Below are 70795 nucleotides of genomic sequence, written 5' to 3' on the forward strand. Positions count from 1 at the left end.
CAGTAGTGTGTACCGTCAGGATGAGGCTCCCCGGTTGCCAGTTTACCGTCCGACGGCACCACAGGACCGGAGGAGGGGCAGACAGGCAGAGAGAGCTGCCATGGCACAGTTGTCACCTGAGGCACAGGCCCGAGTGGCACAGGAGGATGAGGCACTGCTAGCTGCCGAGGCACAGCTTCCCGGAGGAGATGATGAGATACACTGGTCTGAGCTTGAGTCAGACTCCTCCGAGGATGCCGAGTACTTTCCTGCAGCACCCGCCAGTCACGACCACAAGGCAGGAGGGTCCCGAGAGCCAGCTCCAGAGTCACCGGCAGCTGCTACTGTTACAGAGTCCCAGGTGACTCAGCCGTCCGAGCTTACCTCTCTACTTCAGCAGCTTGTCACTCAGCAGAGAGAGGATCGGATCGCACAGGAGGAGGCTAGGAGAGCCCATGAGGCTCAGCTTGCAGCGATTCAGAGGGAGGCTGCCCGAGAGCGTGCTACAGCCGAGGAGCGTTTTGTCGGGCTTATCGATAGAGTCTCTCAGAGGACAGACGCTCAGTTCCAGCAGATGCAGCAGGGCATGATGGCGATGTTCGGGATGATCAGACAGCTGTACACTCACACCGGACTCGCCCCGCAGCAGCCAGGCCTTCAGGGTGTTGGAGCACCTCAGCTTGCAGTCACTCCAGCTCCAGTGCCCACTGCAGCTCCAGCTACTACAGCGACACTGGAGACCACGTTCTCGATGTCCGCACTCCTTGGGTCTGCCGGTCGTCCGCTCTTCTCACCACTGCCAGCGACTACACTCTTCCAGGACTCACCGCCGGCAGTGCAGTCAGTCGCCCTCCCCGTCATACCACAAACATTACCTTCAGGAGGAGGAGGAGAGGAGTCTATAGTTCCGCAGTCGACACAGCCGGCAGCTTCAGCACTTACTACTTCAAATGTTGACACATCTTCTGCTGAGCCGGCTACCACTTCTACGGACCCTCTTCCAGGCAGTGCCAGCACGAGAGCCTCCACGACAGCTACACCTCCAGTTAGCTCAGACCCTCAGCTCCCGTCCGTCACTGAGGGCTCTCCGTCCGACGATGATGACGACAACGACGTTCCGGACCGCTTCCTCACCGTGCCACGACAGCCGGATCAGTAGCTCGCCTTTTTGGTGCTTTGATGCCAAAGGGGGAGAGAGTCAGGGGGAGTTGGAGTCAGGGGGAGGGTAGAGATAGAGAGAGCTCGTAGTTTTCAGGACTTTGATGTTTTATCTCATTTGATGTTAGTTCAAGGATATGTACATTTGACGCTTGGGTATGCTGTGGTTTGAGACATATCTATGGATTTCGTTTGAGCCGTTGAGCTTTTTGGTCCTTTTTCGAGATTGCTTGTGTTTATCCTGTTTTATCTTTCTCGCTCTCTCGTTATTTATGTTTGTGTTGTCATCAATCACCAAAAAAGGGGAGATTGTAAGCATCTAGGCCCTCTAGGCTTGTTTCGGTGATTAATGACAACCATTATTGTGACTAATGAGTTTGTGCAGCTTAATAGATCATTATCGCTCATTTGATCATATGTCAAAAGAGGCAACTAAATTTCGTTATTCAAAAAGGTGATCTCGGTATTCAACTCAAATATATAACAAGACTAAGGATCTTTCTAGTCCTAAGTGTCGTAAGGTTGAGAAGGACACTTAGGTTAGTATAGGTTTTATAGTTTTGTAGTGATCGCACTATTAAGAGGGGTTAAGGTCAAGTAACTTGAGCATGGACATGGTCAATCAAAAATGGATGCACACTATGGTCACTCAGGTTCCTAGAAGTTCAAATAAGTGGTTTTCAACTTATATCTCAAGAATATTTGGATTTCACTCAAGACTCAAATCAGAAAAGGCAAAATCAGAAAAGTCTATACACCGATTTAACCGACGCTTCCATTTTTCTATACGTCGGTTAAACGCAGTAAGCTCATCCGATGAAGAAGATGATGGAGAACTTGCTCTCATGATGAGAAAGTTCATACGCTTGAATGACAAAATCAACAAGAATGGTTTCAACTTTGACCCTAAAAGAAGAATGTTCCGGCCATGGGGAGATGTCAAGAACAAAAATTGCTACAATTGTGGAGAAAAAGGTCACATTGCTCCAAATTGCCCCAAGTCGGACAAGAGAAAGAAGGACAACAAGAACAAGCATCGCCATGATTCAAGCGATGATGATGAAGATGAAAAGAAGAACAAAAACAAGAAACTCGGGAAGAAGAAGAGCCATGACAAGAAGACCAAGCTTTTCCCAAAGAAAAAGGGCAACACCAAGAGAAACTTCTTGGTAGAAAAACAAGAGTGGGTGACCGATGTCTCATCAAGCGAAGAGTCAAGTGATGAGGAAGAAGATATCGTCACCATCGCCCTCACCAATGAAGAATCATCGCTACCTCCACCTCCCATGTGCCTCATGGCAAAAGGTAAAACAAAGGTATGTGAGGAGGATAGTGACAATGATAGTGATGAAGAGCTTGACCCTTATGAGTAGGCACCACTAATCGGTTCTTAAACCATAACACAAAAGTAGGTATGAGCTTCATCAAGAATTTGCTTTCTGAGCTCAAAATCTTTAGGCACCACTAATCGGTTCTTAAACCATAACACATTCTCACTATCTTGGTGGAAACAACTTACTTTCGAATCTCCTTCTGATAATCTCCTCTGAATTTCCTTTATTCCTTTATCTTTCTTTTGTGCTGTTATGATTAGATCACGAAGAGCAGGAGTGAGTTCTAGATGGGCCAGTGTGCCATGTGGTACAATGCTCAAGTTCAGCTTTTCCATTTCAAAGCAAAGAGACTCGCTTTATGGTATAGCTGAGATGCAATGACAGTGAGCTTTGCGACTTAGCGCATCTGCAACTACATTCGCTTTACCCGGATGATAATGCACTTCAAGTTCATAATCCTTGATCAGTTCCAACCATCGCCTTTGGTGCATGTTCAAATCAGGTTGAGTAAAAAGATACTTAAGGCTCTTGTGGTCAGTGTAGATGCGACAAGGACTACCCAAGAGATAATGCCGCCATATCTTCAGAGCATGAACTACAGCAGCTAATTCCAAATCATGAGTTGGGTAGTTTTCCTCATGGCGTTTGAGTGACCTAGACGCATATGCAATCACTCGGTTCTCCTGCATCAAGACACAACCAATACCAATACCAGATGCATCACAGTATATGTCAAATGGTTTTGATGTATCGGGTTGAGCCAGGATAGGTGCAGAAGTTAAAAGCTTTTTCACTGTATGGAAAGCCTCTTCACATTTGTCATTCCTATGAAACTTCACACCTTTCTTGAGTAGCTCGGTCATAGGCTTAGCAATTTTTTAAAACTCTGGGATGAATCGACTATAATACCCAGCTAATCCTAGAAAGCTGCGGATTTCCTTAACTGATATTGGAGGCTCCCAATCCAACACATCTTGAACTTTTCCTGGATCAACTGAAATACCTTCTGCAGATATGACATGGCCTAAGAAAGGAACTTCTTTAAGCCAAAATTCACATTTGCTGAATTTTGCATACAACTTGTGCTCTCGTAAACGTTGAAGAACAATATGAAGGTGCTTGGCGTGCTCTTATTCATTCTTGGAGTATATCAGGATGTCATCAATGAATACCACAATAAACTTGTCCACCTCAGGCATGAAGACTGAATTCATAAGATACATGAAGTAAGCTGGAGCATTAGTCATTAGGTACTCAAATAAACCATAGCGAGTGGAGAAAGCAGTCTTTGGAATGTCCTGAGATCTGATCTTTATTTGATGATAACCTGATCGAAGATCTATCTTAGAAAATACCTTAGCTCCGGCTAACTGATCAAAGAGAATGTCAATGCGAGGCAATGGGTATTTATTCTTGATGGTAACCGCATTTAGAGGCCGGTAATCAACACATAACCTTAAACTTTGGTCTTTCTTTTTCACAAATTAAGCTGGGCATCCCCACGGTGATGAGCTTGGACTGATGAAACCCTTATTCAGTAGGTCCTGCAATTGTACCTTCAGTTCTGCCAATTCATTTGGTGGCATCCGATATTGCCTTCTAGAGATAGGTGCTGTACCCGGTTGGAGTTCAATACAAACTCAACGTCCCGATCAGGTGGCAGTCATCTGGAAAGACATCTGAATAATCGCACACTATAGGTATCTCCTCTAAGCTTTTACCCTCCAATTTATTTATGGTTGTATTGTGTGCCTTGTACTTGGTCAAAGGTAACACCGTAGAACCATGTGCACGTGAATTGATATGAACAGCATGCGCCTGAGTATCCAACACCACTCCATGCGCCTTCATCCAATTCATACCCAATATAATATCAATCCCTTGATGTGGGAGAATGATAAAATTGGTCGGAAAGATTCTCCCAGCCAAGTTGATTGGTACCTTTCTTGCCATTTGGTTTGTGATTATTTGACCACCTGGGGATTGAATTTTATATGAAGTATTCATGCAATCAATTTTCAATCCGTGCCTATCTGCACAAGCCTTATTAAGAAATGTATGCGAAGCACAAGAGTCGAATAGAACCCTAATTGGATGATCATTGAGGGAAAATATATCCGCCATCACGTGTTCCCCTTCTGGCACGTCCTCACAAGTGGTGTAACTCACACAACCATCCTTAATATACGGCACCTTCTTTTTTTCTTATGTGTATTGCTAGAGCCTTTTCTCGGCTTGGGTGGAGGGTAACAGATATTCTCCGAGTGATGGCAACCCTCGGCTAGGTGATGCTTGCACGGGTCAGGGTGGGAGCGAAAAACATGCTGCAATACGGGTTTCTTTTGCTCCCACTGTGGAGGAGCCAAAAGTTCAGGCATCCCCTATTGTAGTTGATATTGAGTTTGGGAAAAGCTAGTGGGCACCAGGCGTAGACGTTGCACCACATTCCCAGAAGACCCAATAGGTGATTTCTTCCTCTTTTTCGCCTTTTCGTGCTTTCGCATCGCATCTTCTTGGAGGATAGCTTTGCTGACCAAGTCACTGTAGCTGGTAAATGTTCTCACTGCTAAACGCATGAGTAACTCGGTATTTAACCCTTTCTGGAAACAATCTCGCTTCTTTTCATCGGTATCTACGTGATGTGCAGCATATTGTGCAAGATGATTGAAAATGTTGGCATATTCCATCACTGATTTGTTCTCTTGTTTCAGATTTAGAAACTCCTCCACTTTCACTTTTATGAAACCTTCTGGAATATAATGTGCCCTAAAAATCTCTCTAAATTCTGACCAGGGAATCTGTCTCTCTGTTGGCTGCATAGCTAAATAATTGGCCCACCATATCTTTGCCGGGCCTCTCAGCTGTTGCGCTGCAAAGGCAGCCTTGTCGACTTCTGTGCAATTCAGAATGCCAAACTTGTCCTCTATGGTGCGAATCCAAGCATCTGCCTCAAGGGGATCTTCGGCCTTGTGGAACAGAGGTGGTTGGGTGGCAAGAAAATCGACGTAGTTAGTTTCTGCTGGTGGTGCTTGTCGACCTCTGCCAACATTGCTTTGCACTAGTTGCCTCAACAATTCGGTCTGCTCATTGCGGTCGGCGATAAGAGCCGCAATAGCCTGAGCCAAGGAGGGAGACGGTGGTGGCTGTGCTCCTTGACCCTCATTTCCACGGTTAGCAGTGTTGTTATTGCCCATCTGCAAAAGTACCATCCCTTGGTTAGTCATTCCGCTATCGGGACTAATCCATGCAAATAAAGAATGTGCATAATTAATATGAACACAGCATGAATCGTTCCCTTCGCGATATGGTTCACCAAGAGAACAAAATGGTTTGCTTCAGTTGAAACCGCATCTAATCGGGTTGAACAACAGGTTGGTAACTCAGCTAGCTATAACGTTGCAGTCTTAAGGTTGCACAATTATTAACTACGAAGCGACCAACCAACTCGAATATGCAAGATGCATGCACGTTCTATCGTTCTCACCCAAACAATTACCAATTATGGTATACGAAGACGACCAGTGGCACAATTACGTACTCTCCCTATATATACTAGTCGTTCCTACGATCAAGGATTTATAACGTGCTTACGTAGTTAGTGTTCCTGCAAACAAACCAAGACAACAAGAGATAGATATAAATATCCATTTCTGGACCCTTCGTGCCAGCACACACGAACGGCCCCCATGTGTCCTACACCACACGGGTAACGCATATGCAGTTTCCCACATATTCACACATGCATTACCATCCACTATAGAGATGGCACCCAAATGTTCGACGCTGAATGGGCAGCGCTGCGCATACATTACCGAAGTAATGTATTCACTTCCCGTACAAATCGCCTTACGGGACACCCAAGGGTACACGTGTCCCAAGGTACACGGTTATGACCAACTGCATAACAAGTCTTCACCTCGTAACATTGCCTTACGAGATGGCCGTGATCACAATCACACGGTGAGAAATCCGCACTCCATATCAGGCGGCAGATAGCGACAGGCTCGTTTGAATTGAGCCTTATCACCTCCTCGTATGCTCAACATACGGGACCCGCGCACGTATGAAACACATGGGCTATTCTAAGGACTATCAGAATACCCACCTTGCTTACCTCAGCGTAGGTGCGTCGTTACAGAATAGTAGTTGTGCATAAAAGTAAGGTTTAACGAGAAGTAAATGCTGGAAGTGCTGGAATAAAATAGATACTTAGATGCCACCTAACTTATAGAACATAATTAGGGCATACGAACTATCTATTCTATTCCTTAGCGCATCTAGCGTCAACTTTTCGAAAACCCAAAATTTTTGCAAAACAAAGTTTACTTAACGTAGTTAAGTATGCCAGTAATCACCCCCCAGTGCAATTAGCTCTGATACTAGCTGTCACAGAACGGTCCAAATAATACCAATCAAGTGCAATAATTAACACTTAAACTCAAACCAGAATTACTGCACTCAACCAGTACACTCAGACCGTCTACTGTAACCAGGATCGATTACACAGGAACTCTCGCCAAAAGACAAGCACAGATGATTACCGGCAACAAAAGCGTTCAAAGACATTTACAACCCGAGTTTAACAGAAGCACCAACTTAAACTACAATAGGTGTTTACAAGCCAGTTTTACAATTCAACCCTCAGAGTTCAAACGCAGTGGAAAGTAATTTAGAGTTGAAAACAAGCTTCAAAATACAGTACGATAACCAACGTCGCAGACAAAGACGAGCTTCACACCTTGCCCACTGATGTGAGGCTCACCTGCCCGAACTTCATGGAGAAGACGGAACCCACTCGACCGACCAACCCGGAGGAAGTGGTTGACCGATCCACGAGGCGCAGATCTCCTCGGAGTCCTCCGGAACGCAGCCTGCTAAAAATATATGGCAACAACAAGCCTGAGTATTCTAATACTCAGCAAGACTTACCCGTCCATGGGTATACTTAGCCCATTAACTAGACATGAAAGGCTTTTTTGCTCTGGAGTTATTTTGCTGAAAAGCTACTATTAGTGAATCCTTACTTTCAGTATTTTAGCTCAAGATTATTATACAAATACCAACTAGGTTTGCACCAATACCTAGAGCATGCATGGTTGATCACATTATCTTTTCAGAGTACCACAGCCAACATTCTCAGTTCAATCTCATTCCACTTCTTTACTACGATGTGACGAAGTGACCAAGGTTCTCTTAACCGAGAGAGACGGCGAATCGATCCGATTTAACCTTGCAAGGTGAACCTAACACACATGTCACATATAGGCCCCGTCGGACCCTACGTGGCAACCCTTCACATATGCACACCGAATAGCTGAACTGCCCTGCGACCCGGGACTGCTAGCCCCACCGATACCAACGAAGGGTCAGCCATGAGTTTGCATACTAGCTCCACTGGTGAAGACAGTATCAAGTCCACCTACCGGTGCACATATGGTACTGAGCTTACCGGTTTCGACTACCTCCTACTCCCGGCATGTGGTTAGTACTGTTCAAACTCGGTCAGCACGGCCAACAACGGTACGGTCCTTAATCGACACAGGCGGAGGCTTACTTTCCATCCATTCCATATCCATAACCAATTCATCTCCACCCGGTCTCCATTTTTCCTTTCTTCTTCTCAAGGATTCATTCTCCAGAAACCTTTCCATAAGAAACAAGACCTATCTCTCGCGAGTGACAGAAACTTTTCCATAAGAAACAAGACCTATCTCTCGCGAGTGACAGGAATCACTCGACTTCTACCGGGTTTACTTAAGCATAGCAGTACTAGTGATAACTGAACTAGTAGAGACACTAGGTAGCCAAGATCATGTATCTATGGTTCCAATCAATTCCTTGAACCTAAATGCACAATACTTTAATATAACATGGAGTAATTAAAATAAGGGTCATGCTCCGGGGCTTGCCTTGCCAGTCAGCAGGGTTAGCGACTTCTGGGTCTGGCTCGACAGCTGCTTTGGCTTGCGGTTCCCCTGCTTGCGGCTTCTGGATCGGCTCAGCGACCAACTCGTAGACGGCTTCGCTCGTGACGTCTACAAAATTGCCAGAGTCAGAACCACAGCAGTGCAAGGATGCTCATGATACGACGCATTTCGATCCAAAGCAAAAGAAAGAACCCACAGAGCTGACATGCATCGACTGAGTAGCCCCCATAAAGAAAGTAACAACTGAACGATTTGAGTGCTTAGGTGCGGTTCCAAAGTTCAACTCATTTTAGCCTGAAGTGTTTCCTTCAAAACAACAGCCACTAAACTACTGATAAGGAAAACAAGCAACAATAGATCCACACACATGCACATAGACCATGCACCTGAAAATTTTACAGTGGACTACACATGTAAGGAGTAAGCCACTGTGAATTTTTCCTAATTTTTAGAGCAACAGAACAACTGGTATTAAATAAACTAGGTTAAACACAAACTGAATTTTTAGCAGGGGCAAAAGTGACATTTACCAAGCACAAGTATTTTTCTTCTGAAGATATTGATTTTTGAAACCTAACAAAATTTAGTTTGCATTTTTCACAATTTTCCGTGAATTGTTATGCATTTATTAAATTTCAGCCGAAATAACAATTTTTTGAATCAAAACAAAACAAAAAGGGGGGCTGACAGCCGGGCCCCACATGCCAGTGGGAGCCCAGCGCCCTCCTCCCCTACTTTCGCCGCCCATGGCCGACGCTTGGCCAGGCGGGCTCGCGGCGGTTCTGGCCCCCCGCCGGCGGTGGCCGGCCGGCGGCGCGGCTCGGCCGGACCGGGGCCAGGGCGGCCGGGACGCGGGGTGCACGCGAGGCAGGGGCGCATGGGGCACAGAGGCGTGCGCGGCGGCGGCGTACGCGGGCAGGAGTGGCGGCGCGGCGTCGGCGGCGGCGTTCCGGCCGTGGCGGGGCAAGGCGGCCGCGGTAGGGAGCGGCGCCACGCTGAAGGAGGCCAAGGGGCCCCAGGGCATGCGCGGGGTGGCGCGCGGGCCCACGCAGGGGCGCTCCGCGGCAGACGAGCGGCGGAGGTGGCGCGGCCACAGCGGCGCGGCGACATTCCGGAGGCGGCGGCACCGGATTCGAAGGGGAAAGAGGCCGGGAAGGATGAGGAGCGCTCGGGGAAGCTCACCGGGGGCTCGATTTGGGCGGAGGGAGGCCGGAAAGAGGTCATCGGCGTGAGGGGCGAAGCTCCGGCGCGGATGGCAGTGGCGGCCGGCGAGGGAGGGGCCGATTTGGCCGCGAGACGTCTCACTCGAGCTCGTGAAGGGGCGACGTGGGTGCGGGGCGAGGCTGCACAGCTCGGGGCACGAGGAATCGAAGTGGAGCGGCGAGGGGTGGCCGGAGCAACGCCGGCGGCGGCTCTGCTCACGCTGCTCGGCTCGACGTGCCCGCGAGCTCGAAGGAAGAAGAAAGAGGACGTGCAAGAAGCATCCAGGCGCGTGAATGGATAAGGCACGCGCGGAGGGCGAGGTTCGCCGGCGGTCGCGACGCGTGGAAGTCACCGGCGCTGTGACGGTCACCGGTATGGCGTCGGGGCGCGCACAGTAACGCCACAGAGAATAACAGTAACGCGTTTGACTGTTTTTGACTCGATTTTGACCGCCCAAAACTCAATTTTTTCTATGGAACATGAAATTTGGCCAAAATAAAAGTTGTAGAGGAAGAAAAGATGTACAACTTTGCTTTTGGGCGAAAGATGATTCGAAGCTCGGATCATGGAGAAAAACGCGATCGAACTCGGCTGAATGTAACTACACTGTGCAACTTGATTAGCGCTAATGACCTTGGTTAATCCTGATTAGCGACTAAACCCATGATTAGCGCCAGAAATTAACACCGGGGTGTTACACTCTTCATCCGTCCATTTGGTTTCATCGCTTCCTCATTGCCGGGATCGCTGATTCGAGAAGCTAGAGTTGTGGTCTTGCAGCTAGGGATTGGAAATCGAGGAACCGAGGGGACGCACGGGCGTTTGGCCTGCCTGTCAGGCTGGCTCACTAGCTACCTGACCGCTAATGGACCTTGTGGACCATTGGGTGGGGAGGGGTGGAACTAGGCTGCTATGATTTTTCAGCACGAAGCAGAAACAAGAAGTTCGAAAGCATATTATGTTATGTAATATTTGTATTTTTTGTGTTATACATATATAATACACTGTATATATAAACGATTTTGTCAGAAATAATGGGTATTCATTTGAATACCCTTGATACACCTTGGGCCCGCCCCTGGGCGGCACATTGACGTGGCGTGGGAGGAGGGCTAGGCGCGAGAAGGGAACACCGCGCGTGGGAGAAGACCGTTGGAGAGCCGCGCGACCTCGGCAAAGATGGAGAGCAAGGAGGACAAGATACCAAGTGCGAGCAAATAGCTAGGAAGATGACGGTTTTGTTGCCCGTTGTTTTTTCGATTTTTGTCTATATTTACCAATTCAGGAAGGTGTATAGAGCTTGTTCAAGTTGCTCTAAAATTCTCCCTTTGGTTGAGGGAAGTTGGGGTAAAATATTGGAACAACCCAATCATTATTGGGAAAAGGGAGGTTTGGGAAAATTGCTAGAGTATATCTTATTCCTAACATTACAAGTTTATTGGAGAAAAGGAGACTGCTCGAGATACTTTAATGGGGCTAAACCCATCCAACCCTAATGCTTATAGGAATCAAATGGCAATCCACCCCAACCTAAAGGTTCAACTAAATAACTCACCCGCCCCGTTCCATTTGATGCTTGAACCCATGGGTATGGCTAGACTTACTAATTAAAACCCTCGACCCATATTTCACTATATATAGCAATGCTGTTTTTTTAAGAAAAAGCATCAGCAGTGCTGGTATGACAGTTGCTTTACATACTTATAACTCTAGTTTTACTAACACCAGCACTAACCATTCATGAGAGGGACCCTATTCATAAGAAAGATTGGCAGGGAGCTAAGGATGAGAGGAACACTATTCCTTCTTTCTTCAGAGAGGGCACAAGAGGAACACTGTTCCTGGCGATTCTCGCCCAAATACAATGCACCTCGAAAGCGCAATGGGGGAGCCAATGGGAGCTAGCAGGAGAAGCGAGGATGGACGGCGGGAGTGGAGTATCCAACACCGCTCGTCCACCTCACCAATGGGGGTTTGGGGTAGCTTTCTTGTGCGGGGATGACAGGGACAGGAAAGGCCGTGACGCGCGGGAGCACGCTTGGGGGCCTGGCCCGAGAACAAACTCCCCCGTCTCTTTCTCCCTCGCACGTCCGAGCAACCGGGGATCGGAGAGCGACGTCGCACGCCAACTTCCTCTTCGTCTGGCCAAAACTTTCCGCTCGGATCGAGGCCGAGATTGGTCTGGTCTGGTCTCCTCCTCAACGCACGCCGGCCGTGAGCTTTGGTCTGGTCTCCTCATCGCACGGCCGAGATTGGAGAAAATCTGCTCCAAACGAACGTGGCCGCCAGGGCCTGGCGGCCAGGCCCAAGGTCAAGGTTAGGTCACTGGCGTGGGTCGGCAGAAGAACTGAAGAAGCAGAAGCAGAAGCAGCATCGAACACAGCAGGGAAGAAGCATCGCTGGAGCACCTACGAAAGCCAAGAGGGATCTTTCTTCTTCGCAATTATCATTGTTTAGCGCTTCTCGATTGGCGACACCGATGGAAGTTGGTCAATGTTGCCGGCCCCTGCGTGATTAAGCTAATTAAATACTCGCAGCGGACAAAAGTGTCAGGTCACGATCACGATAATATGCCCCCCATGATACCGAATTATTGTGGCGCTAGTAGATGTTTTTATATACTTTTGTGGCGCTACTAGTTTAGCGTGCATCATGCTAGCGTGAGGAGGCACGCTCGGAGAGGATCCACCCAATGACCCAACCAAGTAGTAGAAAGATAGGAGTGCTTATCAACGATACGATCCCAAGGTGCTTTTAGTCATGTGTGTGACGTGTTGGTTCACGCGCAACAAGAGATTTTTTACTTGGGATTTCATGCCACCATCGAGAACGATTTCTTTTCCTGCGCTTCTTTAAAACTCGCCAAATGTAATACTAGTTTCCAAGTCAGGCTTGGCCGAATTGGAAAACCTCGATTTCGCTTCCATTTGTGTGGAGCGCGTCATCTATTGACATTAATCCCTTTTCCCCTTTATTACTCAGTACCTGTTGCCATCAACGGTGTACTGCGTGATGGAGGTCACAAAGTTGACCGACGGACTGGGCGAGGCTCAGCAGGCCGGAGACAACACTGCCACAGATGGCCACCAGGGCACCAGGGGATGGCCACCGCGCGGCGGCGGCGGCGGCAGCTAGCGCTGTACGAGTAGGGGTGGGTGGTAGATCCGATCGAGATTCGCCCGGGATCCCGCCCACGACGGCCGCCCATCGGAACGTCAAACTCTGCAAACCCCGGGGCTCTCCCTGGAGTCGTGGACTTTCTAAGCGCGCCATTTTGCACCCGGGCCCTCCTCAGATCCACAAATTCTACTAACCTGATGGAGCTCAAAAAGTCATCATGAGACAGTTTTTTTTTTTTTTTGCGCTCCGGATTCTTACCGGTCCGTGAATTCGTCGTGGATTTGCATGCCAAGTTCTTTTCCAGTCTTCCAGATTGCCGGTGATGAACGGAGGAGGAGGATGATGGCACCGGCACCGGTTGTGTTTGTTTGTTTTTTTTTTCAAAACATCGGTTGTGTTTGTTTAGCCTGAATGATTGAGATACCGTACTAGTACTTGGTGGTGGCAACCAATTGTCGAGTACAAAATTCTTTGGACGGTGGCAACTTTGAGCAGCTGAGCAATAAAGTATACGAGTTGGTTGGGAATTTGGGATCGATGAAGTGTCACAACTCGCAAAGAGAATTATGCCTTCCTAGCTATTTTTATTTGAGGCGCATTTCTTATATCTCCTCGTTTGGCGTCACCTTGAGTGTATGGTCCACTAGAGGCGGCAACCGGAGGTCGTGCGGGGAGAAATTCAAGGAGGAAGGAAAATCAAACTCGTCCCCCATATGACTACATTTCAAACTATAGCTATCTCATCATTTTTTGGGAGCACGAAAATCCAGTCCAACATGATGACTAGTGTAGGAAGAACACAAGGGCCACATATGGTCTTGTTTAGTTGCGTCCGTAAAGTTTTTGAAATGAAATCTTTACACATTTGAAGTATTAACATATAGACTAATCACAAAACTAATTACAGAACTCGTCTGTAAACTACGAGAAGAATCTAATGAGTCTAATTAATCCATCATTAGAGCATGTGTGCTGTAGCAATCACTGTAGCAATTTAGTGTCTAATCATATCCTAATTATGCTCATTAGATTCGTCTCGCAATTTACAAGCAAACTATGCAATTTATTTTTTATTTTGTCTAGATTTAATATTCCATGCATGTAAGATTCTCTTTCGATGTGATAGATTTGGAATTTTGAATTTTGCATCTAAACAAGGGCCTAGTTTGCCAGGGCAACAATCATTACTTTTATGAAACTAAAATGAGCAATTTATTATCTAGTTTGCTATGGCCACAATCATTACTTTGGAAATACTAGAGATAATCGCGTGCTTACTAAACATTTCTTTTGTTCTAACACTAACACCTAAACTAAAATTTTCTTATAAATAATGCTACAAATTATATACACCATGTCATCCTCGGATCAAATTTTGATTCCCCTAGAGTGTTCTAAAAAAATTCACACCTCAGATTTTCCAATTGTATAGGTTTTTAAAAGAACAATTTAGTACATATGACGCAAGTCAGAACCCGTCCCCCTCCATTATTAGGCATGCCAAATTACTAAGAAATTGAGATGGAAAAGTAACAAGCACATGCAACAGGATCATTCTTCTCTATTATACCGGTGTGATTCCACTTTTGCATGGATTTTTTCTTACCTTTTGAAGTCAAAAAATTTCGAGGATGAGAAAGAAAAAATGACAAGGACGTCACCATTGCTATTTTTATCTAATTTTTCACCATTGTCCTTCTTTGCATGATTTCATCATGATATTATTACGCAAGTAACATGTCAATAAAAAGAGAAATGCAAATACATAATCTCATCATAACTAGGAATTCACTAGGATTCTTGTTGATTAATGATATATATTTCTATAAATATGCAAGTTAAAGCATATCGGAATACGGAGATCCCCATCAATCCCATCAATCACATGATGATGATAATATGTCTATGTTGGAAGGAAGTGCAACACATCACAATGCTGACTTTTGTAGGTGTACCCTGCATGCAACATGGACATTCAGCATCCCCTAGAGGTAATCTGAATTACGAACTTGCTTGGTGTGTTGCAGTTTCTCTAATACAACCTTTGTCTAGTACTAGTACTCTCTCCACACTCTATGGAACAAAAATAAAATATAAAAAATTCACAGATTTAGATTCGTATAGGAAAGTTTACAATATGAGTCATTTTGGAACGAAAGATTTCATCTCTCAAATTTGTGATCAATCTGCAAATTTTTGAGGAAACGAACGTTGCAAATAACAATCCCGAGTTCCACAGGTGCCAATCTGCAAAACAACTTCCCATGAGAGTACGGGACTCAAAAGCATAAACTTCACCAAACGGGCCCACCACCAGATCACCACCATCCTCCCGTACAAATAGCACACGAACACTTCGACCTTCCCAACCATCTCCCCGGCCCCCCGCCGCGCCCATCCCGGCGCCGCCTCCTCTCCCGAAGCCACGCTCCCTGCCACTAGCCGCCGCCGCCGCCGCCCCCACTCCCGCACCCTCCGCGGGCGGGGGGACACTCTGCGCCGTCCAGCGAGAATTTGATTCAGTCGGATTCCGCTGTGATGGCGGGGAAGGCGCCGATGGAGCGGCACCAGTCGATCGACGCGCAGCTGCGGCTGCTGGCGCCAGGCAAGGTGTCCGAGGACGACAAGCTGGTCGAGTACGACGCCCTCCTCGTCGACCGCTTCCTCGACATCCTCCAGGACCTGCACGGCCCGCACCTCCGCGAATTCGTACGCCCCGATCGATCCCGTCCTCTCGGCCGCCGCCGCCGCCCCAGATCCGCGCGTCCCGGCGACGCCGTGCTGACGCCGCTGGTGCCTCTTCGCGTGCGCAGGTCCAGGAGTGCTACGAGCTCTCAGCGGAGTACGAGAACGACCGCGACGAGGCGCGGCTCGGCGAGCTCGGGAGAAAGCTCACCAGCCTGCCGCCGGGGGACTCCATCGTCGTCGCCAGCTCCTTCTCGCACATGCTTAACCTCGCCAACCTCGCCGAGGAGGTGCAGATCGCGCACCGCCGCCGGATCAAGCTCAAGCGTGGGGACTTCGCCGACGAGGCCTCGGCGCCCACCGAGTCCGACATCGAGGAGACGCTCAAGCGCCTCGTCTCGCAGCTCGGCAAGTCGCGCGAGGAGGTCTTCGACGCGCTCAAGAACCAGACTGTCGACCTCGTCTTCACGGCGCACCCCACGCAGTCCGTCAGGAGGTCCCTGCTTCAGAAGCACGGCAGGTGCCGACAATCGTTGGGTTACCGTTGCTTTGATTGCGGCAGCTTTTCTCCAACTTCCATTGAGGCGCCTTGCTTGCCTCATGCGTGTCGAAGCAAAATGCAGTTCTCTCTAGTGTTAATTTGTTTCTGTTGTTCAGGATCCGGAATTGCCTGAGACAGCTGTATGCCAAGGACATCACTGCTGACGACAAGCAGGAGCTTGATGAGGCTCTTCAGAGGGAGGTAAAAGATCTCGATCTCATCACTTTGAGATGAGAATATTGTAATAGAAAGTCACTCGTGAGGTTCCAGAGTTGATCAAGCATCCACCACACCTTTTGATTCTTTAACTTTTTTATTTGAAAAATGTGTGCTCATTGTTTATCTGATGATCCGTCATTTCTAGGACTTGTTTTATCCTGATGATGTCCGCGGGGGGGGGGGGGGGGGGGGGGGGGAGGTGGCTGAAATTATTCCTATGCCAGAGCATAGGCATTTCCATATTACTGTCATTATAATTTGGCCCCACCCCTGAAAACCAAATTAGCTTATGTCACATTTTCTTTTTTTGCCTCTTTATGTGTGTGATGCCTGCCAAATCATTCGGTTAGAATGCTATCTCTATTGTCTGCACTCCACTATTTTAATAGTAGTTTATTAGACATTGAACAAGGTAAGGCGAATGCAAGAAAGCATCGCCTGACAAAAACCATGAAGATATGCCCAATCAAGATTGTTTAATAATACCACCGACAGAAGTCTCAGTATTTGCAAAAGTTGGAAGGTTCTCTGGGTGTTCTATGCCACTACAAAGATTTTGAGTGTGTGGAATTATGGTGATTTGTTTGTCATGCAGACTTTTATCTCCATATTATTATTATCTGAAGTAGCTGTTAAACTTTGGCAAACCCCTAACAGTTCCAGAACACATATTATTCTTGTCAGAAGCATCCATCAAACTTGTGTTCAATTTGAATTTGTTGAGTGCATTATTTTTAGCTCTTAGTTGTGAGTTTACCATTGCTCTATTCTGAGATCCATCAGATGTTTCCAACAAAATTCGACTTTGGTTGTATCAACATATATCTTCCTAAGAAAAGCATTTTATTGACTCTTCTATGCTTGCACATGGCAAGGTGAAACGAAATGTCAGATATGTACAGGTGGATGTAGTTACGATGCTGCTGTTGATTCTATATTGATTTTTATCTTTTTTTTTGGTATACGACACTGCAATTTGGTTATCGGATCTGTTAACTTTCTTTATGGAAAAGCTGAATAAAAATGCTTTGAAAAGAGAGGTAGACAACTGTCAGAGCTTATTAGTCCAAAAGGTTTTTATACTTCATATTTTTTAATTGCATATTAGTCATCAGTCAGATCTGGGGAAGCTATAACTCATTGTGTTCTTCAAGTTAATTTAATCACATGTGTATTTGTCGTTAGTCACATCTGTGTTCTGGAATTGCCCATTCTGTAGTATATGATTGACAAAGAATGTGGGAAATGCTAACTTGTTACCATATTATATACGCACCTAGCATAATATCTATATGAAAATGCATTTGCTGATTTGCCATTTAATACCCTTCACAGATTCAAGCTGCTTTCAGAACTGATGAAATCCGCAGGACCCCTCCCACCCCTCAAGATGAAATGCGTGCTGGAATGAGTTACTTCCATGAAACTATATGGAAGGGCGTACCCAAATTCTTGCGCCGTATTGACACTGCTCTGAAAAATATTGGGATCAATGAGCGTCTCCCTTACAACGCTCCCCTCATTCAGTTCTCATCCTGGATGGGTGGTGACCGTGATGGTAATTTCTTGTTTTCATATTCCATTTTATACTCTTTTTTTTTGCTAAAAAATTAATACATTCTTGAAGAGTTTTTTTGTACAAAAAAAAGTTTTGAATAGTTCTAAAATTTTCAACTAGTTGCATCTGAACGTGAAAAGTGTTGACAGTGCCTTCCTAATTCCTATCATTGTGACATCAGTTGCATGTGTAACAAAACTATTGATAGGGCCTTCCTGTCATTGGGACATCAATTCTTCTAGCAATTGACTACTTACTTTTGCTGACTGGTATATTATTTTTAAAACTCCCCATTTATGTATTGTTTTCTAGGAAATCCAAGAGTTACACCAGAGGTTACACGGGATGTATGCTTGTTGGCGAGAATGATGGCTGCTAACTTGTACTTCTCTCAGATAGAAGATCTAATGTTTGAGGTATCGCAATATGAATTGAACTTCCCTTATATGCAAGGAGCTTCAACAGTGTCTGTTCCCTGGTGCTAACGGTATGATATTCTATTCTAGCTCTCTATGTGGCGCTGCAGTGATGAACTTCGGATCCGTGCAGATGAATTACATCGCTCGTCAAAAAGAGCTGCAAAGCATTATATAGGTAACAGAACTGTAATTTGTGGTAATAAAGGAATTTGGATTAATTCGCGTATATCATTTTATTAGATTATTATTCTAAAACAATATCAGATTATTTTGCTTGCTTTGCTTTGCTTTTGACACATGTAGTTATTCACTTGAATGTGAGTCCTGATCTGAAAACTACACTGACATTAACTGTTAGAGGATGCCATAACTGATGTCTTTAAATTTGTGATGGTTACCATTACTGTTCATAATAGGATTATGTATAAAAGCACCCAAAATTAGAAATAAATAACTTTTTTAATGACCAGCTGGCCCAATACCAAAGAACTCTAGTCAGGAACTTGTATGCAAGACTATATACTGTCATGTAGTGTGAACAAATATAACCTTTCAAGAATGTTCTCTTACTACATTTACTTAAATGATATTACTAATTGAACATTGTTCTTACAGAATTCTGGAAGCAAGTTCCTCCAAACGAACCATATCGTGTCATACTTGGTGATGTCAGGGATAAATTGTACTATACACGTGAGCGTTCTCGTCATTTATTGACAACAGGAATTTCTGAGATTCCAGAGGACGCAACTTTTACTAATGTTGAACAGGTTAGCTCTTTTTCTGTGATATTCATATTTGTGATTGTTACCATCATACTTATAGTAATCTGATTACCACCTTCTACATTGCAGTTTCTGGAACCTCTTGAGCTTTGTTATAGATCATTATGTGCTTGTGGTGACAAGCCTATAGCTGATGGAAGTCTCCTTGATTTCTTGCGTCAAGTATCCACTTTTGGGCTTGCTCTTGTGAAACTTGACATCAGGCAGGAATCTGATCGGCACACTGATGTCCTTGATTCAATAACTACACATCTTGGAATTGGATCCTACGCTGAATGGTCTGAGGAGAAACGCCAGGATTGGCTGTTGTCTGAACTGAGGGGCAAACGTCCATTGTTTGGTTCTGATCTTCCTCTGACTGAAGAGACTGCTGATGTTTTAGGCACATTTCATGTCCTTGCAGAGCTCCCAGCAGATTGTTTTGGCGCATATATCATCTCGATGGCAACTGCCCCATCTGATGTGCTTGCTGTCGAGCTTTTACAGCGTGAGTGCCATGTGAAACAGCCATTGAGAGTTGTTCCACTCTTTGAGAAACTTGCAGATCTTGAAGCAGCTCCAGCAGCTGTAGCACGACTCTTTTCAATTGACTGGTACATGAATAGGATTAATGGCAAGCAGGAGGTGATGATTGGGTACTCAGACTCTGGCAAAGACGCTGGACGTCTCTCTGCAGCGTGGCAAATGTATAAAGCACAAGAGGAGCTCATCAAGGTGGCAAAGCATTATGGAGTGAAGTTGACCATGTTTCATGGAAGGGGTGGAACAGTTGGCAGAGGAGGTGGCCCCACTCATCTGGCCATTTTATCGCAGCCACCAGACACGATACACGGATCGCTTCGTGTAACAGTACAAGGTGAGGTTATTGAGCACTCCTTTGGAGAGGAGCACTTGTGCTTTAGAACTTTGCAACGCTACACTGCAGCTACCCTTGAACATGGCATGCATCCTCCAATTTCCCCCAAACCTGAATGGCGTGCTCTGATGGACGAAATGGCTGTCGTGGCAACCAAAGAATATCGATCAATTGTCTTCCAAGAACCACGCTTTGTTGAATACTTCAGATCGGTAGGTTCAACTTGCACTTGCACAAGCATGATGTTTAGACATTGTTTCAAAGCTGCTAAAGAAACCCTTAGCCTAAATATGCACTTAGAATAAGGTTTCTTTTCGCCAATTTATGATTTCTTTCTTCAAAAAGTTCAAACAATCTCTGATGTTTTCTGCATATCTTTTTAACTGAAACACCCTAGAACACTTTCTAATATAATGGTATAGGTACCCATTTGGCAAAGTTCAGGACGAATGCTTTCATTTTAAGTAGAATGCCATTTTTAGTTATTGCACATTTGTGTTATACAAACTAAATGAGCCGAGTTGTACTCATTTGTCCTATTTAAAAGCACTATCTGAAAGGAAGCTTTTCTTATGTATGTCTCACTGTACGGTGATTCAGTGTCTTCTGTTAAGCCAGTTATAGAAGTTGGTGATAACTATGTGAACTTGTGATATGATGCGTAAAGTTTGACACTAAACTCTATCTGAATGTTTTTCCAGGCTACACCTGAGACTGAATATGGTAGGATGAATATCGGTAGCCGTCCATCGAAGAGGAAGCCTAGTGGGGGAATAGAATCGCTCCGTGCAATTCCATGGATCTTTGCTTGGACACAGACAAGGTTCCATCTCCCTGTTTGGCTTGGGTTTGGCGCAGCATTCAAGCATATCATGCAGAAGGACATCAGGAACATCCATACTCTGAAAGAAATGTACAATGAGTGGCCATTCTTCAGAGTCACCCTTGACTTGCTTGAGATGGTTTTCGCCAAGGGAGACCCAGGAATCGCAGCTGTGTACGACAAACTGCTAGTGGCTGAAGATCTGCAATCCTTTGGGGAGCAGCTGAGGAAGAACTATGAGGAGACAAAAGAGCTACTCCTTCAGGTAAAGTGTTCTAATATAGGCTATTTTGTTTTGCTCGCGTTTCAGCTATTTCTACATTTATGTAGCCAAATATAGGCAGGTAAACTGCTCATTTTTTGCGACTTGTAGTTTTAAAAATGTTGGAAGTCCTATCGCATATGATTCTAAAAATCGCCAATTGTTCGCAGGTTGCCGGTCACAAGGACGTCCTCGAAGGCGATCCTTACCTGAAGCAGCGTCTGCGGCTGCGTGAGTCCTACATCACCACCTTGAACGTCTGCCAGGCCTACACCCTGAAGCGAATTCGTGACCCGGCCTTCCAAGTGAGCCCCCAGCCGGCTCTGTCCAAGGAGTTTGTTGACGAGAGCCTGCCAGCGCAGTTGGTGCAGCTGAACCCCGAGAGCGAGTACGCTCCGGGCCTGGAGGACACGCTGATCCTGACCATGAAGGGCATCGCCGCCGGAATGCAGAACACCGGCTAGGCCAGACTCTCGGTGTACAAATAACCCATCTCACATGAGATGGTGGACAATGTGTGTAAGCCTGTAGGCAGTTAGTTTGCCGGCGCTAGTGGGTTACTCATCTGGAGGAACTTTTATGTCGCAGACTTTTGGTTTTGCTTGATGTAAATGTCAAGGTGAGCTTATTGGCTGTTGAAGCCTGATGCGTAATAAATTATGGAACAATGGTTTACGTTAATATCTAATAATAAATGTGTATCTTCTATAAATATGTGTCGTTGAGTTAGAAGACATATTTTTATCATTTCCTGGCAAAAAAAAAAGACATTTTATCACTGCCCCAAAAAGACATTTTATCACTGCCCCAAATTTGCCATCTATTTTACAGGAAAATGTTCTGATGTGTGCTTCCATTCTCCAAGAAGCGGATTAGATGGAACCGTAGCAGCGGCAACAACCAAGTCACCCTCTACTTCTCTGAATACAAACGCTAGAAGTCCTTATGTTAGCATACGAACGGAGTAACGAAGTAGTTAGACTAATTGGCGATGCAATGGATTTCTGGCATTTAGCAACCTGCATGCCACGAACTTCGGCTCATATGCTCAGCCAAGGCACAAACGTCCAATAACAGGAGCACAGGTTGCATACAAACCAACCAAGATTGTGAACCCAGAATTAACTAAACAGAACACCGAGAATCAACAACCGGCCACAAAAAATAGAGACGATGCTAGACATTATTCTTCTGGGGCCTGAAAAGGCTGTTATATAAGAATTCATCCATAATTAACATAATGGCAACGAACAGAAACTAAAGGAAAACGGTGCCTCCCACAACAAGAGATGCATGGGTCTCCGAGAGAACATTAGCGGCAAGTTGACATTCCTATGACGACTAGGTACTAGGAAAACACCACGGGTTACTGATTCGCGATGCGATGGCTCTAGCATGATCACAACTAGAGGAAGCTCTGCCTGGTGATGATCTGCCACTGGTGGCAGCCTCAAGGGCGACGGCGGCTTGGTGCGGGACGGGCTCAGTTGGACATCACGCGAGGAGACCGCGGACGGACTGGTGTCTTGGAGGGGCTCACCCTGCACAGTTACAGAGCGATATGAGAAAGGCGATGATTCATGATGCCCTTGAACTAAGAATTTGCTCTTATGGGAATTAACGAACGTAGATTATTGGCTGAGTGTTTACCTAATAGGAAGGGAGCCAAGGACCATGCCACTGAAGTTCAGGGCCATAATTGCACTTTCTGCCTGCATTGAACATGCAAAAAAGTAAAAGCCCTGCATAAGTTGAATAATCATGGCTATGAACGGCTTTATATATCTGTAAGACTACTTGGCAATACAAATTTAAGAGAGATAGAGCACCGTAGACAGGAAAACAATACCGATTTAAGAGAGATAGAGCACCATAGACAGGAAACCTTTAATCATGTCATTACCCAAATGCGTTGACAGTATCTTAGAAACAAATATATTTCTTCACTTAAAAGTAGGTTCCAGTAACATCCTGATTTGACTATTATTTGTGTGCATTGTAACTTGTGGAATTGTTGAAAGTTCCGAACCTACTTAGGACAGAACACTAATAATAAATAAGGTTCTTTAAATTCAGGGACATAAACTCAAGTCCTTGTGAATGGTTTTTTTTCTAGCCAACACAAGAGAAGTACTCCCTCCTTCCCTGTTTATAAGGCATACACGTATATCAAGATTCAAACCTTGTCATCTTTGACCAATAATTTGACTATTAAATTTTTATTTTTATAATGCAAATTTCATATGATTGGATTCATAATCAAATATATTTTACAATGATTATAAGTTTATAATCAAAAGTGATATAATATATAATAAATAAATGGTCAAAGTGTTGTTTAGAAGACCGTGTCATGTTCCACCATGCCTTATAAACGGGGAAGGAGGGAGTACAATGAAAGATAGCTAGAAGATCATCAAAACTGGACTAAGACAAGATAACAGAATTTTAAGTAACACCTATAGCAACTGTTCAGCTTCAGTATGTTTAAATATGTTCATTAAGATATCTTCTTTTCTCTGAGGTTGCCTTTTCAATTGGTAGTACTTATGAATAATGTTCAGTATCACACATTACAAAGAAAATGAATTCACATAGCACTTCTAGATCCTGTCTTTTAAGTGGCAGTAGAAATTTAACTAACATCCGAAAATATAACAGTGAAAAACCTTGTTTCACTTACCTGAGCAAACTCAACAAAAGCAATGCACGTGGAGTGTACATAGTCACCAAGGAGCCTCAGGCGTGAAACCTAAATAAAATGCTAATATGTCAATCATTTCATAATAAACAATATAAATAGGCTACAAAAGGCATTCAGTACCAAGAGTCTTATGTCATTCATATTCATACCTTCCCACATGTACCCTGAAAGAAAATCTTTACATCCTCCTCGGTAACCTATACAAACAAGAAGTGCGTACACCATTAACACATAAGCTGTAAACCTTAATCTTTCAAACTGCTGTTTCCTTCACCAATAATCACGTTTGTATTGTGACATTTCAGCATGCACCAATCACCACAAAGATAGAAACCACAAGTTCAGCATTCACCATTCACACCGGAAGAGTAGCACTAGATTTGGACAGTGCAGTAGCAAACATGAGATGACACTTCAATAAGACAATAACAATGTTTTTCTTTGTCCAGAAAGAAAAAGGCTATCATACATATCTTGGGGAAGTGATTGTGTTCTCATTATACATATCTTGGCACTGATCAAATCTCCTTTAAAATGCTCATTAATTCAGATAAACCAAAATGTCCCCCAAAAATAAAATCCCAGACTACATTGTAACGGTACAATGAGAAGTATTTTTATGCTTCCAGAAATTGAAATGCAAATAATTTAAAGCAGATAAGATCTTGATTTGGAACCACCCACTACAATCTAAAACTACTGCTAGAAGATGTGCAATTGAGTTTTAGGAGATCACAAAAGCACTGTTAAAGCATCTTATGTGTAATTAAGAATCACAAGTTTTGAACCACATGCAGTCATGCACAGCCAGGAATATAGGCTTCCATACCTTCTTATCAATGTTAGTACAATATACAGTCCTTGAGACCATTTCTTTCTCGTCTTCAGTCTGTACACAATGTGCCATACAACTAATATTAGCAGAAATTTTAGGCATGACAAAGGAAAACTGGGGAATATGTTGTGATCTAAAGAAAGCATGTGTCATCATCATCGTCTACTTACTCGAGGAAGAAATTTAGGGTTCACAGGTAGAATTGCTGTTTTAGAAGGTAAAACTCTAACAGGATAATAACCGAGCATGGTTCCCCCAAGTGTTAGTGCTGCTCTTGCACCAGCTGCAGACAATGGAAAGCTTCAGCATCATTTTACCATACCAATACTGCAAATGAAAAGATAATGTGTCGAGAACACTACCATCATCAGCAAACTCGATGAACGCAAAACGCAGGACAGAATGTGGGTCACCACAGATACGGCAATCTACCACCTACAGGTAAAAAAAGAGATTTTTAAAAATCATCACGAAGAGGTAAAGTAGCTGAATTATCTATCACGTGATTGAAAGGTCACAAAGGTAACCCAGATGTTGTCATTAGCTATCACGTGATGGAGAAAGAGGGGGGGGGGGGGGACTCTGCAGCCATGTTTTCCACAAAATAATCATAGAACTTACTTGCCCACAATTAGAAAACACTTCAGCAAGCTTCTGCTCAGTCACCTACAGAGCAACAAGATGAAATGAAACATCAACAAAGAAACAGCAATTTCAAAGGCCACTATCTTTAGTATGCTCACATGCTGATCAATGTCAGAGACATAGACGGTTCGCCGCACACTATCCTCCCTATCAGCCCGTCGGGGTCGGCCCCCCATCCTCCGCCTCCCCTGGTTGAAGCTGTTCCTTCTCTGATATCAGAAAGGCAATGTCAATTTGTCATCGTACCACCAGAACCAATAAATGGCCACACAACTGCTGCTAGCACAACAATTTATTCTGAAATTCTAAAAGTCTGGTGGAGGTCCACGAAAATGAATTGTTGACATCAAGCACAATAGCCTATCACCATCACATCGATTCACGTATCAAATTTTTGGCAATTGCAGTGCCACTAACACGGATCATTCAACAATGTTCGGTTAGAACCGATAAATCATTTCTTAACAAACTAACAAGATTAAATTGTTCCTCTAAAACTAACAAGATTAAATTGACATCTCCTCGCAGAAAACAAAAGGAGAGATCAATTGTCATCTCTAGGATAAAACATAAAAGGTTATTCATATCAAAATCTAAGATGATTCCGCAGATGCAAATGATTCAGAAGCGAACAATAACAGAAGGAAACTATAAACCCCTCTCCCTGCTCAAGACTTCATTTCCTACGAGATAAAACAAGGAAAAAGGCACAAAACAAAATCTCGCGAATATGAAAGTGATCGCCATCGCCTGAAACCCATCAGTTGAGACGATCGTAATACACAAATCAGCAAACCATCAGGCGATCACAGCAGTGAAAAGTCAAACAAAGACCAAACCTGTCAAATCAAGACGCGTATATACAACCGTAAAGAACACAAAATTCACAGCTCACCGACCCGGCGATTCAGAGGGTGGCCGCTGCCGTTGCTGGATCCGTCGCTGCTGGAGTCCCTGCTCCCACCGCCGGCAGCGCCGCCACCGGCCACCTGCAGGTGCCCGCCGGCAGCGCCGTAGTACTCGGCAGCGGACACGAACACCGGCGCGTCGGCGGAGAGCACGCCTCCCCCCGCCGGCTTCACCGCCGGCGCCGCGGCGCGGCGCGACGACGGCACGAACTCCTGCGCGCAGGGGTTGAGCTTGGACATGAGCTCCTCCAGCTTCCTCATGTCGCTCTTGTACTCCTTCTCCTCCTCCTCCCCCACGGCCGGGGCATCGCCCTTCACCTCCACCTCGGCCTCCGCCCGGATCGGGCCCTCCACCGCCGCCGCCGCAGCCTCCACGGCCACCATTATTGCCTCGCGCACTGACCTCGAACAAGGAGAGATCAAATTGCTATTCTACTACCACACTCTGGGCGATCAAAATTCCTTTTTTTTTTCCTTCCTTCTCTCCCCTCCTTGTTCTTGGGTTGGTGTGCGTTAGCCTTCTTGTTGGTGATGCAAGGGAGAGTGAAGAGGAGGAGGGGAGGAAGGAGGCGGAGGTCCAAATGCAACTAGGCATCGCTTTCGCCAGTGTTGCTTATAAACACAACGCAAAATACCATTTTCCCCCCTCTTTCTTTTATATACTTTTTCCAAAACATTTCTTTTTTCCGCGTATGAAGTTTTCAAAACCAGCACGAGAAAAACGGATGGAGTAGCACTGAGATTTTTTGTCTTTTTTTCCTTATCCGGATAATCACAAATATTATATATCCACATATATATATATGATAAAAAAAGAAATGGGAGAAGAAAACCAGGAGTGAAGCGGTGTGAGAGGGGTAGTTGGGCGAGGGAGATTCGGGAGGCGCGAGCCGGGTCAGAGGCGTGGGAGAGAGGCACGTCACCTGCCGGGTGGGCCCACCGGCGGGGGGTAGGGGCGAGCATGCGCCGCGCAGCGCAGTCCACGCCTGCGCCCGGATCCCCTGCGGCCAAATTTAGGAGGCCGCGACCGCGGCGGGGAGGATCTCTCCTCTCCTGGTTTCTCTGATCGCGCGGCGGCAACGTCTTTGACTGGCCGGCCGGTTGGCCGCGGCATGCCTTGCGTTGCGCCTTTTCGTTGGAACGGCAGCTGGTGCTGGAATTCCGGTGTTTGAGAGGAACTGGTGTTCTTTTCAGAAAGAAAAGGAATAACTGGTGTTGCAAATTTTGATTGAATTATTAGTAGTTTGGTGGCGACTGACCGGCCGTCGTAATTGCTTAGAAGGACAAGGAGGCTGCGTTTTGCTTGGTCATTTGTTCCGCGGTTGATGTCTGTTGGTGGATGTGGAAATAGTGGTTTTTGGATATGTCATTTATTATATGTAAGTAAATAGCTGTTGGTTGACCCAGAAAATTTATAGTATAAACTAAAATGATATTCTGCGTAAAAAACTTTAGAAGGAGAAATGAATTAGTGTGGTATGTCGTCGTAATTAATTAGCTGATCAAAAAATATACCATCGGATACCCACTTGCAGCCTTAATTGTATGAGTTTTTGTGTAGATGGAGGATCGTGGTACTGCAGTTAGAATCCTAAAAGGAAAGAATTGAAATGCTTTTATTCGAAATTTTTTATATGTGAACACCATGTATCCCTATATAATTATATACCAACTATATATATGCTCATTCAGCTGGTGTGTGAGCAAGGTCTACTTGACGCAGCCCGTGCGATAACAAATTAAGTTGAGAATCATACCATGAACCAAATGCTTCCTCGATGTTTGTGCATGTCAGCGTCAGCATGCGGTGCTAAAGGGTAAATGGGTGGTGCATGGCCTGTAGAAAGTATTCAGGATCATAACTCTATATATGCATATATAGTAAAAGCTTACATCTATGTGAAATTATTTGATTCTCTGGTACTCTCTATGCTATTTCCTTTTTTATTTACCATTAGTCACTTATTTATCAAGAATGATTGTATACCCATGTTCTGAATCAGACAATCAGTGGCATAAATAAGGACGTCAATTAACCTAGCTATGTGCCTGCACGTTGACTACGCATCATGCATGAATAATGAATTACAAATTGACAGTGGCAACGAGAAAACAAAGTCATGGCATCGAAATGTTGTAACGAACATGGCCCATTTAGTCCATTTCAAGTGATTTTATTGATCGAGTAACAACGCAAACAATGAGATTAACAAGTTTGCAAGATCATATTTGTATACTTTTTTATGTTCATGGATAAAGTCCAAACCATATCCGAGACGTCCAATTCACCGTTGAGACGTCCAATTCACTATTGAGACATCCAATTCACTGTCGAGACGTTCAATCCACCGTCAAGACACTCAAGTCATAGTAAAAAAAGTAGAGATGAGTTAGACAACTGTTGGGACGAGTTGGACAAGTGCAAGGAGGAGACAAGAAAATCCAGTAGCACCGGAAGTTTCGGTGGCCGTCGGAAGTTCTGATGACCCCGCACCGGAAGTTCCGACGCCTGAGGGCCGTGCTAATTTTCAGTGCACTGTGGACTCAGCTGAAAATACTCAGTACCACCAGAAGTTCCGATGGCCTCAACATCAAGCATCGGACTAAGCATTGGCGCATCACACAGAGAGTATGTCAAGGGCGCAGTGGTAGAGTCTTCATCACCGGATGTTCCGGTGGCCATCGGCGCAATGACGTCAGCACCGGAAAGTCCGATGCCCATCGGAGCAATTACGTCAACTGTCAAAAGGCTCAATGGCTACATCAGGGCACAATCTGACCGGAAATTCTGAAGCCCTACTATCAGAAGTTCTGACGCCCCATCGGAAGTTCTGATGCCCTATGCAGAAAAGGGATAACGGCTACAAACGGCTAGTTCGACTTGGTGGGCTATATAAAGGCCTCACTCCGACCATTTGGAGTTTGCTGGAGTCCAGAGAAGCTACACCCACACTAGAGAAGTTCTCCAAGCCAACCAAAAAGCTGATTAATCAATCCTTAGGTTTAGCACAAGCTTTGAGAGCGTTAGTTCTAGATTAGCTCTTGAGTGAGTGAGTAAGTGAGTGAGCAAGGTATTGTGCCTTGTGATGTGGTTCTAGAGTGAACCAACACTTGTACTTGATGTGCCAGCCATCCTTGGAGTCTTAGTTGCTCGCCGGCAATGTCAAAGACCCTTCGGCTTGATGTGAGCGGCGTCGACATCTTTGTGCAGGGGACGTGGAGACCCCATCCTTCGTGGAGAAGCTCCTTAGTGGAATCCGGGGGCCAAGGTGACTGTGGTGACTTGCAAACCTTGGTGGCGAAGCAAGAAGAGTCCCAGAAGAGACTTGGGGGCCGAAAAGCAATACTCTCAATAGAGTGCTTCAACAATGTGGAGTAGGAGTGGCTTTGTGCCTAACCGAACCACGAGATAAATCTTCGTGTCGAGAGTTTGATTCCTCTCATCTCCTCTTTACGTTTCGGCATTTCCTTATTGCAACTTGTTTTCCTTTAATTTCTTAGTGTAGATCAAGCTTGGATTGGCTATAAATTGCAAAACTTGTTTTGGGATGAGGGTTTCACACTAGTTGAACCATAGTTGGGTATCTAGATGGCATGCTTTAGTTTAAATTTATGTGCAAACTAGTTAGAGCCTTAGATTAAGGTTTTAAGTTACCTACACCCTCTCCTCATTTAGACTACGAGCATCCGATTCCTTTCAAAATGCACTAACAATAGGCAGCATACCTGCATAAGTAGAGTGCATGGTGGGGCTACGAAACTTCTTTTTTTTCCCAATTGAGACGATGAGATTGTCTGGTTGCAACATATTCGCTAGTCACATGAAAAGGGAGAGCAACTATGTGACATTAGTTGCAAAGAAAAGGTACATTAGTCACTTTAAAGAAAAGTTTGTCTATTGACATGGAAATTTCTTCTCAAGGATTTTTGTAAGAAAGATGCAGTTGCGATTCTACACCTGGCGAATACCATTCTGCATGAACAAATTAAAAGGAAACTGTTCAATTTATTTGGAACCTTCAGTTGTACGTAGAGCTTGTTTAAACATAATTGGTAAAATTAGCATTTTGGTCCCTTAACACTGACTCGAGCGTCAAATTCATCTCTTAACTTTTATTTTTGGATCAAACTCGTGCTCATCCGGATGTGGCTCTCCATATTAACATAACAGTAATGTCAAATGTAATGTCCTTTTTACCCTTAAATCCTACCTGTCCCTTCTTAATTTTCGCTGATGTGACATTGCCTAATTTACTTGGATTTATAATTTTCCTGTCAATGGAATAACTTGTGCCATCGGATTTTAGAACTTGAATTCTAATTCATAAATTACACTATCTCATTTTTAAATTCTAATACTTTGGGTAGGGTAGTCTGGGTTAGCGTTTTAATTGTGTTCTTTTTTTGAAATTGCAATGATAGTAGTAGATCGGGTTTTTTATTTATACCCTCTATACACTAGCCGACAAAACATCAATGTGAAGTTTAATTTGGACCTTGATTGGCATTACTACAGAAAACAGGCGACAACAACACAATGTCAAGTACATTGTTAAAAAATGACAAAATTAAGAGGAAGAAGTAGCCAAGGGTAAAAGTTAGTCTAAAGCTAATATGAATGGCCACATCAACACAAAGGATAAGTGTGATAAAAGATGAGAGTTGATGGACTAGATTGACTAGTCTAAAAATTTAGAGATGAATTTAACCTTCAGAGCAAAGTTGAGGGACTAAAATGCATATTTTGCCAACTTAGGTTATAATACATCGATTTAGTAACTATGAGCTTTTGCATGAAAATAAATAACTACAAGAAACTAAACATATCTCTTCTAAAAAAAGTATGCATTGCTTCAGGTTTCGAGCCCTCCATGAGATGTTATAAAGTCTACAGTTGCAAGCAATCTGTGGTTGCCAAATTGGAACACGTGAGGGAAAAAAGCAACAGCTCCTGTCATTTTTTTTTCTGGAGTAGTAAAAGGACAGGCCTTTCTTTATCAGAGGACTGGAGGACACGAAAACGTGAACAGGGCTGGAAGTTACTGGAAGCCCGACGTAGCCATCAGCACGTAGTGATATCGCCGTAGGGAGTATATAAAAATGAAAAAATATCGCTGAAATAACAACTGCGTAATTTCCATTAAGCATGGTGTTTTGGATCTTTATTCGGGCATACAGCTGACACGGTTATACATAAAAATAGAAAATTCGCAGGGGACTCTCTGCTAGCTGTGTGTGAAAGAACGAGCTGAGAAACAATGAAATCAATTGGCTCTTCCTGAGCTTATTAAAGGGGAGACTTAAAAGTATCCTCCTTGTTACTCGGATGCGGATAATTACAGCACATTTTCCAAATACTATTCCTTTTTTCTAAAAAAAATCTGTCATATTTTTATGTCAATCCAACGACCTATACCTGATTGTGAAATTTTTTTGAGTGGTGTCCGAGAAAAAAAAAAGGAAAGAATTTTTTTTGAGTTATCCGACAAACAATAATATCTTGTACCAGACAAAATTGTACTACTACAGTGTAGGAGAAATGTCAGTATCACGAAACGGCGTCATTTATTGAGAAGCAAACAAAAGCCGTAATAAGCTGTCACGAGTTACACGCGCGGACAGCAGCCGCCGGTGCCGGTTATTACCGCGACGTAATTGATGCCAAAGAGACAGGCTGCTAACCGAGCAACGAATCACACACGTACGACTACTAGCAAGCTACTAGAGAGAACTCGGTGAAGTGTTGCTCAACTCTGGCCGTTTGTGTACTAGGGCAACATTTTTTGCCATTAATTCCCGTTAATCCTTGTGTGACCGGTAGATGATCCGATTAAGGGTTTGGTTGTACATGAATTCATTTCATGCCGGACTAATAGAAACAATAAAGGCTTATTCAATTGTATATGGATTCATTCCGGGTCAGAAATTATAGAAACAATAAGAGATATAACAAAGAGATCACGATTTACTCCGGTTCGAAAACTAAATGCAATAAAATAGACTCATGATATCTACAATAGGAGATCAGAAATCAATCCATGAGTCTAGAGGTGTGGAATTAATCCTGATCTCTTGTACCTATTATGAGTTTATTTTGTTGCAAATAGTTTTCAACCCGGAATAAATCCCGATCTCTTATTATTTTTATAATTTACGGCCTGAAATGAATCCATATGCAACCAAACAAGCTCTAATTATGTCGGGGGAGGCATCAATCCATCTCAGCGTTATCGCCATCTCTTATCCCCCCGTTGACCCAACCACGCTAAGCCAGCTGACCCCAGCAGGAGAAGCAGGCGGCAGTGGCGAATCTTCGGCGCAGAGATGTGCTGGAGTAGCATGAATAAAACAAAACTATGGAAAAGTCATGATATATAGCTTTTGGACCTGAGAATAGATTATATTTTTCCAAATACCCAGCAGCTTTATTCAACTCAATAGTTCCAAGGAAAACGGTCCCTAGCTAGGCGTTGCAACGTGAAGTTACAATTTTTCTTTGCGTGGCTTGCCAATAATGATCAGTTAGAAGAAAAAAAATCGTTGGATGATGAGTTTAATTAGACCGGAAAATGGAAGGAGCTAAACAAACCATATGCAGCGCGAGAATCTAGCATTATCTCGGTGCTAGGAAGGATCAAAGAGGATGCGTCTACTTGGATCGCTGCAGGAGCGAGGCCCCTAGCGGCCTTCGCAGTGCGAGATTAATGTGATTTTGTACAAACTGTTATTTTCCTCTTTTCCTCTGTATCAATGAAATATGGCATCCTCATGCTGTTCATTCAAAGAAAAACAAACCATATGCATAAATTTCTCTTAATTATTTTTAAAATACATATGATGTTTCGTTTAAGATGATTTGTTTGGTTAGAAAACAAAGGATAATTTCATGAAATCACTGGCACCCGAGTGAGCTAATCGTGTCACGCAGGGCAGCGGCTGGGAACAAATAATGTACCCAAGGTAAATGGGTGAGGGATCGGACGTGGCTAATAACCGTTAGTTGTTTAAAAGAACAAATTAAATTGGGCCGCCACACAACTTTCACAGGATCGAGAGCTGTCCTTGTCGATCTTATTGGCTGCTAGAAACAGATTGACAACGGACGAAAAAAACTAAACTGTTCTGGCTCCTGAGATGATAACTGTGCAAAATTCCACTAGTAAAAATCGACCCAGATTTATTTCGTACACACAAGCTAGGGAGGAAATCATAAAAAAAAATTGAGAGTTTGGACGACAGCGTGAAACGAATGAATTAAAAATGCCACGCGGTCACGTCCTAAGAAGATTTTTGAGACTTCAAATTTTGGTACGCACAAGTTTTTTATCATTTTTTTATTGAGAAGATTAAGAAGGAAAGAGAATAATGCATGCCACGTGTAAATGCACTAATAAGTTCTTGTTGTTCGTGTGATGAAGGATATTTATGAAAGGACCTGATGTGCTAATAAAGGTTGGTATCAATTGCAATAGGCAATTTTCATGCGAGCTGAGTTGTCGAATTTTTGAATGGATTACACCCAATATCTTGGAGAAAATGCAGAGGCGATTATTCACTAATTCCTAACACCAAAGACCTTTAGAATCAGCCTAGTGGAGATCCAGATATTGCATTGCAGTAGCTTAGGCGTTAACAAGTTGTGCGCATTGCACGGAAGAATATGATTCACTATGGGAATTTAATGACCTATTCTGGTAACATTCTCACTTAAAGCCTGACAGCTGCAATATATAAAGATGCTCTAAACCGGCCGATCTTTACAAATCTGGTAACAGCAATTAATAATTTACAAAAGCAAGAACTTTGGGGCCAAAACGGTTTGCTAAAGGAGGGAGGGAAAAAGAGCAGAAAGCGAGCTGCATTTTGCTCCAGCCGTCCATCTCTCTGCAGAGCATATATTCCGGAATCACTTCCATTTCCATGCTAACTTTATCCAAAGCTCCATATATACACAATAGCTAATCTAGAAACTTCAACTACATGATGCAGATGCTCCTCAGAATTGTCCATCCAGAGAGAGCTATACCACAGCAAAGGCATCTTTGTGAGCCCAGAAAATCACTCCAGGGGTAGGGTGGTGGTACCTGGCCGGCAACCCACATTGGCTCCAATGCAAGTTGATGCTGTATGGGCATGGAGATGGAGGGAGTAGGGCAAGTGTCAAAGGACAAAGGTACTGGTCCACCATGGCACTGGAGGGTGGTCCCTTAGCTTGAGACTGCTTGAGATGATGAAAATAGAACAGAATTATCAAGTATGCATAGGCAGGTAGCGGATGATGCACAAGTAGACTGGTCCACGCTGTATGTATGATGCCTACCGGCTACCGATGGTTAATTTGTGGGCGGCGTGATCCATGTGCTATGAGGGAGAAATTCATGTTGGTAACAATATCTTTGTAAATTTCTAGGTGTCCTCTAATTAATTACTCCCTCTGTCCTGAAATGTAAAGTATTTGAGGGTTTAAAATTTGTACCCAAATGTAATGCATCCTGGAATTCTTTGGACAAAAGTCATAATAATCTCCTTGGTTTTGGTACTATTTTGTAAAAAATCAATTGTGGTGAAATTTGTACCAAAATGTAAGGCATCCTGGAGTTTTTTGGACAAAAAGTCATAATAATTTGTTTGGTTTTGGTACTATTTTGTAAAAAATCAATTGTGGTGGGCCAAGGGAGTTAAAAAAGGTATGCTAGTGTTCTTGGTTTTGTCACACTAAAAGCTAAGCAATTGATTAACTAAACAATGTACTAATAAGGGGTACATGCGTCTTTTATCTACCTTCATAATTTATCTGTAAAACCCAGAATACCCTACATTTCAGGATGGAGGGAGTACGTTGTAATAATAATTAATTTTGATTTAAAATTGGCTGGAGCATAATTTGGTCTCGCGGCAATGTGCTAATTCCACCTACATTTGATCCCTATTGAAAGCGTTTTAATATAAATATAGTATATCTCACCAAAATAATTTTTCAACAAATAAGGATATTTTGTTGAGTCGTTATTGTTAGGGATGTAAACGGTACGTATATTTCCCGAATGGCCCTGACCGTCAGATTTGTTTTCGAATATCCAGATATTTTCTTCAAATATTGGGTACGAATTGGATAGTTTATCCAGATATTGGATTCGGATATAAGAAGGGTGATATCCGTCAGATATCGGATATCCGGTCGGACAATCCGGATAATTAATTTGGATACTAAATTCGAATAGTTGTATTATACCAAATATATATACATTAATAAAAATCTTAATCTCTAATTTTTTTACAAATTATAACTAATTAATTCAAAATAAAAAATATATAAAATTACTAACAATTATTGTAAAAAATATAATCTACCTATTAGCACTATATTGAAGTTGAATCTTATTTATTTCTAGTCTAGTTAAAGAACAAAACTCAAAATTTGGCAAGAATTCGCCGATTAAAAAATAAAAATAGACTTGTTCCATTTTAATAAAAGCTCAATATTCTAAAATAATTCAAACTCTAGCAATAATTCGATCGCTTTTACATGTAGTAAGTCAGAATGTCATTGTCGTGTAATTGAGTGCCTAAATTGGTATGTCATCTATTGTTAACTTGGTTAATCAAGCATGATTTTAATTTGAATCTAGCCTTCTAGAACAAACGAATTGATTCAAGTGCTTATGAAGTATCATCAATGTAATAAGTTTTAATGTTGTATAATTCAGTGTTTCCAATCAAAGCTATGTAGCAAGTTTTTTTTTTGCGAGGAAGCTATGTAGCAAGTTAGTATGTCACGTAATCGAATCTCTCTTATCTATATAATAAGTTAGAATGTTGTTTGTTAATTTGCTTCATTAAATATAATTTAATTAAAATTGAACTAGTAGGATATTCAAATGTTACAACACGTGTGCTATGAACAAATTAAATATTTTCTTTACTCGATATCCAAATACATATCCGCGTCCGACATTATCCGTATTCAGTTTACTCCATATTCGATATATCTATTCGTATTTGTACCCAAAGCAATCCGTATTCGTATTTGTATCTGAGGCTATCCGTGTTCCAATCCAAATCTGATAGAAAATATGAAAAAAAATATAATATCGGGGATATCCATCCGTATCCGATCCATTCACATAAATTGTCCAAGGTCTCGGTGACCTCAGCTATTTTTCAAGTGCTCTGGAAAAAAAAATAAGAATTTCCAAGTCCAATAACACTTCCCTACCTTTGCGGCACATGAGTTGGGCTGAGCGGAAGGCCAATGCCAAGGCCCCTACCAACCCTGCTTATTTGGTGCGTCATTTTTCATTTATTATGAAGTTTCTGCTTTATCTAGTTTGTTTATTTTTTAAAAAATGTCCCTCACTTCAATTTTCATATAACATCCTCGATCTTGACAAATAGTTATCCTAAGTGGTTGTTCTTTCTTAGGTCTCATTTGGTTTTTTAAGTAGCTATCACATCGAATGTTTGGATATCAATTCGAATGTTCAGATGTCAACTTAATATAAGACTAATCGTATAAGTTACAATTAGAGCTTTAGATGAATCTATTAAGTATAGTTAATGCACGATTAGCGGATGGTTCTATAGCAATTAGTGGTCAAATTGTGAACTAATTAGACAATAGATTTGTCTCATGATTAAGTCACGACTTATAAAATTAGTTTTGTAATAAGTCTATAGTACTTCTAATTGGTGTTTAAACATGCGATGTGATGGAACTTATGACTTAAACTGAAAAAAAACAAACGATGCCTTAAGTTGTCAAATCACCAAATCGTTGGCAATGAAGTAATTATCAGCCATTTGGGTCGGTATGTGGGGCTGGGGCCATTTCACGTTGATTAGTCCATAGAATTCTTCAAAAGTTAATCTAGCAATACTAAACCATATGGCGTCTTCTTGTGGTGGTTGGCACTTGGCAGCATGAAGTTGGGCGCTTAGGAGCGCTAGGAAGGATGGTTATTGTATACCTAATGGTCACCAGTAGTAACTATATTATGCAGCTATGGTTTCAGAAAATAGTAATATAACATGCCGAGTGTTGAACACCATGGCAACAAACAAAAAACAGAAACTTTAATCTACAACCAATACAGGGTAAGTGACAAGGGACGCCTTCCTAACAGTGCTTTCCAAGTGTCTTACACTACCAACCGTAATCAACCACAACAAGACTCGTGATGCTCCAAAAACAAATAAATTCTGCCTTCTGGTCTCATGTTTTTCAGCATTCTGCCATCTTTGTAACAAAAAAAAAAAAGCAAGGCAAGAATTCTTGCTTAGGGTATGTTGGTTGGGGGTTATTCTAACTTCGGCTTCACCTATTTTATACAAACCAAGACACTATAGTATAAAGCCATTTTGCAAATTAGGGCTCAAATAAAATAAAAGCGGGGTGAAACCAGTTTTTTAGCCTCAATAATCAAGTTTGACCAACGCATTTATAGTGAAGGAAAAATAAGAAGATACGTATAAGAACGACCACAGATAAGGGATTAAGCAATATTACAGCACGTGAAGAATCATCTCAAAATTTAGCATTTTACATTTGCAAATTGACGTCCTCTAATCATGTTGTGGTCCTATGGTAAATTGATAGAAAAAGTTCAGTTTGCACCCTCGAACTATTATAAGAATCTGATTTTCAACTTTCAACTATAAAACGGATAACAAGGGACATCCAACTGTTGAGACCGAACAAGTTTGGCCGCTCCAATGGTCTAAAAGACGGTTTTGTATTTAAGAAAATCTAATTAGAGCTAAAAATGAAAACTAATTCATTTTAAATCAAAAAATATAAATGAGTATTAAAAGTTTTCTAAAAATATAATCTATCTATTATTGATCTATTTAAATCTTATTTACTAAAAAATAATAGGTATAACTACAAGCAAACAAATATTAGGATTATGAAACAATCGAATCCAAATAACTGAGAAGTAGAGTGCCAATAGATATATTGCATTTTTAGAAAAAAGTTTGTTTTGATTTAAAATAAATTAATTATAAATTTTTAGTTTAAATTTGAATAGTTTTAGTTTCTATAAAATGAAACCCACATTTGAAACCACTCTAAGGGCCAAACTTATCCAGTTTCGACAGTTGGATGGCCTCCATTATCCATTCTAGTTGAAGGATGAAAATCCAATAATTGGTTAGCTGTCTAGCAGAGTTGCTGGCACTTTCTTATTAATAACATTAAAAATATATCCATTTTACCGGTTTTTCTTCGAGGTTGAATGTTCGACAGTTTGACAGGAGAAGCCAAAGAAGGGTGTTATCTTTATCAGATTATACGTTCAGTCTTTGCAAACGGGACCGATAATAAACAGAATATGGAACAGAAAAGACAAACCGAGATACGGACATCAGCAAAGACTAGAAAGAACACAGTTAGCTCCACGACCTGTTGCCACGTCAGCGTGCACTTGGCACCTCAATAGTGCATAAAGCTGACACTGAAACATCAGGTATTTTGAGGTATCAAAATCAGCATGACGCCATCACTGATGTCACGGGGAGATTCGGCACAGCGTTTTTAAGATGCATTCGCAGAAAGAGGTTTCACTAGAACTTCCAGGGATTTTTTTTCTTTTCTTTTGACGAGCTTCCAAGAAGTTCGTTGAGAAGGCACTGGAAATATTTCTGCAAGAAATTCTGTCACCTGTCAAAAGTCCGGGTAATACCCGACCGGGCAGTTCTCAACCACAGTATACTACTCCCGTCCTGGAATACAAGGTATTCTAGCTTTTAAAATTTGTACTCAAATATAAGATATTTTAGGATTCCTAGGCAGTAATTAAACTCATTTATTAATAGTTCTATTATTTCCTAGGCAGTCACATGGTGGGAGACCTAATTTTTGCCCAATCGTTCCCCTGGTGAGCAAGTGGAGTTAATGAATCTCTTTGTTACTCGTGCGCATTAACAACCAAGTCTTCTTTAACTAGGGTTATATGGGTCATTTGCTATCCTTCTTAATCTGTCTTAGAAATTCTAGAATGCCCTATATTTCAGGATGGATGGAGTATTTCTTAATCTCCTTATTGAAAAAGTGCTAATAGCTTCTTTAACTTTCTTGAAATTGTTCAGTTTTTTTCCTCCCCTGTTCATGTATGAAATGAATGAGCATGGAATGTTTCTAGGGGCTGCAAGATCTGGTCAAAGCTTATTAAATCAGTTGCTAACCGGTCGTGTTCGTACCATGATTGAATCCAGCTCTCTCTCTCTCTCTCTTTTTCAAGCTTTCTCCGGTCACCAGTCGTCCACTCGTCCAGTCCTGGTTTCAATGGGAAAGTCTGAAGGACATGCCCGACAGAAATGCCTGAACTTTCAGAGAACTCGGAACTAATGCCATCTTCCAAGAAGACCATTTAGTATTTACATTACCATGCAGCCCGTCAGCCTGGCTGCTTGATTGTTTCCTCCATGTGCTCATGAAGAAAGGGCGAAAGCGAAAAGGTTTCCCGGATAGTTTAGCAGGTCAGATGCTGAGCTCCAGACACGCGAGTCACTTGAATATTCAGTCATAAGCTCAAAAAAAAAACTTTTGGAAACAACTCTCCCATTAAAGAACAACTATGCTTGCGTGAGATGGCCACTGTATGGCTCGTGATCGCGGAAAGTCTATAATTTATCAGTGTCCTGCAGTACTAAAATAATTACATGATATTCGTTCAATGTATAAAGTACGAGCAGTGTAAATGGAGCCACGCTCGATCATCTCACGTGCTCTTCTTGTCCTTGGCTATGTCCCTGTTTGTCCTTGGCTATGTCTGCAGCGAGCAGCTGCTGCTGCAATCCTGTCTCGTGCTTTTGCAGTTTTATTTACATTCTTTTTTGAGGAATGCAGTTTTTTATTTACATTTTTTAGGGCAGTTTTTTTTATTCACACATGGGGGTTCGTCCCAATACGATAAGCCCATGGGCCGAAACAAAACTACTCTTGGTGTAGGCTTAGGGCTCAGGAGGGCAGGTTTGGGTCCCTTGGGCCAGATGTAAGGCCTGGGTGCAGCATACGAAGCTGGCAGTTTCTTCATAAACCTCAAGAAAAGAAAAACTGGTGCCTTGCAGAACGAAATGGTTTTTAGTTGTTTCACTGTCGCCGCAGTGTAACATAGTATTGAGTTTTTTTTGTAAAATGAGGATGAAAGACAGTAGGGTTGATCAAGCGCTAATTTCTCCAAATTTTCTGTTCTGAAGCTTCTCCTACATGCTGCCTGATTCTTTGGATTACCGAATACACCTCCGTTCAGCAATCTTCAGACGCTAGCTAGCCAACTCAAGATATCAGACACTAGCTAGCCAACTCAAGATATGCAGCTATGAACGGATGAGGTTCTGACACTTGAAAGCTACATGAATCAAAGACTGGGCATAGGAGGATTTTCCATCATAGTAATTAAGGCATGCTACAAGAAGTTACTTACAATGTAACCTCGGTTTTGAGCCCCCCCCCCCCCCCCCCCCCCCCCCGGCCCAAAAGAAAAGATCGCTACTGGCATCAGGTAACGACAACTGCCCATACATTTCAATCAGAGGGGAAAGTAAACGGAGCAATCCCCCTCATTCAATCGCCCCAAGACTATGAATAACACAGGCCATGACAGTCTCTTAAGTCTGCATCCAAGGCAGTGCAGATTAGTCAATCAAGCTGCAAAATTGCATTGCAGCAACTGAGCTGAGCAGCACAACTGCAACACAAGGGACCGGCATCCAGGACACCGGACTGATGGACACGGCTGCACCAGGATCATGACAGAAGTCCCAGGCCATAATACTGGCGGACTCGAGGTAATTTATTTGGTCCAGATGATCTACAGTAGTCTTTATCTGGTTCAGGAGAATTAAAGGTGGTCTTTATTAAGTTCAGACTCCAGACGCACATAAACAGCTGAGTGGGGATCCCAGCCCGATTAAGAACCTCTTTCAGGAAGAATAAGCCAGCCCCATGAAAGCAGAAAAGAGAATGGTTTCGCATACAATGTTGCAATTTGGAAGCATCAGATTTTTTTAAAAAGAATAAAAAACAGATGCTGAACTTTCCCCATTTTTGGGGTAAAGATAAAACGTCAAAACTAAAAGCGAGCAGAACTCTCTCCCATAACAATTTTAAGAAGTGCAAGACTGGCTTCACTTGAACAATGGCTGGCACAAAGCCTGTCACTGTGCTCTAAAATTCCACCTGCCACGCTAAGCATATGAACATAATCTAAATTCTGCGCTACATTGAATCGAACTACCCCTAGGATATGCAGCTAAAATTAAATATGCCTCATCTAAAATAAAAGAACATGAGGCAGCATTAATGGCAGTGCTAACCGCAGCTGCCGAGCACCAGCTACAACTATGAAATGTTGACCGATTACATTTGGCAAAATCCAGATGTTTGAACAAAACCATCTCTACTAAGGGGATACCGACCATACCCGCTCCGCTGATGTGCTGAAGCAAGAGGTTCGGCTGATGAGGCGCATGCCCTATCTGGGTACCTTCCTCTATGTACATTGCCGTGAGGGTGGGTTGGCATGGAAGAGTCCGAGACAAAGTCTGTGCTCTCTGAAAAGTACCTTGTTTGTGGATTGGAAGGCGAGAACCTGGTACATGAGACAAAATTTCCAGGAGGATGTTCTGGAGCATAACATGGCCCAAATATAGAGGAGATCGGATCAAGACCAGCATTGTCTCCATAGTCCACGACACTGAATGAATCTCTAGTGCTTTCAGTAGTAAACGAGGACTCATCAGAGCTGGTAAACAGTGACCATTCACTTGATGTAGCTTCTGAGAAGTCTGTGCTAACTGAGTCTGCAAAGGCATCATCGGCATGATGGAAATCTCTGGATCTCAACTCTGCATGCTGATCTTGCATGTAGCCTTCTCCATCGGGTCTAAAATCATATATACCATAGGTTTGATCACTTCCAGAAAAGTGCAGCTCTGTCTGCTTGCGGTCATGTTTAGAGCCCTTGGAGGATTTTGATTTGTGATGCTTTACAGTTGTCGGAACAGGCAAGAGCCCCTTCTCAATGTACATCCTTGGTGGTCGGGGAAAAGACCTGAACAATGTTTTACAATTATGAGACTCCTGGAGAGTGCGGCCAGAGATATACTCCAAATTGTAATTTAGGTTCAACACATATCTCATGTTGTACTGCTGGCTATATTTACCTCAAGTAGAAAAGCATATATGCACCTTCTGACATAACTTGATTCACTGATACAACCTGGACCTACATATGGAAAAAAAAATTACCACACAATATCATAAAACTCCAACTCTCAAAAGTTTTATTTTCTTTTTCGTATTTGCTTCAATAACCCTACAAAAAAAACTACAAAGGAAAAGGCCACACAGTGAAATGCATCAAGGAGACAGCATTTATAATTACACTGCTCACGGTATGGTCACTATCCTTATAATAAGACTCATAATCTATAGACGCAATTTCACAAGTCATAGCAATTTCTCGAAACTCATATATAGGTAACAGATTCATAGCCTAGTTCACAGGACAGACTTTGTTGTAAAACATACCTCTGAGTCATCAATTCTCAACCATGTGCCCTGCATATCTTTGACATAGGATATATAGTGCCCAGAGAATGATGCGTTTTCTGTATCCACATGTACAACCACAGCATACAAGAAATAAAGAGGGGGTTTGTCACCAGAGCCAGTCACGAAAGGAACCATGTCCAACATTTCAGGAAACGTTACACATTTGTTGATCTTGCCATATTTTCCTGTCTGAAGTAACAAAATGAAGTTCATTTAGTTCTTCCATCCAGAAACACTCAAGTGGCAGGCAAATGTCAGCCCAAGCATAGAGCATGAGTCATGTGATAACTGGTCCAAGTCAAACCAACAAAGGAGCTTATATGAAAATTGCCCCAAATGTGCTTCATCACCCACCCATGTTCCCAGATAGTTGGGGTTTTACTTATCAGACATTGATAATCTCAAATATACACTTGCAGTTTTGAACATTTCTTTTTGTCTAACCACACATTCGCAAAAATTTGAAAAGGAAAATATGGAGGTACTATTTCATGACAATATGCTATGATTTCTATGCACGAATTTAAACAATTTTGTGTATAGTATCAATCAAAGTTTTGAGAGTTTGACTATTAAAATCTAAAACATAAATGTAGGAATGCATTTATTTATGAGCGTATAGTTACAATTTGGAGTTAGGTGTAGAGCATAACATCATCAGGTTCTTTTATAAATTAGTCATTTCAGTATTACCCAATACCAGCAAATCCGCATCTAAAAACAACTGCAAACAAAAATGGATGAACACTGCACAGAGTAACAAATACTTATCAGAACAAACTGGCATTGCATGAAATTCAATACAAAATAATTACCTGAAATCTTTTAAGAACAATTGTTAATATGTTTGGCACCTCATGTACGCTCAGTTGCTTCCTAGCTTTGACATAAGCAGAACATCTGCATTAAAAAGATAAAATTTCAATACACTTCAATTTGCTGTGGTCCAACTGAATTGATGGGTAACAAGATCACAGCTGTCTCTGGCAACACTACCTTCCACATTTGTACATATTCTCGCCATCTAAATCCTCAGGAGCAGTGAATTGTGTCAAAGCATCTTGCAAGGACTCCACCCAGCCATGAATCTCCAAAGTAAGATCCATTATATTCTCATATCTTTCAGACTCGTGATAGCATCTGAGGCACTTAACCTTGTTTCATAAACAAAAACTGATCAGTATATGATAGATCAAATGGTGCTGTATACTGATCAAATGGTGAACTGAAGAGAAAATGCTAAAGTGCAAATGTTTGCTTTCATTAAAAACGAAGGACAATGTATTTACTACAAAAATGCATAGTTACAAGTATGATACATGACTAAATAAACCACCAGCATTTCTAAATATAAAAAAATGCAAACCAGAAATCTGAGATTTATCAAGTTACCTTGGATTTAAGACGGCCACCAAACATCTGCTGTATCAGTGTTGTTTCCTGCAAACTTGGTTCAACGTGCTTCTCACCACCCAGCCCATCCAAGCACGCTGCTTGCATAGACATCACAAGATGCCTGGTGGTGTTCAAATTTAAGCATATTATCAACAGGGGGCACTAGAACAGTTACTTCTTAATTGGAATGAAGCCATTTTATTATTGCACCAAGTAAAACATTTAGCAAGAAACCAAAAGGCAACAGGAAGGAAAAAGCTTGTAACAGTTACACTACCTTAAAAACTCATGAGCATCTTCCTGAGTTCCACCACCCAAGCGACATCCGATATTCCTCAAATTAGAAAGAATTCTACTTGGAGATAAGGGCCCACCACTTTCACGTAAAGTTGAGGCATATTGCTCAAGTTCACACATAAGGCACCAATTTTTTGAGCAACCTAAGAGAAGATAGTATGAAGTCAGAGAAAAGAAAGACAAGTACAAAAGCAAATATTGAGAGGGGAATAGCTATTTGAAAATTTTAGTATTACAGTCTTTAGAATGCAATCTCAGAAGAAGGTAGATCATCAGTGGCTTTGTGCACATCAGACATTGTAGAACAGCATTAGCATAGCAGCTGCAAAATGAAGATGATCAAGAAAAGCTGCTGATTAAGCAAGTAAATGAAAAATAATGACAAATTGCCAATTGAACAAGCAAAAGTTAGGTTGCAAAAATGGGAAGAAAGGAAAACACATTTGTTATAAATTTACAACAACAACAACAACAACAACATAGCCTTTTTTCCCAAGCAAGTTGGGGTAGGCTAGAGATGAAACCCGAAAGAAATAAGTTTACTTGGATAAATTAATATAGTAGCTCAAATTAATACTTCTGGTGTTCCTCTTATTGCGGCTAATTGCTAGATATTAATCAGTTGTATATTGGATCTAGTTCAGCTTGAAGCATTTTTAATTTCAAATGAGCCAATATATTTAATCAAGAAACTACGCCATGTCGCTTATTTTGGAATCAACCGCACTCCATTTGTTAACATTCTTACACTCTGCTCTTCTTTGCCAATTGTGTAGCCAGTAGTATCCTTCGACAAATTGACTGTCATACCTCTTGGTAACCCACAATATATAATAGGACTCATATATGTATGCACTATGCAGAGATGAATACTAAAAGAATCACATTCCTGTTAGATATTCTCAGGAGCATCTATTCTAGGCCCATATTATCCCATACGTAGTATATGTGTGCACACATCAAGACTAGTGGAGTGATAATTATCCAACAAATCTAGTAAATGTAACATAATAAACCACCGCCAAGTAAACTCTTGTTCCCAAGCTCCTAGCAGGGACCTTTCAGCTGCTCTACTTGTTTAAGTTCCCCCATCCCCTCTGCATCCACCACAAACTTATTTGGCATTTTCTTATATCGCAACTCAAATCAAGTATCAAAAGGCACTAGCATCATTTAAAAGGTTCCATAATTTTTTCATCTTTACTGACCTGCGCTGACATCTTGAGATGTATTTACACCATTAGTCTATTACCAAAACAATAAGTTTTTCATCTTGACAAAAATACACAATAGTAACAGGAATAATTAGGAAGTGTGACCTATCCCCATAAACAAAATGTTCATTACCTGTTTCCACAATTGAAAAGACCTCTAGGAGAAATACCCCGTGCTTCATACTGAAAAAACTTGACAAGATCTTCATATGGGAACAATACCTGAAGTGCCATTTAGAAAGAAAACTTTCGTTACATTAACAAATCAGGAAGCAGTTAAATAACAGATTGATATGTAGATTATCCCGGACCTTATTCCTCTTATTATCATTGATCAATCCCACAAGGCTGGTTTTGAGAAATTTTGAGGGTTTCTTTAAAACTTCAACCTTGGATACTCCAAACTTTGAGATTCCGTTGCATCCTTGTAGGTTGCTGCTTGTTGATTCAGTTGTTTGGATGGATCCTGGAAATGCAGTAACTATATGAGATAAAGAGAATATAAAGCTAGCCCATTTTTATTTGAGAACTCTCTTTACTAACTTTGGTCATTTTTTCTGCAAGGGTTCTTCTCATGGCCATCACTTTGATATGATGTAGACACCCTCTCCTGTGACTTCTGTGATGAAGTCACCTTACCTGATGGGCATGGAGGCCTCTTGTTCACCAAATTTGCTTTCCCAATAATTCTTCCAGATGACAAACTCCTTTGCAGTGGCTCACTGGCAGAAGCATATGGCCCCTCACAGGAACTAACCATATCAGAAGTTAAGTAGACCCCCATGTCGTGCTCATAAACTGTGATGCTTGATTTTGTCCGTTTTCTTATTTCAGGAGCACAATTGCTAGGTTGCTGTGCATTATTTTTGACGGGATAAGTTGCATCACCATTACCACCCATCGCATCTGCACAACCAAAATAGTTGTTTGACACCTGCAGTCACAAGGCAAATGATTGAATTATCGAAGACAAACATGTAGGCTGAAGAATGACAATTGGATTGTAAGAGTTTCCCTAAACTACCTTGTTTCCTGATAAAATCTCGGAAGAGCGGGTTTCATCATCAGCATTGTAATTGTTCTTTTCATAAGATACACCAACAGCACCATTTTCGCTCGTATGAAGACCTTGATTTGATTTATTCATGTTGCTTCTGTCTGTCGGAAATGGATCAGTATCTAGATTGTAGCCATCAGTTGTGGGGAAGGATGGCTCTGATAAAGTATCAAAGTTCATGTCGCGCAAGTGAACGTCACCACCCGTAAGAGGTGAATTTAAGTTAGTCAAGAAGGGCGTCTGTTCAGAAGCCTCAGGGCCAGAGCCACCAAAGCTGCTAGAACCACTACCAAGCCATTTTTGGCATGTTTCCTTATGTCCTTGCCTCCAGTGTATTATTTGACACTTTCCAGAGCTGCAGAACGCTCAAAACAGTGTTACAATGTGTCCTTGGCAATAGAGGCAAGATAATGTATACATTAGTTATGACATAATGAAGACAGTACATGGTAGCAAAAAGGATTCACGGTGCATGAACAAATTGAATCAATCAATCGCAAAGCATATCATCATATTATGCCAAAAGGGCCTATAAAGATATGCAGCTCTCCTGCGTGTTCGAGAAAAAAATAATCAATCACTAAGTTCGAGCCTGCTTACTAGTCTAACACAAATTACAGCCAACAAGGATTAATGCTACACTGTGAAGGCTAAAGTAATAAAAAACAAAAGTATTTCCTAGACCCTACTGCTAAATATCAACCTGAGCTCCACAGAATCGGATCGGTACCTTAGCTTCAACTCAGCCATGATATCCAAACAACATAATGTTCTGCATGGTTTATCGATAAGGAAATAGGCCATCAAAACAGGCAACCTAAGTACTACCAGATGATCTAGGTGAAAATGATAAGAGAAGCAGAAGTCCTTTCACCAATGTCAAGATGACCAAAATACCAAATAGTGTGCTGCAATGTGTAATTATTTCTCGACTAGTTTGTTGACTAGTGATCAAATCTAAAAATGTCATTACGGCATTACCAATGCGTAGCATAGAGAATAAAGAACCAATTGATTCTTTTTCATAATTTATCAACAAAGCTACCATCTAAAACTGCTTGGACCTTAATCAGGAATCTATCACACACAAACGAAAATCACGAGTGCTCATATGATCATAAGAAAAGCGGGTCAGAAACTCAGAATCATGAGCTTTGACCTTTATGTTATCAACGTGGTTAACAACTAAGTTCAATAAATGGGGAAAAATGTCTCCACTAAATAAATCAGAATTACATGCTTGTGGTGGAGAGTTGGATGGGAACACTGCAGGTGATTCCAACATGTTGGTGTATATTGAGCCCATGTGTGTAGAGGCACATCTAGAGGCCCATGTATAAGTATTATATAAACCCACCCTTCTAAAGTTGGAGGAATAGATCAATTATTCCCTCTTACATGGTATCATTAGCCTAGGGTTAGCATCTCTCTCTCCTCTCTCCCAGCCGCCGCCGCCGCCCCTCTTCTCCCCTTCCTGGGCCGCCTCCTTCCCTCCCCTTCCCTCCTCCTCCCCTTCCTCTGCTGCAGGCGCAGCCGCTGCGCCGTGCGCCTGGCCGGCCGCCACTTCCTCTGTTGGCGCCGCCGCCTGGCGCAGCTGCCGCCGCCTTGGTCGCGCCGCCGCGGATCCTGCCGCCGCCGCTGCCCTGCAGCGCGCCGGCGCCACCGCCGCAGCACAGAAGGGCCCGCTGCGCCGCCCCCAGCAAGGCCCCCTGCTGCCCGACACCGCCGCTGCCGCTGCTGCTGGCGCGGGGGCTGCGGGGGCCCAGCAGCCCGCCGGCGACGTCAATCCGGCCGTCCTGCGGGCCGCGGTATAGCTGCTGCAGGCCGCAGGCGCCGATCCGGCCCGCCTGCAGGCCGCGCTGCCGCCGCTGCAGGATCCCGCCGCCGCCGCTACGGCCCACCGCGCCGCTGTCGTCGCGGGCAAGCAGCCCGCCGCCGACGCCGCGCCTGATGCCGCGTGGACCGAGCTCGGGATGTCGCCTGCGGATGCGCCGCTCTCCACCGCCACCTTCCGCGGGCTGTCGGCTGTCGCCGCTCTCGCCGCGGCCCTCCTCGCCGCCAAGTCGGAGGATTCGGCGGCCCAGGAGCGGCTCCGCGTGGCTGCTCTCGCCTGGGAGCGCGAACGCGCCGCGGCTGACGTCTCTGCTCTCCGAGTCGCCGAGGCGGAGCGCTTCCTCCGCGTCTCCTCCGGCCAGCCCGTCAACCCCGAGCCCGGCGCCTCTTCCTCCCGCCAGGCCCCGCCCGCTGGATCTGGAGCCCGGCACGACCCGACCGACCCCATGGTCGCCTAGCTCCACCTCCAGGCCGCTGGCGTCCAGAACATCAGGGCCCTGGTCACCGTCCTCCTCGACCCGACATCCTCCACCTACGGACGCTGGCGGGACCAGGTTCTGCTCGCCCTCCACCGCTACGCCCTCGACAACCACGTCCTCCTCGACACGCCGACCGAGGCGCGGGACGCGGTGTGGCTGCGCCTCGACAGCGTCGCCATGTCCTGGATCTTCGGGACCATCTCCCTGGATCTTCAGGACCTCGTCAGGACCCACGACGGCACCACGCGGCAGGCCTGGGTGGCGCTCAAGGGGCAGTTCCTCGGCAACGCCGAGTACCGCGCCCTCCAGCTCGACGCCACCTTCCAGCAGGGGGACCTCTCCGTTGGTGAGTTCTACCGGAGGATGAAGGGCATGGCCGATGCTCTTCACGACCTCAGGTGTCCCGTCTCCGATCGGGTGTTGGTGCTCAATGTCCTACGGAGCTTGAGCAGCACCTACGACCACCTGAAGAGCTGGATCGCCCGCCAGAGGCCCTTCCCCTCCTTCCTGCAGGTCCGGGACAACCTCGCCCTCGAGGAGATCACCAGGAGTCTCGCGCCCGGATCGTCCTCGCCCACCCCCACCGCGCTCGTCGCTCCTCCGCCGCTCCTGCCACCTCGCTCCTTGGTGCTGCTCCAGCCGGGCAGACCGGAGGGGGGGCGTGGAGCCGTGGACGTCGCCGGCGGGGGGATGGAGTGGTGGTGGTACTGGTGGCCCTGCTCCTGCGACAACCGGTACCGGTAGGGGCCGTCGAGGCACGCCAGCTCCGGCTCCGGCTCCTGCCCCTGCCCTGGAGGTACGCCCTGGCCATCCTTCAGCAACCCATGGTCAGGGCGCATCTCGATGTGGCCGTTCCAGGGTCCGGGAGAGGGGCCTCGTCCTCAGCTCCAGCCGGCGGCCATGTTCACTGGTGTCGCTCCCCTCTTCGCACCGTCCTGGACCCCGCCCGCTCAGCCCAGCCAGCAGCCGACCTGGCCTGGGGGGTGGGACCAGGCCGCTCTGGCGCAGTCCTTCAGCACCATGGGGCTGACGCCGCCGGTCAGCACTGAGTGGATCGCCGACTCGGGTGCCTCGTTCCACACCACTCCTGATGCCGGTATCCTCTCTTCTGTCCGACCCCCACACCCCTCTTGTTCTTCTTCTATTATGGTTGGTGATGGGTCTTGCCTTTCTGTCACCGCCGTGGGTTCTGCTCCTCGTCTTCCTAATGTTCTTGTCGCTCCTCAAATGGTTCACAACCTTCTTTCTATTCGCCAGTTTACTGCTTGCAACTCTTGTTCTATCGAATTTGACTCCTCTGGTCTTACTGTGAAGGATTCGGCTTCCCGACGTCCGCTCCTCCGATGTGACAGCCCAGGGCCCCTTTACACTCTTCGGCTTCCTGCTTCTGCTGCCTCGCCTTCGGCTTCTTCGTCTACTGCTTTTGTCGTGACACCTTCATCCACCACCTGGCACCGCCGGCTTGGTCACCCCGGTCGCGACGTTTTGGCTCAGCTCAGCCGTAGTACCGATGTTCTATGTACTAGGACTCCTGCTGAGCACCTCTGTCATGCGTGCCAGTTAGGTCGTCATGTTAGACTTCCGTTTTCTTCTTCGCATGATGCGCATGATTTTGATCTGATTCACTGTGACCTGTGGACATCTCCTGTACTCAGCATGTCTGGCTATAAATATTATCTGGTCGTGGTGGATGATTTCTCGCATTACTCTTGGACTTTCCCTTTGCACGCCAAGTCTGAGACTTTTCCCACCCTCCAAACTTCTTTGCCTGGGTGTCCACTCAGTTCGGCCTCACCGTTAAGACCATCTAGTGCGACAACGGGCGGGAGTTCAATAACTCCACCTCCCGTTCCTTCTTCCTCTCTCGGGGTGTCCAGCTGCGTATGTCTTGTCCATATACCTCTCCCCAGAATGGCAAGGCTGAGCGGATGATTCGCACGACGAACGACGTCGTGCGCACCCTTCTGATCCAGGCCTCTCTGCCCCCGCGCTTCTGGGCTGAAAGCCTCCACACCGCCACCTACCTGCTCAACCGTCTTCCGTCCACTGCTTCTTCTGCTCCCACTCCACACCACGCTCTCTTCGGTACCCCTCCTCGCTACGACCACCTTCGGGTCTTCGGGTGTGCGTGTTACCCTAACACCTCCGCCACCGCTTCTCACAAGTTGGCGCCCCGCTCGACTCGTTGTGTGTTCCTGGGTACTCCCCTGACCACAAGGGGTACCGATGCTTTGACCTCACCTCTCGCCGCGTCCTGATCTCCCGACACGTCGTCTTTGACGAGTCGGATTTCCCGTACTCCACCTCCTCCACTCCTTCTCCTGACCCCGAGCTGGAGTCTCTGTTTCCGACTGACCCGGTGGTTCAGCCACCGTCACATGTTTGTCCTTTCCCTGCAGGTTTTCCCGGCGCACCGGCACCGCTTCCGGTGATCCCTGCTGCGCCGAGCGGGGCCCCAGTGCCCGCGGTTGCGCCACGCACGGCCCCCGGACCTCCGATCGTGCCGCGCGCAGACCCGGTGTCTCCCGCTGCGCCACGCGCGGCCCCGGTGCCTTCCCCTGCACCTGCGCGGTACGCTCAACCGGTGCAGGTGTACCGGCGCCGCAGCGGTACGCTCAGCCGGTGCAGTTGTACTAGTGTCGTTCGGCGCCGACACCGGATTCGCCTCCTGCTCCGGAGGCTCCTGCGACGCCTACACCGGAGCTGTCGCCGACGCCGCCTCCTCCGGCTCCCTCTCGAGCCGAGCCAGCGGTGTACCACCCGCCAGTCATCCATCGGGATCCTCGGCATATCCATCCCATGGTGACTCGGCGGACGGCGTCTCAGGCCACGACTCTCTCCGCCACCGAGGGAGAGCCGCGGGTCTCTCCGGTACCCTCCTCTGTCCGCGACGCCCTGGCGGATCCTCACTGGCGTCGCGCGATGGAAGAGTACGCGGTTCTCCTCGCCAACCAGACGTGGGACCTCGTGCCGTGTCCGTATGGTTGCAATGTGGTGATTGGCAAGTGGATCTGGACGCATAAGCGTCGGGCTGACGGCACACTGGAGCGCTACAAGGCTCGCTGGGTTCTCCGGGGGTTCACCCAGCGGCCTGGTGTGGACTATGATGAGACCTTCCGTCCAGTGGTGAAGCCCGCTACGGTGCGCACGGTCCTCTCGCTTGCGCTCTCGCGCTCTTGGCCTGTGCACCAGCTGGACGTGAAGAATGCGTTTTTCACGGCACTCTGTCAAGGACTGTCTACTGCTCTCAGCCTGCGGGATTTGTGGACTCGAGTCGTCCGGATATGGTCTGCCGGCTCAACAAGTCTCTCTATGGTCTAAAGCAGGCTCCTCGGGCTTGGTACTCTCGGTTCGCCACGTTCTTGCTGACATTGGGGTTCACCGAGGCCAAGTCTGACACGTCTCTCTTCGTCTACCGCCGTGGGGATGAGGCTGCATATCTGCTACTCTATGTCGATGATATTGTGCTCACAGCCTCCAGTCAGCGGTTGCTTCAGAGTGTCATCTCCTCTCTGCAGCAGGAGTTCGCTATGAAGGATCTTGGTCAGCTCCACCACTTCTTGGGCGTCATTGTTGAGCCTCGCCCGTCTGGTCTTCTCCTTCACCAGCGGCAGTACGCACTTGATATCCTGGAGCTGGCTGGGATGACTGATTGCAAGCCCTGCTCCACTCCTGTCGACACTCAGGCGAAGCTGTCTGCTGATCTGGGTGATCCGATGGCTGATCCTACTGCCTATAGGAGTCTTGCTGGAGCCTTGCAGTACCTCACTTTCACCAGGCCGGACCTCACCTACACTGTCCAGCAGGTCTGTCTCCATATGCATGATCCCCGGGAGTCACACCTTGCTGCGCTGAAGTGTCTCCTCCGCTACGTCCGTGGCACAGTGGACCTCAGCCTAGAGCTTCACCGCTCGTCCTCTGCTGAGCTGGTGGTCTACACCGACGCTGACTGGGCTGGCTGCCCGAACACTCGTCGCTCCACTTCCGGCTACACCGTCTTCCTGGGCGGCAACCTGGTCTCCTGGTCGTCCAAGCGGCAGCCGGTTGTCTCCCGCTCTAGTGCTGAGGCGGAGTACCGGGCTGTTGTTAACGGCGTGGCGGAGGCGTCCTGGCTACGACAGCTCTTGGCGGAGGTCCACAGCCCGCTCGCCAAGAGCACGCTCGTCTACTGCGACAATGTTAGCGCCGTGTATCTCTCCACCAACCCCGTCCAGCATCAGCGGACGAAACATGTGGAGATTGACCTGCACTTCGTGCGCGACAGTCGCCGTCGGCGATGTTCGGGTACTCCATGTCCCGACTACCTCCCAGTTTGCTGACATCTTCACCAAGGGGCTGCCCTCCTCGACCTTCTCGGAGTTTCGCTCCAGCCTCAACGTAACCGGTGGCTAGTTGTGGTTGCGGGGGGTATTAGCCCTTTGTACTTCTCTTCTTGTCCAGTTTTGAACACCGCTACGCCGGTTGTTCAGACTGCAGGGGGTGTTGGCTTTCTTGTTGTCCAGTCTTGAACACCGCTGTGCCGGTAGTTCAGACTGCGGGGGGATGTTGGTGTATATTGAGACCATGTGTATAGAGGCCCATGTATAGGTATTATATATACCCACCCTTCTAGGGTTGGAGGAATAGATCAATTATTCCCTCTTACACAACACACCAAAAGCAGCCTACAGTAAGTGGTTTAGCTTCAAGCCAAACCAGAACCAGTTGAGGGATACTAGATGCGTTTTCACATTCTGACTGAGCTCAATTCAATATAGCTTGCATCACAAGACAGAAAGAAAGTTTCATATCAGTTCGATATAGAGCCTGAGGTAGCCCATTTGGAGTTGACCCCAAATGGCTTCATCAATGCACTCAAGCACAATTATAAATTTGTGTTTGTTTATATGAAATTAGTTTACCACATATCAGGATATGTGACGTTCTTCAAAGAAGCCTGATCAGGCACAGTTTCTTTCAGTGAATCAATTGATTATAATCAATAAACAGTACTACACAATAAACATAGATTCAAAGACCTAGCTAAAGTGCTTTCTCAAGGAAGTACAAAAGAAACGAAACTTACCAGTATCTAACAGACTTGCATCTGGAGCAGCGAGTCTTTGCAGGGGCATGGCAAGTTGCGCATTCATGGAATTCCTGTCTTAATGAAGGAGCAGGCCTGAAATAGGGCATAGTTCTCAAAGAAGGCCCTGGAGGCAAAACGTCCGGGCAGGCCATTGTTTCCACTCTAAAGGCTTCTTCTGCAGCTCGCTGCGCCAGCACACTTACCCTTGCCTTCTTACTTGCAGCTTCATGCCACCTCCCAAGGAGAAAATAAGCTACCACAGGAAGTACAATGAAGACAAGAAAGAGCACAGGCACATCAGCTTCCCTTGGTTGGAGCATGTCCCTAACAGAATACTGATATCCAGCTCCAGAAGTTCTTTACTTCAGCTCGGAAAAACATTCCAGAATAATTATTGACCTACAGAAAAGAGCATACAAGGGGGGAAGTAAGCTAACATTTTCTGCTGTCATAAGAAAAACAAGATAATTCTTACGCCTCCAAAGGTTTCAGAACCAAGGTCAGGCTTAAGGTTCTCAATAAAGTGCCGTTTTTCCAATAGAAACATAGCTTCTTGAATAAAAAACTAGTTGTGATTCATTTTATGAATGGTAGAAATTTGCTCTTGCTGGATTCATATCATTTGGGGGCTCCTAGTACAAAGTTGGGTTAACCTTATGATGATCTCAGGAAGCTCCCATTTGCTCGACCAGGGCTTCAGGTCACGAGCCCATAGGCTGAAGAAAGGTCTGAATAGGCCCTTGACTTCTTACATTGAGATCCTAAACTAGAAAAAAGAGAAATCAAAACTATAAATACCACACAGACACTTCACACCCTAATTGGTTAATTACCTGAAACTACTATGCCAGAAAGCGAAACCAAACTCACTGAATGGTTTGCGTGATTGCATCACCACTGTAATACCCCCAATGTTCTCCTATGAATCAAGCACTAGAGTACCCGAAAGGGCATCCAGAGCAAGTGCAATGTGGTAGGGCCAACTAAGGGAAACAGCTCCTAAAACGTGTCCAGGTTCCTATCCAACGTACTACATCCAGATTCCCAAAAAGTGCCCTAGTGTTCAGATGTAATCTTTCGCACAGCAGAATCAGACCATTAGATCAATACAAGCACCCGTCAACCTACACCTTGAAGAATCGACAGAGGAACCAACATTTAGCATTGTAGCATGTGCACAGCAGCACATTCACAGGAGCAAAGGCTCAAAATGAGGAATTTCTGACAGAGTGCCCAGCCCTAATCTCAAAATGAGAACCCTCCAAGCTCCCAGATCCCCAGCACAGAATCACATGCCAACAATGCCGACTAAAAATTCCCACTCGACCCCACCGACACGAGCATCCGCAGGGGAAAAAAACGGACGGATTCCATTTATTCCCAGCGACGGCCGCGAGCGAGAAGTGACCTCGTCCCCCGGTCAACAAATTCGATTTTTCGCACCAAAAGCAAAGGGGAACCGAGAGCAGTCGCGTCTAGGGTTTACCGAGAGCCGGAATGCCACTCCGGGCGGATCCCCAGCCAGGTAAAAGCAGGAGCAGCAGGCGCTGGGTCACGGCCGGCGGTTCCGGGGGAGATCGAGGCCGGGAGACGGCGCGGCGCCTCTTCGGCGGTGGCCAGGAGGCCGGATGAGGGCGGCGGCGGTGGAGGAGGCCGGAAGCGGAAGCGGAAGCGGAGGAGGTGGGGTTGGGAATCGGGAGTGGTGGTGCTAGCACGGGGGTGGGATGCTCTCAGTCGCTTGGCTACTGTGCTCTCTGCTGCTGCTGCTTCTGCTGCTCTGCTCTCGATCGGGGGTTGTGGTGAATTTGCTACGCTCAGCGCACCTGCTTGGCCTCCAAAGGAAAACGGCGGATCCGAGGGGGACGTTACGATTTTTTTCTGGCCGTCCGATGAGGCGATCGACGGTTTGAGTTAATAGGGCTCTTTTATTTGTTTTATTTTTAAGCTGCCGGACTGATCTCTAGTGGTTGCACAAGGGGTCAAGGGCCATGTCTGAACTCTGAACACATCCACTGACCATCCCCTCGAAAAGAGGTGAGCTACGTTGGATTGCCTAAAGTAGAAAGAATTTAGGCAGGATAAGCATTGTAGTCCAACTAGCGAGGCGACTAAATCTATTTGTTTGACATTTCAAAGAAAAAGTGTAGTTAAACTTTTTATTATCACCTTTTTTTGCTTCCATAGATTGTTTGTGTATTACCAATATCATAAATACGTGATGTGTTAAAGTTGTCTGATCAAATTTTGGTCATGGAGTATGTACTTCCTAAATCTGGATACTTGAATACTCAAAAAATAGGATATTTCAAAACAGAGGTGTTTGTCTGTGATAAATTGTAGCTTTTTAAGAGTATGCTTTTGCTATGTTTTGTATATACTTTTCTAACCAAAAAAATATATTAGTCAAAGTTGATTTTAAAGATCGTGGCAATATCTTAAACATCACCTGTATTTAACTAGGGAGATTATTATTTTACTGCGTAATTTCCCGGTTGCCAAGTTCCCGTGGCTAGTCATCATCTTATCTAAAGTAAAGGAGAGAAAAAAAAGACTAGACTTTTGAACACTATTAACGATCTCATTTGGAATCCAAATATTTGCGGGCAAACGAATTGAAATTTCGATACTATCATATTATTTCATAAATTATATAGATGTCCATACTAATTACTGTAGAGAGCTAGCAATCTTTTGACTTAACAAAATCCTTGATGAATTTATATAAGGCAAGCCACAAAGTAGCATGGATCCGCCTGAATCTCAAGAGTGGCAGCAGATGACCTATTCCTAAACCAAACAACTGGAACAATGCATGCCGAATCTATGCAACAATAAAAAAAAGGGACGGCACATAAAATGAATTTGCTACGCATCCATCTCGCATTGATCGGAGAGAGAGGTTAATAGTTAGGGGCACCGGCTTGCTGGAGAAAAATTAACTGTGCCGTACCTGGACCTAGTGGTGATGATTCTGTACCGGGCTGGGCGCAGCGTACCCCATGTCCCGCTTCCTCAAAAGAACAAAAAGATGCAAACAAGGGAGTGCTAGGCGCCACTGGTACAGCCATTGCCGGTTTTTTTTACTGCTTTACGCCCATCCCCATGATGTGTTCAGGGTTTTAAATCCCGACCGGAATCGGTCCGGAAACCGCGGTTACCGGTCAAATCGGTCCGGATCGGTTTTGATTCTGGCCGGTTTCCAACCGACCCAAATTCAAAATTTAAATTTAAATTTAAAAAAAATAAAAATTTCTCAAAAAAAATTCCTAAAAATACTTCAAGTTGCGACGAATTTAATGGTGTCAAAATTTTTTAAATATTCGTTCATTTAGTATACTTTGCGAGCATTTGAAGTTAAATAAAAAAACATGCATACAAAAGTATACAAATACAATGTAAAACATATTATATATTGTATTAATACAAAAGTATACAAATACAATGTAAAACCTGTTTACCGGAACCGGCGGGCGTCGGTTCAGTCCGAACGGTCGGTAAAAAAAAACTGGATGTGTTCCCCTGCTCGCCGTGCAGCGCTCGCCTACGGTACAAGCCCTACTCGCTTTTTCAAGGAAATCGGCGGTGCCAGTGCAGGCACCGGGCAGCAAGCTTAGGTTTTTTCCAACGGTTCCCCCCATCCAACTCCCCCTATACGTACTATTTAATATATTTTACTATCTCCCCCTATAAATCCTCCTCTTCAACCATTCCCCCTACCTATTCCCTCTATACCAACTATCATCCATTTTTAAATCATATTCACTTCACAATCCAACAGAACATATTTCGACCATACGCGAGCCGTATTCGTACGATGAATAGTGCAAATGTTCATCGGTGGACGTTTGTAGGGTTCGGATGAACTAAAAAAATTAGGAAAAATTAGAAAGTCATTATACCCGTATAATTTATATTTTGCAACTCGGTTTTAGGTACATAAACTGTTTCTAACGATGAGGAATACTCATATATTTTGTTTTTTCATACAAAAGTTGCGAGATGGCTAGGATCAGATTGTTCTCCTCAGTTTTCCTCTTTTTCCTGCCACAGAGTTAGTCTTTCTTCCCACGCGCGCCAACGGCCACCAACTCCGCGCCAGTGGGTGGGGGAAGCCCGTACGCCCCCCACCCATAGGGGGAGGAGCGAGCTCCCCGCTTGTGGGGGGGAGCGATTGGGGGCACCGTTGGAGGGGAGAGGGGGGGTGCACTGTGCACTGAATGTAGGTGGAGGGGGACGTTTACGGGATAGCGTTGGAGACAGCCTTCAGATAGGGGGCCTATTAATTGCTCATGTAGGTGGAGAGGGAGGGGAATGGTCCCAGCCATGACCATGGAATGCCCATCCCATCTGCAGGGTTTACAAAACCGGTGGGAACCGGTCCGGTTTGACCGGTGGTCAAACCGGTCCGGCCCGGTTACGGTTTGGGCCGGTACCAAACTGACCCAAATTCAAAATTTGGATTTGAATTCAACCGGTTTCCACCGGTTTTCGGTCAAACCGGTCCGGTAAACCGCTACCGGAGGGCGGCGATTTGACCGGACCGGTCGGGATTATTAACCCTGCCCATCTCCCACATGCATTCAGAGCAGCCACAATGTGCATCCGACACAAGTGGTAGGAAGGTGGGACCAGCAGCATGTGGTAGCAGTGATCCAAACATCCACACAATGTATGCCCGGTTTAAGTTGGGCCCCGCAATAAAAAAATCATCAATCCAGGCTCATGTGAGAGCAGACTTCTTAGCTGTTTGGCCTGGGAGCGGACGTGATGTCAGAAACAAATTTTTTTATTCGCTAGTACCCGGTAGTAGTGCTCCTACCGGTCAGAACTAATACCTGCTCCTCCTACCATCTCCACAATGTATCTTACCCGTTTGAAGCTCTTGCTACCCCTTACCACCTCCCACTTGGGGGTGCCCTCATGGTCCGTACGAACCTTTATTTTGTACGTTGCCAAGTACTCCTCGATTCCAAATCATGGTGGTTTTAGCATCTATCTACACATAACATTTATTTAGATTTATAGTAAAATCTATATATCTAGATTGAAAGAATTATTTCGTTAACTCTAAAGAAAGTTGCACTTAGTTTCTTGATCCTTTTCTCTTGAAACTTGGCTATTTGGCGCAAAATGAGTTTTGATTAGTTTCTTGAACCTTCACCACCTGCAGTTAGGTCTACAAGCTAATTATATTTAAAGGCATCAGTTTAGATTTTTAGCGCAAAAATGACAACATAAAGAAAATTTTCATCAATTTTTTGGTATTTTTCCCACTAGCAAAATATTTTCTAGGCATATATAAATCTATTTTCAGTTTTTAAGTCCCAGAAAATCGTAGGAACATGGTAAAAGAGTGAAAAATTCATTGAAGACATATCTAAGTATGTTGGATCCAACATAAAATACCAACAAGCTATTTGACCTACTGAAAAGTATATCCGAACGCCAAACAGCGAGCATTGATATGCGTCCACTGGCAAAGAGTCGGTAGCAGCTTTCAGATCTTTTGAGCTGGTAGAATTAATGTGTTCAAAAGCAGGCCTCATTACATCTATTCCTAATTTTAAATAGAATGTAAGAACGTATGGATTTCTATGTAAACAGAGTATCCCATTTCCGTAGGCTATTGATATCAATAGATCTTATACTTTTTGTCACCTGTAGTTATCTATTAATAGCAATATCATAGCCTCATGAATTTTGAATTTAGGGGTGCACCGAATAAGCTTGGATTTCAGGATTTATTTTACAATTAATAGCATTATTTCTCTAGGGATGTATCGAGAGGTCCATGGCGAACTAACACACTGCTCCCTCCGTGCCATAAAGATGGTTCATTTAGCCTTTAGATTTTGTCCCACAACGATTGTTCATTTACTAGATTATAGTAAAGTCTATCTAATTAAAGTAATATCAAATACCAAAAAAAATTGCATAGAGAATGGTATGGAGCCAATGAAATGCTTAAGTGAATGTACTTTTCTGGTTCCAATATATTTGCATTTATTGAGGATTTAGAAAACTAAATAAATAGCGTTGTCTTCAACCACAATTGCTATGTTTAATTAAAGGTAATATGAATATTTTCTACTACTAGAAATAAGTCTGAATTTTTTTAAATGAACAATTTTAGTGGAACGGAGGGAGTAGATGAATGCGCGTACATATACAAGAGTGCGTGCGTTTGTACTCTAAGAAAGGGAAAACTGCGAAGGGCGTGTGCCCGTAGCAATTTTCTCCTTGCGCTGGATGTCCTGCGGACTCGTTGGGACGGAATTAACCGTATTAAACTCTTTTCGTCCACGGGTGACGACTGACGAGGATGGGGGTCAACATGGCAGGGCATAACTGGGAAAAAAGATTCCCAGCATTATGCGCGCCTGATTAGGCAACCAAATTAAGCGGCAAATGATAGGAGTAGGGCAGACCCGTGCCGTTGACCCGTGCAGCTCACGGGAAAAAGGACACTTGTCCATTCGCATCCCCACATGGCCTCGCCCAATGGCCTCCCGCGGGAGCCACCGCCCAGGGATTTTCTGCGTTTTTGCGTCAAGCGCAATCTGGCGACAGCAGTCAGCAGCCACACCTGAATGACCCCTTTCTCTTTTTCTATGTCTTTTGGAACGTTTCCGATGTGTTAACAGCCAATTCAGAACTAACATAAAAAAAGACAGTCAATTCAGAACTAACTTCCTCTCCTAAAAAAAATTCAGAACTAACTTACATATACAACCTCCGGTCACTTTTACATGACGTTTTCAGACAGCAAAATAGTTCCTGCAACACGCGTGATATATTGGAGTGTAGGGAGTACGAGATTCTAAGGAACTACGGCGACAAAATTACTTGTGGCTCTTTACTTGACGCGTGTCGATCGAGTTCTCCAAAATGCACAATTCAAATGTGGTAGAAAATGGTGGTGTCGTGCTCCTTCGCTGCATCCCATTTACGCCAACCCAGCGACAATTTGATCACCAACTAGCCTTTGATGGCGTGACTGATCGCCAGCCACCGGCGACAATTGGACATTCCCCGGCCCAAAGCGACCCGTCCGGACACGCTTTAGCAGCGCTTTCGTTTCGTTTCGTTTCGTCTCATCTTTGGACATTCCTGGTGGATGAGAATGTGGTGGTGGTGGACAGGCAGGGCGTGCCCACCGCGGCACCGCGCCCTGCCTCCGTTGTCCTCGCTGCGGTGGCCGTTGCTCCATCCGGGAAAGATGCAAGACCCCCAAAGGCTGGTTGGATAGATTGCCCGGGACTAGGAGGATTTCTGTTGCGAGATCGGTGATGGGGCCAGATCACGCTACGCCTTTTCGCTTTGGCGCACGGACAGGACAAGCGCGACATGATCTTTGGACGTAGCGGTGGTGGAGAAGAAACGCGCACTAGCTAGTAGCTTTTGGGCGACGGGCTTGGTAATGTGATGACGGTGATACGACGGGAGAGTTGAGAACGGGCACGATTGGTGCATACTAGTTGTCCCTCCCCTAAAGCACAAAAAAAACTATGTTGTGTCCACCCACGAAAACGTCCCCCGCTGAGGAACCCAAACCTACTGCGCCCAGAAAATTGTACCCAGTATTGTGCCTCCATCAAAATCTACAGCTCAGATTCATCCGGTGATGGTTCAACTCAGATCGACGGCCACGATCCTCTGGATCATGCGCTTCCCTCCCAACCACGCGAGGCTCCCGCGCGCCTCACGCACATCCGGCCGCGGCTCGAAGCCTGGGTGCAGCACGATCGTCCGTTTTCCCTTTTGTTTCTTCTCTACCACTTTGATCGCACGTCCTGCACCAGATGCAAAACCAGCGATCAATTCCCTGTCGTCCGCCCTCGCCTCCTGCGCCATCATCGCGACGTCCTCGCCACGATCCTCGCGACGTCCTCGCCACGATCCTCGCTACGACGCGCCGCCTCTCCCAGTCCACCCTCGCGCTCGCGACACCCTCGCGCTCGCGACGGGACCCGGAGCAGACCGGGATCAGGCCGCTCCGCCTCTCCCAGCCCGCCCTCGCGGGCTCGCCCTCCTGCGCGCCACCCTCCCGAAATCCTGGTGACGATCACCTACGCCGCCTGCCCTCGCCTACTTCGCCATCCTCCCGACGACCTCGCGACGGGATCCCACAACAGAACGGGATCGCGCCTCTCCTAACCCGCCCTCGCCTTCCTGCAGCTACTGTTGGGCCATCACGCCATCCCTTCGGCGAGCGGATCATGCCTCCTCCTCAAGTCCGGCTGCGTTCGATCATCTCTGCTGCAGGTTAGTAGCAAAACGGAACCCCCTCGATGCCCGCTCTCTATTCCTCCGCTCAACGCACTCCTGCGTACCCTAAATTGCAAGGAATTTGGGCTGTACGGTGCCTCTGGCCACCATGGCTGTTGCCCGAGCTTTTTGCACGTTACCCCTTAAGTCCATGGAGTAATTCTGTTTTTTCCTTATAATATATATTATTTATTTCTATAATCTATTATGTGTTTTATGGCGGAGCTGCCACGGTGTTCGCGGAAGCTTCGCCGGGAGTGACGACACCTACAAAACTCACGACCAGGGCATCGTGCAAGTGCCTACCAAGGTCACACATACACGGCCTTTGCAATTGCTTTCCTGACAGTTCTGTTTTGCTCTAAAGTCATGGCGGGACTGACGCAAAAATGACCTGCGCTGAGTGACATCACAACACAGGTACATTGATTGATTACACAATGCAAAAACTTACTTCGACATATATGCCATCCTCATTGCCTACTGTGTGCAAACAGATGCTTTGGACGAGGCTGAACGTAAGAGGCTACAAAGGAACGCCAGGCGGGTGAAACGTCGAGCTGAAATGACTGATGAACAAAGACAAGAAATAAATAGGAAGCAACGTGAATATCGAGCACGAAAAAAGGCGGAATCAAGCTATACTCCCAACGCTGTCCAAACACCAAGTTCAGTGGTAGGTTTGTAAAGATAAGGTCGATTGCAAGCCATTAACACAATTCATTTGAAGCATAAAACATTAAATGATGTCGCTTACTGTACGAGGGACTACTCAGTTGAGTTCTCAAACACCGTTCCTAATAACTGATGTCTCTACCGTTGTCCAAGTACCAAGCTCACAAGTCAATGAAAATCTTATTCCATGTTCAGTGGCAGGTTTGTGGAGATACGGTCGCTTGCATGCCAGTAATACAACTCATTCCAAGCATTAAAAAATTAAATGATGCCTTTTACTGTAGATGGGACTACTCAACTGGGTTATCAATCACCGTTCCTAACTGGTGTCTCTACCGTTGTCCAAGTACCAATCTCACAAGTCAATGAAAATCTTATTCCAGAAGATGACCCCAGGGAATGGCTACACAGGAATGATAATTACTTTCCAAACCGTTTAAAAAGAAATCTTGCAACTATCTCTGACCATTGTAGGAACACCAACGACCCCTCAACTATTAGAACCCTGCCTTCTGAAGGTGAACTACTTCCACGTTTTCATCCCTAATTCATTCTATGAGTTTGTTGCCTGTTTTTAAGTATCTATATTCGCATGTCCTGTTGTAGCTGGGAGATCAAGAGGGACAGCCTCCTAAAAAATAGGGAAAGATGTATCAATATGAGTGAACAGAAGAAAAATGAATTATTGCAGCGGAATCGAGAATACAAGAGGAAGGCGAAATTAATCATGACCACTCCAGAACAGACACCAGTGCCAACTATAAGCCCGGGTTAGCAAATACATAAATTATTGTGTTGCCACACCGTCTAAATTGCCTTATTAATTGTACATCTTATTGTTTTCCGTTATTTTGCAGACAATACAATGCCTACGCGGACCATGAACTAGATAATGCAGCACCCTGATGAAGAAGATTTCGACCCCCACTTATTTGAGCCTACCCACCCTATGGATGAAGGAGGTGAGGAAATTGACATCAGCGAAGGCCATCAATTACACAACCAGGATTTTTTTCATGATGATGGGATATTACAACTTAATCAAAGTATACATCTAATCATTAATTTGTAGACAACTCCTATTTCAATCATCAAACAACAATCATAATGTAGAATTGACACTTTGCACCCAGGTGATGACTACGAATCGTTTAGGGTGCTGGGTGAGACTCCTGATTCGGCAAATGTTCCTGAAGATCCATATGATTTAATTTACCAAAGCTTGCCAGCTAGACATAAATTGAGATATGTCCCTGACTGCTGGTACAGTGGTGCAAAGCGATTTCAATATGAGAAACCCGTATTTTGTTGCAGAAAAGGCAAGATAAGCATTCATATATCGGAGATGCCTGATGAACTAAAAAGATTGTTCACAAGTCAAGTGGATGCTGATGCAAAGTATTTCCAAAAACATATACGGTACTTCAACTCTCATTTCTCCTTCACAAGTCTTGGAGTTACGCTCGATCACCGAGTTAGCACTGCAGTAGGGACGGGTATTTATAATTTCAGAGTCCAAGGAGGGTTGTACCATCGACTTGACCCTTTAGTGCCAGGTTGCCATGGTTCGCGTCATTTGCAGCTATACTTTTATGATACAAACGATCAAACATTGTCACATAGAGTTCGACGGTCTCCTGACCTGGATATCAACATCATCCGGAATATACTACGAATATTGCAGGATAATCCATATGTTTAGACTTTCAATACAGTTGGTGCTATTCCAAACTTGGATGACTATTGTATTGAACTAAACACAAATGTCACACCTGACCAGAGAAGGTATAATGCACCAACGACATCACAAGTCGCTGCTATCTGGATGGAAGGGAATGATCCACAGAGAAGTTTTGATAGGAGTGTGCTTGTATATGCCAGAGGAGACCGGCCACGGTATATCAAAGCATATCATGGTTGCTATGACCCATTGTCTTATCCTGTATTCCACCCTAGAGGGGAAACCGGATGGAACAAATTCATGCCATACAGTGATGCGGTGTCAATAATACAGATGCCTCAAAACCCTACTCCAGCTGATGTGCAACCCATGGATGACATCACTGATGCAGACCATGGTGCGTTTTATATTCATGTATTCTGTGTTTTATATTCATGTATAAATGTATTTATTTTTATTCATTACTTGTGCAGATGATATACATGCTGCTGAGGATCAATTGGATGGAGACGATGATGACATGCAAGAAGAAGATTTCATCAGCAGGGTTGCTGAGGCATCTCAGCAACCCATATATGTTACTATAAGGGAGTGGTGTGCCTTCAAACTGCAGATTCGAAGGGAGATTTTTAATGTCTCGTTGTTCGGAGGGCGCCTTTTCCAACAATGGACAGTTGACATGTATATTAAGATGGAGTCCATGAGGCTTGATTGGTACTCTAATCCGAAACACCAAAAAATAATAAGGGCTGAACTATACCAGGTGAGGAAAATATATTTACTTTTGGATTTTTTTGGCTGATGACAGTTACTATTTTACGGATATTACACACTGCTCATAGATCCGCATATTATTGTTTTACTCCATTGTAGGGATTGGTTGATGTAATTAATGCTGGAGAGACACGGGGTTCCAAGGTTGGTAAGATAATTGTTCTTCCAAGAACATTTCCAGGATGCGATCGTGATATGCAACAAAGGTTTCTTAATGCAATGGCTATTGTCCAATGCTTTGGCAAGCCTGATTACTTCATCACAATGACTTGCAATTCTTACTGGGACGGGATAGTGTGCAATCTTGAACCTAGCCAGACACCACAAGATCGACCGGAACTGGTGTCAAGAGTTTACAAGGCAAGGTTACGCGACTTCAAACACTTATTGATCAAGAAAAAATATTTTGGAGAAGTTGCAGCATATTGTCATGTTACTGAATTCCAGAAAAGAGGCTTGCCACATGAGCATTTTCTGTTGATCATGAAGCATGGTAGCAAATTAACGACCCCAGAAGGTCATGATAAATTTATTTCGGCCGAGATACCAGATAAGGACAAATACCCGGTGTTGCATGCTTTGGTGATCAAGCATATGCTGCATGGACTGTGTGGCATCCTAAATAGGAAATGCCCGTGTATGATGGATGGGGTGTGTCGCTTTCGCTATCCTAGACAATTTTGCTCTGCAACATAGCAAGGAACCGACTCATACCCTTTGTATAGGAGGAGAGATGATGGACGCCGCGTGAGGATCAGGGGTGCAGAGTTAGATAACAGATGAGTTGTGCCATACAATCCTGGATTGCTAATGCGCTATAACTGCCACATAAATGTTGAAGCTTGCTCAAACATCAAAGCCGTTAAATATCTATATAAGTATGTCTATAAAAGGCATGACCGTGCTTCATTCTCAGTTGATCCCTCTCAACACGAGCAAGATGGAGTAATCAATGAGATTCGTCAGTAAAGGAATGCGAGATATATATCATCATCCGAGGCTATGCATAGGATCTTTGGTTTCCTACATTTTGGTGTCTATCCAGCTGTACTGCAGCTCCAACTGCACTTGCCTGGCATGCAGTCTGTTCCTTATGAGGAGTCTGAGAACCTTGAGGATGTTGTGAGGCGCCCTGGTTCTGATATGACCACTCTTACTGAGTACTTCAAAATGAACACTGTCGACAGCTATGCAAGGAAATTGTTGTACAGAGAGTTTCCTGAACACTACTGATGGATCAAAAGTGGAAAGGTGTGGTAAAGAAGAAAGCAAAACGGTCGACAGATTGGACAGATTATATATGCAAACCCTGCTGAAGGGGAGAGATACTTTTTGAGAGTGCTATTGAATCACATGAGAGGTGCAACCTCATATGAGAATTTGAGAACAGTGGCTGGCATCACGTACTCTACGTTTAAGCATGCAAGAAAAGGCCTCATCGAGACAGATAGGTCACTCGACGACTGCTTGACTGAGTTTGCCACTTTTCAGATGCCATGTTCCCTGCGAAGGTTATTCGGATCATTCTGGTTTTTTGTGAGGCCACAGATATACGTGGCCTTTGGGAGAAGCACAAGAATGCAATGGGTGCCAATACAGCCGCTGTGGAGCAACATGTGCTAAGAGACATACGAGATATGGTCCACTCAATGGGGAAGGATTTCAGAACTTATGGTCTTCCTAATGTGAATGATGCAGGTAATTAATTTAGTTGCCATCTAGCAAGCTTATGGTTCTGTGATGTCTGATATACGTTATTTAATTTATACTTTCTTCTCCAAAATAGGTGAATTTTCCAATGACATGATGCGATATGTTAGAGAGGAACAAAATGTCAGAGTAGACCAATATAAGTCACTTAACAAGGAGCAACGTGCAGGATTTGATGAAATCATGCATCATGTCAAAGATAGAAAAAGCCAAATATTTTTCATAGATGGTCCAGGAGGCACGGGGAAGACATTCCTTTACAAGGCATTTCCTGCAAAAGTGAGATCAGAAGGTTTGATAGCTATTGCAACTGCCACTTTAGGTATAGCAACGTCTTTATTGCCCGGAGGCCGCACTGCACACTCAAGGTTTAAAATCCCAATTAAACTTGGAGACCATTCCATGTGCAACTTCACAAAGCAGAGTGGCACCGCAGAGTTGCTTCGCATGGCATCCTTGATTATATGGGATGAAGCTGCAATGACAAAACATCAAGCAGTTGAGACACTTGATAGGTCCCTACAAGATATTATGGATTCTACTTTGCCATTTGGAGTAAAGGTTATGGTATTTGGTGGAGATTTTAGGCAAGTCCTTCCTGTCATGACACGTGGTTCAAGAGTGCAGATAACCGATGCTACATTGCAAAGATCTTATTTGTGGGAAAATATAAGAAAGATTCGGTTGTCACAAAACATGAGGGCACAGTCTGACCCATGGTTTTCTGAATACCTGCTTCGAATTGGAAATGGAACTGAGGAAACCATTGGAGATGATTACATTCGCCTCCCTAATGATATTGTGATTGGTTATACAGACACAGATGTGGTACTTCAAACATTAATTCAACATGTTTTCCCATCACTCGAAGAAAATGCAACATCAACAACTTATATGAGCACGCGTGCAATTCTTTCAACAAAAAATGAGCATGTCGATAAGTTGAATGCAATGATGATTGATAACTTCCCAGGGGTGGAAACTGTTTTCCACAGCTTCGACTCTGTAGATGATGATTCACATAATCACTACCCAATTGACTTTTTGAACTCAATCACTCCAAATGGCCTCCCCCCACACGAATTGAAGCTCAAAATCAACTGTCTTGTGATCCTTCTTCGCAGTCTTGATCCAAACAACGGGTTGTGCAATGGAACAAGACTTATGGTGAGAGCACTGCAGCCCAATGCAATTGATGCCCAAATTGTTGGTGGACAACATGTAGGGAAAAGGGTGTTCATACTAAGAATCCCTATATGTCCCTCCGATGATATGTCACTTCCTTTCAAGTTCAAGAGAAAACAATTCCCATTACGCCTCAGTTTTGCCATGACCATAAATAAATCTCAGGGACAAACCATCCCTAATGTTGGAATTTACCTTCCCGAGCCTGTGTTCTCACATGGACAACTTTATGTTGCATTGTCAAGGGGTGTATCAAGAGCTACTACAAGAATTTTGGCTAAACCAAAAAAGGAATTAGACCCCACTGGTAAGAGCACCAAAAATATAGTCTACAAGGACGTGCTCAACTGGTGATCAATGGTGAGTATAATCTTGGTGAAGCTGCAGCTCCTTTTTTTTGTTGCATATATAATGTGAGTTTGCGTTCCAGATTATATTCTTGACATTATTGACCCGTATTTGTTACGATAATGTCATCCCAAGATTACATTAGTGATGATGCTACTTCCCATGCTCAAAACATACTTGTGCCTTTGATTTGTACAATTTATTCATATCGTAGCTTTTTTCAGTCTCTAAGGACAAATTTGATGCAGGGCTTTGTAATAAATGGAGCATTGAGAAGCAGAGGTTGGCTTCGATCTTCGACTTGCTCCAACTGAAGATATAGGATTGCGTTAGTGTATCATGTGCTTTTCTTGTGAGAAGATGAAGTATCTTGAAGCATCGAGAGTTACTTGTTCATAATATTTGCCCCTTTGGTGTACATGAATACTTCATACTTCTAGCAAGTTAAATGTGATTTTTCTAGCAAGTTACATGTGATTTTGCTCTATGGATGTGTCTTTGTTATAATAAACATAATAGCTCTCTATGTCACATCTCGTGTCAAACATATATTTCTTGTTAGTGTGCTGTTTTTTGTACATCTAAAATAAACCCGTAGCATTAGCACGGGCACATTACTAGTAGCATTTAGCTACTCCCAACATGGTTTACAAGGGACTTAAATTACGGCTTTTAAAAAAGAGAAAATTATCGGCATGTACCCACAGTGCTTGCTGTTGCTGAATGACCTTCATTGATGCGGGCTTTATGTTTTTTTCCAAATTTTTTTTGTTTAATAATCTAGTAGTTGTCCAGACTCAGTTAAAGAAGCATCTCGCGTGCGCACCGCACCAGTCGTTGTCCGAGTGTCCGGGACTGCAAACGCTTGCCCACACGGGTGCTCATGGGCCGCATCTCAAGCCAGGAGCCCCATTTCCCACCCTTTTGTATATGATATTGAACAACTTCGGCTGGCCTTTGGCTCACGTTTAGAGAAGGGACATATTTTCGTACAGTTTCTGTGGAAAACCGGTCCAAAGCGTACAAAATTCTTAGCGAACTCCCACGCCCAGCTTTGCACGCCGCCGTCGGCATCCAAGGTTCTCACCTGACAACACCTGCTGCAGCAAGCAACAGCACTAGCAGGAATGCAGGATGCTTTCCTCTCCAAGAAGGGAACCTGCCTCCTTTTGTCAGCCTCACGGTTTGAGAATTGGGGTCCGCGATATCTCGTGCAAATTGCCAACAATCCATGTCCATTCCACCCGTTCCAACAAGCCCAATGCTGAAAATAACTGTACAAATGGTACGGCCGGACAACGTTGGTAGCCTTATTGCCAAGCCATACTGAAACTGTTTCTACAATTCAGATGAGCTTTGCCTGGATTTGAACCGGAAGCATAAAACCTGAAGGCTCATAAGTAGATCAGTTCAGAGTCTAGATGAATTTCCCGGTACAAAGAAACATATTTACATTCGCTCCAGTAGCCTACAGCCTACTTACACAAGATTCAAGCACATGCCAATCGAACGAGAACAGTTAGGAGCTGAAGCACACCTCCATTCCCAGGGTAAAGAGTACCTGCAAGGCTGCAACATCTAGAATGCCTCGCAATTGCGAAACACACTGCGCATCCTACCGGCAAAACACTTTTGACCCATTTTCTTTTCTATTTCCACATATTCCATTTTACATACATATAAGCAATGACAATGGACGACTATAGCAAGATCTATATCAAGCCATGAAGCAACACATGCAAAAAGAAAGAAAGGAAAAAAACAAAAGAACAGGATGCCAAAAGAGGTGGCAAAAAAGCAGAGGCTGGAGAGGGGCAGGCCGAATGGCAGCGCAGCAGAAAGAGGCAGGCAGTGAAGCGTCAAAATTAGAGTTACAACTTACAACCATGCCATCCCTTGCGCGTGCGCCCTACCGTGATGAGCTTCTGTTAGAGACACGGCCATGGAAAACATCATCTGCTCCTCGATGCTATCTGGACGGAAGTGGCTCGGAGCCATGGCGAAGTTCTCGGTGAAAGGCAATGGCTGCATGATCCCTGCGTCCGCCATGATATCCGATCCGGCATAGCTTGTTCCTGCCTCCGCGCCCTCCGACCAGTGGTCGGTTGAGCACTCCCCCTCCTCTCGTACCGCTTCTCTGCTGCAGCTTGGTGCAATCCCGCTCCAGGTGTCTAGTGAGCTGTTTTCAACAGCGCACATGCTTCCACCAGAGATGTTGCATGGTCGGCGGATCATGTCATAGACTGGGAATGTGCTACTGCCAGCCATATAAGAGAAATCCATGCTGGGTGG

General features: G+C 44.6%; 5 protein-coding genes and 1 long non-coding RNA gene across 8 annotated transcripts in view; 3 read left to right on the forward strand and 3 right to left on the reverse strand.

Annotated features, from left to right (window-relative positions):
- Nucleotides 1-15002: 15002 nt before the first annotated feature.
- LOC120655242 (phosphoenolpyruvate carboxylase 1) lies at nucleotides 15003-21581 on the forward strand. Its single transcript, XM_039932989.1, has 10 exons — nucleotides 15003-15430; nucleotides 15535-15926; nucleotides 16064-16148; nucleotides 17502-17724; nucleotides 18037-18140; nucleotides 18231-18318; nucleotides 18759-18913; nucleotides 18998-19996; nucleotides 20486-20872; nucleotides 21040-21581. Exons 1-10 carry the CDS (start codon nucleotides 15260-15262, stop codon nucleotides 21331-21333), a joined length of 2898 nt encoding a protein of 965 aa, XP_039788923.1. The 5' UTR covers nucleotides 15003-15259; the 3' UTR covers nucleotides 21334-21581.
- A 434-nt stretch (nucleotides 21582-22015) lies between these two features.
- On the reverse strand, nucleotides 22016-26580 carry LOC120655244 (polyadenylate-binding protein-interacting protein 11-like). 2 transcript variants are annotated; one of them, XM_039932991.1, is made up of 11 exons: nucleotides 26068-26580; nucleotides 25953-26031; nucleotides 25152-25262; nucleotides 25030-25074; nucleotides 24771-24843; nucleotides 24579-24691; nucleotides 24403-24462; nucleotides 23723-23770; nucleotides 23553-23621; nucleotides 22520-22581; nucleotides 22016-22410 (listed from the first exon to the last, which is right to left on the reverse strand). In XM_039932991.1, exons 1-11 carry the CDS (start codon nucleotides 26343-26345, stop codon nucleotides 22353-22355), a joined length of 996 nt encoding a protein of 331 aa, XP_039788925.1. In that variant the 5' UTR covers nucleotides 26346-26580; the 3' UTR covers nucleotides 22016-22352. The 2 variants fall into 2 exon arrangements, with proteins under 2 accessions (XP_039788925.1, XP_039788924.1); XM_039932990.1 differs by having other exon boundaries at nucleotides 25953-26580.
- Nucleotides 26581-41029: 14449 nt separating this feature from the next.
- Nucleotides 41030-55635, reverse strand: LOC120655245 (ubiquitin carboxyl-terminal hydrolase 15-like). Its single transcript, XM_039932992.1, has 14 exons — nucleotides 55349-55635; nucleotides 53860-54261; nucleotides 46450-46837; nucleotides 45969-46359; nucleotides 45737-45891; nucleotides 45559-45647; nucleotides 44448-44533; nucleotides 44192-44354; nucleotides 43912-44035; nucleotides 43516-43673; nucleotides 43335-43419; nucleotides 42496-42708; nucleotides 42129-42190; nucleotides 41030-42016 (listed from the first exon to the last, which is right to left on the reverse strand). Exons 2-14 carry the CDS (start codon nucleotides 54180-54182, stop codon nucleotides 41323-41325), a joined length of 2931 nt encoding a protein of 976 aa, XP_039788926.1. The 5' UTR covers nucleotides 54183-54261; nucleotides 55349-55635; the 3' UTR covers nucleotides 41030-41322.
- A 6042-nt stretch (nucleotides 55636-61677) lies between these two features.
- Nucleotides 61678-63949, forward strand: LOC120653968. Its single transcript, XR_005666916.1, has 4 exons — nucleotides 61678-62550; nucleotides 62628-63323; nucleotides 63412-63575; nucleotides 63663-63949. It is a non-coding gene; the product is annotated as an uncharacterized LOC120653968 (long non-coding RNA).
- A 2807-nt stretch (nucleotides 63950-66756) lies between these two features.
- Nucleotides 66757-68509, forward strand: LOC120653325 (ATP-dependent DNA helicase pif1-like). Its single transcript, XM_039931088.1, has 2 exons — nucleotides 66757-66958; nucleotides 67047-68509. Exons 1-2 carry the CDS (start codon nucleotides 66757-66759, stop codon nucleotides 68507-68509), a joined length of 1665 nt encoding a protein of 554 aa, XP_039787022.1.
- Nucleotides 68510-69885: 1376 nt separating this feature from the next.
- LOC120655246 (E3 ubiquitin-protein ligase GW2-like) overlaps nucleotides 69886-70795 on the reverse strand; it is a 5402-nt gene continuing 4492 nt past the window's right edge. For both annotated transcript variants that reach the window (XM_039932995.1, XM_039932993.1), the window contains exon 8: nucleotides 69886-70795. This exon is cut by the window's right edge. In XM_039932995.1, coding sequence (XP_039788929.1) covers nucleotides 70382-70795 — 414 coding nt within the window. In that variant the 3' untranslated portion in view covers nucleotides 69886-70381.

This window comes from Panicum virgatum, chromosome 1N, assembly GCF_016808335.1.
Source record: "Panicum virgatum strain AP13 chromosome 1N, P.virgatum_v5, whole genome shotgun sequence".
NCBI lineage: Eukaryota > Viridiplantae > Streptophyta > Magnoliopsida > Poales > Poaceae > Panicum > Panicum virgatum.

What these genes read in the sequence shown, in the direction of transcription:
- LOC120655242 (XM_039932989.1), top strand. Translation starts at nt 15,260, where the DNA reads ATGGCGGGGAAGGCGCCGATGGAGCGGCACCAGTCGATCGACGCGCAG. An exon ending in GATGGGTGGTGACCGTGATG is followed by an intron (nt 17,725 to 18,036) that starts GTAATTTCTTGT and finishes ATTGTTTTCTAG; the next exon opens with GAAATCCAAGAGTTACACCA. An exon ending in AGCTGCAAAGCATTATATAG is followed by an intron (nt 18,319 to 18,758) that starts GTAACAGAACTG and finishes TTGTTCTTACAG; the next exon opens with AATTCTGGAAGCAAGTTCCT.
- LOC120655244 (XM_039932990.1), bottom strand. Translation starts at nt 26,345, where the DNA reads ATGGTGGCCGTGGAGGCTGCGGCGGCGGCGGTGGAGGGCCCGATCCGG. An exon ending in GTACTAACATTGATAAGAAG is followed by an intron (nt 23,771 to 24,402) that starts GTATGGAAGCCT and finishes TTGTTTGTATAG; the next exon opens with GTTACCGAGGAGGATGTAAA. An exon ending in TTCAGGGTACATGTGGGAAG is followed by an intron (nt 23,622 to 23,722) that starts GTATGAATATGA and finishes CATTTTATTTAG; the next exon opens with GTTTCACGCCTGAGGCTCCT.
- LOC120655245 (XM_039932992.1), bottom strand. Translation starts at nt 54,182, where the DNA reads ATGCTCCAACCAAGGGAAGCTGATGTGCCTGTGCTCTTTCTTGTCTTC. An exon ending in AGATTTTATCAGGAAACAAG is followed by an intron (nt 46,360 to 46,449) that starts GTAGTTTAGGGA and finishes TTGTGACTGCAG; the next exon opens with GTGTCAAACAACTATTTTGG. An exon ending in TTGTTCTTAAAAGATTTCAG is followed by an intron (nt 42,709 to 43,334) that starts GTAATTATTTTG and finishes TTGTTACTTCAG; the next exon opens with ACAGGAAAATATGGCAAGAT.
- LOC120653325 (XM_039931088.1), top strand. Translation starts at nt 66,757, where the DNA reads ATGTTCCCTGCGAAGGTTATTCGGATCATTCTGGTTTTTTGTGAGGCC. An exon ending in TCCTAATGTGAATGATGCAG is followed by an intron (nt 66,959 to 67,046) that starts GTAATTAATTTA and finishes TCTCCAAAATAG; the next exon opens with GTGAATTTTCCAATGACATG.